The sequence below is a fragment of the Protopterus annectens genome, chromosome 10.part0 (assembly GCF_019279795.1).
Source record: "Protopterus annectens isolate FY-2018-M chromosome 10.part0, PAN1.0, whole genome shotgun sequence".
Classification (NCBI taxonomy): Eukaryota; Metazoa; Chordata; order Ceratodontiformes; family Protopteridae; genus Protopterus; species Protopterus annectens.
In genome coordinates, this window is record NC_056744.1 from 1,644,256,444 (window position 1) to 1,644,328,532 (window position 72,089).

At 40.2% G+C, this 72,089-nt stretch overlaps 1 protein-coding gene across 1 annotated transcript; it reads left to right on the forward strand.

Annotated features, from left to right (window-relative positions):
* The first annotated feature begins 37,830 nt into the window (after nucleotides 1-37,830).
* USP8 (ubiquitin specific peptidase 8) lies at nucleotides 37,831-44,026 on the forward strand. Its single transcript, XM_044086373.1, has one exon. It carries the CDS (start codon nucleotides 38,136-38,138, stop codon nucleotides 41,481-41,483), a length of 3,348 nt encoding a protein of 1,115 aa, XP_043942308.1. The 5' UTR covers nucleotides 37,831-38,135; the 3' UTR covers nucleotides 41,484-44,026.
* Nucleotides 44,027-72,089: the final 28,063 nt, after the last annotated feature.

Consider the following 72,089-nt stretch of genomic DNA (forward strand, 5'->3'; position numbering starts at 1 on the left):
GCGAATTAAAGGACGTTGCATGTTCGATTCTCAGTTAGAGCGTCTTCTGTGTGTCGACATGCATGAATGGGCGTTCCTTCGTAGAAGGTTATGCGTTAGGCCCGGCAAGCCAGCAAGTAAAAATCTACTGCCAATCATTAGCGGACCGGAGTTCCGCTGTGGTGACCCCTAACCGGGAAAAGCCGAAAGACAGTTTGTATACGCAGTGCCATATGAAGCTTCACAAATGATGTCAAATGCTTGCTAGGATTCATACATCTTTATATCTAGGCAAACCATAAACAAATATATAAATCAAGCAGTTTTGAAATAATAATTACAAGAACTCTACCACAATGCCTGAGATAGCAATAGGATCGCCCAAAACCAGCTTCATAAAAATGAACACCTATAAACTGTAACCGTTTACCTGTGACGCTAAACAAAATCATGAAACAGCAGTCAAAACTAAGAACACACCAAAAAATTTACAAAAGCAGGTACATACTGCCCTGTACTATATAATTTTCTCCTTTAACATTACAAGGGATAAGAAGAAATGCTGTATATGGCAGGCCATCTTTAGATTTGCACACTACAAGTGATCATGCTAGCCTCCTTCAGAGACTTGTTTGCCACTACTTATAATCCTGTAGATTATGCTAAGTAAAGCATCAACTCATTGAACTCAAGGCTCTGCAGACTGCAGATCTGGTGCATTTATTAACCAGTCTGTCTGGCTAGGGCCTGCACCTGTCTGGCTTGCAGGTTTAGTGCTCTGGGCTCATGAGATGAGGAGAAGTGAGTGTCTCTGATGGAAGCTCCGCGCCCACTGCTACTGAGAGATGGACATCATCACCCTGCTCATGAAAATGAGGTCAGCTGATTGATACTGCTAACTGTAGGCAGTCAAAAGCAGAATAATAAAACGGGATTAAAATATGAAAAAAAAGACAGAATGTTGCCAGAAATGCTGGTGATCATGGATGCACATGGTATGAAAAAGGCATTAGATTTAAAATATGTATGTGCCATCAATGAACAGAAAAAACAGTGGACAACATTAATGCTAATATCACATATTTAACCTACCTGTGTAGCCATTTGTTTTCTAAAGTGGTTATCTGTTTCTGTTAAAGCATAATACATTTAGGACTCCACTGCTATCTCTGCTGTATTGTTGTTACAGTTATGGAAGTTACTTAAGTACATATACCTTGTATTACAAATGCTCACTGTAGGAGACTGCTAGGTAGCTGATAACTTACCCACATAATACAATTATATTGCACAGAACAGTCTGATATGTTAGTATTTAACTTGGCAGGCTATCAGTATACCACCTGAAACCACCAATGACTGACAACAGAAGATGAAGGAAAACAAAGCATGGAAAAATAAAAGTATCTATAAGCCCTACTGCCAACCACTTGCCTTTGTTGAATTTGTTTATTTTTGCAGTGGTGTTGCTTTGTAGAAAAAGCCTCTGTCAACTGCTAACTGGTCAAATTATATCAAAACATTAGCTTCATTAGCAAGGATGCCTTGTCTTGAAATATGTATATTACTCAAGAACAAGGCAAATACATTCCCTACCATTTTTCCAAATATCAAAAAGACAGTAACACCTTGTCATGGTTATTTACAAAAAAATAAAGCAAACCAATGTGGTGGTCCTCTGCCATAAACAAACTCTACAACAGAAGAAAGAAACTGTTGCAAAAAAGAGTAAAATCCCATGACTGGAGGAACTCCCTGGTCAACCTCAGTAAGAAGCTGAGATCCCTCATAAAATCCTCCAAAGCTAGTTACGAAAACAAAATTGCCACTGACTCTAAAGACAACCACAAAGCATTCTATAGCTATGTCAAGAATCTAAATGGGAACACTCAGATCTGCTCTGAGTTACAGCACAATGGCACTAAATATACAGAACCAACTGATATTGCCAACATCCTAGCAGATAGGTTCAGTGCTAACTTTACTCCCCTCTCACCCCCTAGAGGGCCCATCTCTATACCGGAAGAATGCAAAGTTCCTATAATCACGGCTGCACAGGTAAAAAACACACTCTCCAAAGCCAAGAACACAGCATCCATGGGACCTGACAATATCCCAGGCTGCGTTCTACACGAACTACAGAATGAACTGGTACCCTACCTAAGTACCATGTTCAATCATAGCCTCACCTCAGGCTTTGTACCCACTGAATGGCGCACGGCGACGGTTATCCCACTCCACAAAGGGGGAGCCACAACAGACCCCGGGAACTACCGCCCCATTAGCCTGACAAGCCTGGTCTGCAAGGCCATGGAACATATCATCGTGGAACTCACCCAGTTTGGATTTGTAAAAGGCAGATCATATCTCCTAAACCTGAATCACTTCTTTGAAGCAGTCACCAAAGCCATAGATGAGGGTAGAATGGTTCACACAGCTTATCTAGATCTCGCCAAGACTTTCGACACCATCCCCCACTCTGGAATTATAGATAAGCTCACTAAACTAGGTATAAATCCCTATGCACAAGATGGGTTGCCAACTGGTTCATGGACAGAACCCACACTGTGAAAGTAGCGGATTCCAAATCCGACATCAGACCAGTGACAAGTAGAGTACCACAGGGTTCAGTCCTGGGTCCTCTCCTGTTTGGTATCTACTTCTCTGAAGTGCAGGCCAACACAGAAGGTCTTTGGCTAACAAAGTTTGCAGATGACTGCAAACTAGGAGCCATAATCGAAACTCCTAACGATGTGGACAAACTACAAAAGGGCCTCACTGAGACAGATACCTGGTGTCAAAGCCATGGCCTGAAGCTCAATGCCAAAAAGTGTATTGTCATCCCCTTTGGTAAAAACTCTGTACCCATGAACTACCACATAGCTGGTAGTCTACTTAATGCCGAAAATGTGATAAGAGACCTTGGGACACAGGTGGACAGTAGTCTCTCCTTTGATAATCACATCACCACAGTGGTCTGGAAATCCTTCTACGTGGCTCATCTCATCACAAAAGGATTCTCATCCAGAAAAAAAGAGGTCATTGTTCCCCTCTACTCATCACTCATTAGACCCATAATAGAGTACAATGCCCCTTTTGGTATGTACCTCACAAGACGTCTACAACAACTGGAAAGACCACAGAAATACCTCACAAAGAGGATTACTGGCCTCAAACAGATGCCCTATGCAGACAGTCTCAAAAAACTACAGCTTTACTCCATCGCATATCGCCTACTCAGGGGCGATCTCTGCCTAACATACAAAGCTATGTCAAACCCAGAGCTGTTGGACATGCTCCACTTACAGAAATCCCATTCCCTCCGAGCTACATGCTCTAGGGACCTAAACCTTGTCACCACAATAAACAGAACATGCTGGAGGGATAGATTCCTGTCCCAGAGACTTCCATACTCTGGAACAGACTACCTATCTATGTCAAACAGAGCTCCTCATTAGCACTCTTCAAGAAAAATCTTGATGAGTGGATGGGAAATGGGAAATTCACCCTGGGGATCACTTCTGTGGCTCTGCTCGACAGGGGCACAGGAAAATAATTTTCTTGGGTGACGAAAGCCAGGGTACATTTTTTGGCTAGGCTTGTATGGGCCCTAGGGCCGATAGCCTAGTACCTACCTATGAACCTATGACCAACAGACAGTCTTATATATTAATTTATGTGTTTATTTATTTATTTAAATGTATTTACTGGAGTAGAACACTGACCAAACAATGACCAGTTACAGAGGTACATTTATAAGTAAACACAGACAATCTTAAACACATAGACTCTCTACCAAACATTATGTACCATTACATAAGTGGAATGGAAAACAGAATACAGTTAAAATAGGAGGAGGAGATGTTGTACAGATATGGATAGTAGTAACTAGGTTAGGAAAGCTAATAGAGACTAGTAAAATTAAAGAGGGGACTAGATTATGCACAATGGGTGTACAGCAGTAATGGTGTAGTAAGATAAAATACAGATTTGGATAGGTAGGTTAATCAGCTGGATCAGGTATGTGGTAGGTAAGGGTACTACGTAGAACCATTACATATGACTAGCTGGCAACAGCTTTTGTTTTCTCAACAAAATGTTTCTATTAAAAAATGCTGGCTACATACAATAAGAAAAAAAAACACTTCTCTTTCTGAAAACTAATATAACTTTAGTCATTCGTTGATATCTGCTTTCTTTAATTCAAGGCTGTGTGGGATCTAAAGCTGGTCCTGCAATGGGAGTGAGGCAGAGAACTAGTTGTGGACAATACACAAATCTATAGCAGGACTCACATACACATTCAACACTATTAGCACAACTATGGATGATTTAAACTATGGCCGATTTCAATTTTTTAGATCAATTTTTAACTGACATTTCCTGAAACACATCCATAACAGTCAACATTTGTTTTCAAGTTAACTTCACCTCCAGTATCACATAAACTTTCTCATTTTACCAGCTATCACATTAACGAATTGCGTTATGAATTCAAAATGCCTTCCATTTGGCCGTCCCATTCCATATTATATATCTGTCTACGAGCCTCACTTGCACTGTATTATATAAAAAAAGAAGCAAAACATTGCACACACTTTTAATAACTATATAACTCTGTGTAGTACTATATTTACCAACTACAGGAAACTGACATCATATGCTATAGCGGAGAGCATTGCTGCCTCACAGCAAGAGGTTCCTGGGTTCGATTCTCAGCTGAGGTGCCTCCAGTATGAAGTATGTATGTCCTCCCTGTGTTTCCATGGGTTTCCTCCGGGTACTGCCATTTCCTCCCACATTCCAAAGACATGCAGTAGGTGGATTGGACACTCTAAAGTGACCATATATGAGAGTGTGTGTGTGGTATGGAAGACCTACCATAGCAGGGCTAGCCACCTGGTGGTGTAAACTTTGGCTCAAGATGATTGTCACTGTTGAAGTGGCACCCTGACACCATGTGCAAAAATGGGAAACAGGGGTTCTAGATGGATGGATGCTACCTCTTGATATGGCCTTTCATTAGTAGTCACAGATTACTTAAAGCAGTTAAAAAGTATTAATTATGTTTTTTAAAACTGTTTCTGCTGCCTGATATTCCCTACAAGGTGGCCCCTGAGGCTGCAACTCAAAAGTATTACTGTCTTTTCGTTATTTGGAAAAATGGTAGGGAATGCATTTGTTTTGTACTTGAGTAATACAAGATAGTTCAGACTATAGGTCTCATGCAGCTCTGCTTGGAATGAATGTTAAATTAATCAGGGGCCAGAATTTCTTTGGTAATCACCACTTGCACTGAAATCATATTAAAACTAGTTTGCCTAGAAACTTCTGCTAGAAAACATAAGGCATAATAGTTAAGGTATTTACCTTACAGACACAAAGTATGGGATTTGCACAAGGTACATGGTTTCTGGACATCCAAAATAGCTGCACATTCAGTAACAGCCTCATTTCAACTATCCCAGTGTTGAAACAGAAACTCAGAAAAGAGAGCCAGTGAATTTGTCTTTTGGGGTAAATTTCAGTTACTGGCTAGTAAGTACAATGCCTAGATGCCAGCAAAGAAGAAATTTAAAGAACCTGAAATAAAAACAACCATAAAAGGTGAGGAGAAAACAATGACTGGGAAGAATCCTGTAGCTGTTCAGCAAAAAGCAGTTTGAGCTCCAGCTTTGATGCAATACATGACTTCCAGTAATCTAGAGGAAAAAATAAGTCAAATGAGCTCAGAGCTGATTAAAATAAATGAAACACTGAAGGAGAATATCAAGTCAAATAAAAGAAAGGCTGAGAAAAATGGAAGAAGCTTTATACAGATATTTAAAAAAAACTGAAAAATCAGAGGTCAAAATAAAGAAAATACAGACTAAGTATGAAACTGCTCAAGAAGAGATGTTTTAAAAAAATGGTAGAATTAGAGGACAGAGCAAGTAGGAAAAACCTGAGATTTTCTGCTGTACCACAGAAACTGGAAGGAACAGGCTGTATTAATTTTATGAAAGCACAAATAAGCATCTGGACTGGTATTTCACAGCAGGAGTTGTTAACTGGAAAGGGCACATTGTGCGTATACTCAAAACCTGGCCATGAGAAAGCAGCCAAGACCTCTAATAGAAAAGATGCAATTCTATCAGCAGCAAAAGTTGATTATGACAAAATTGTGGCAGAAGGACAACATACAAAGTTGAGTAGAGTATTTGTGGAAAATGATCACTCATTGTACACCAAGCAGAAGAGGAGTATATTTATTCCAGCAATCAGGGAATGTTGAGAAGCAGGTGTGAGATTCAAGCTGCTTTATCTAGCTATCTTCAAAATATTGTTTCTTGGAGGATTAATGTCATTTTTGATGTAGAACATGCTAAGGAGGAAACACAAAAGTTTGTCTAACAAAAAGTGAGCTAACAAACAGAAGGGGATTCTACCTCTTATTCTTTGGATAATAAAGCTTGTGGAGTGACTATGTCAGTAAAACCTTTGCATATGTTCTAAGGAAAAATGTTTCAGACAGAAAAAAGCACAGCAGTTGACTAGAAGGACCAGAGTACATTGGAAATAAACCAGAGGCTGGAGTTGGGAGCTGGAGATCAAAAGGAGAAAAACCAGGAACTCAGAAATTAATTAATAAATGTGGGGTTACAAAGCATCAATCACAAGAAAACCTGGAAGTATTGGACTTTTAAAACTTTGCTAAACTTGTAGAGGATTCCAAAGCATATGCCCTGCTTCATGTCATTGATGTTTGGAAGAACATTAAGGTGAAGAGAACAGAAAGGAAAGAGGCTAATTGTAAGTAAAACAATTTTTGTTCTTAACAGTATTTTTATAAAAATGATGTACACTGCAGGTTACGTGGTAATGCTTTTTTAGTTATTTTGTGTGTAATAGGGATACTAAAGTAAACAGGTATCCCTTTTTTCCTTCTTCTTTCTTTCTTCTTGTTCAATTTTAAGAAATGTAGGCACTGCAGTGTAAAAAGAGAAGAAAGCCTGGACAAAACAGCATCCTATAAGTAAAAGTGATATGCTTTTTTTTTCTTGTTTTTTGCATAGGGGAATGACTGGATTAAGGTCCCTTGGCTTGATCTAACAACACATTTTAAGTGGAAGCAAGTAAATAAAAAACACTGACTGTTAGGAAAAGTTTTCCTTTAGCAAATAAATGCTCACAGTGCAACATAAGAAGCTTGTAGCTGAAGGCCTATGTGTATTTGGTTCTCCTGTTTCTATGGAGACAAGCTGATAAGGACAATGAAAATGGAATACATTTTTAATGGATAAAACATAATGTTTTCTGAAAACACTCAAGTTGATTTCTATATCTGGGAGAGGAATAAAGATAAGACAACAAAAGGCAGCACTTAGTGTAAGTAAAAACACATGTACCATTAGCATGGATAAACTTTATTATAGGTCAATCTGGGACAATTGTTCCTATTAGGAGGGTTAAACTTCATTAATTGAAGATGTACATAGTTGTGTGTTTTTATTATGTTAATAGGTTATAGTGGTGCACTGGGATTTTTTTTTTTTGTTTGTTTGTGTTAGGGTTTTCATTAAAACAAAAAGTCTTGCACAATATGACACAGTTTCAAATACATATGACAAGAAACAACTGTCTGTATAAAAGATCAACCTGCCAAACGTCAGTGTATGCATGTAACACAAAAACTAAAAATTCTCACTATAATGGCAACACTTTCCATATCATCTTGGAATGTGAATGATCTCAACTATATTAAGAAATGCAGAGTGCAAACAGGAATGCTACAGGAGACACATTTGGAAAGAACTGAGCATGCAAATTTAATAAAGAAAGAATTTCAGGATGGTTATTCAGCAGTATATCTGGGACAAAGGAAAGGGAAGTACTTATATTAATTGATAGAGGAGCTCCGATAATGATAAAAGAGGAAAAAAGATAATAATGATAGATTTGTAATAGGAAGGGGCTACTGGCAAGGGAGAAGGATTATGCTGACATGTATTTATATTTCACCTACAACTGCTACAATGGAGCTTAAGAAAATTCTGGGAGACATAATCAGATTTTAGGAGGGATATTACTTATATGTGGAGACTGGAATTTGATTTGCAAAAGTGAGGATGTATCTGGGGGCCTAAAAGGGAAAATATAACAAAAAGAGAGTAGATATTTGAAGAAATTTATGAAAATGTTTGGTATGGAAGATATGAATTTAGTAGTAGGAGCTCAGACAGAAGTTACATATTATTCCCCAAGGTACAAAAACTGGGCTAGGCTAGACAGAAATTATATTTCACAGGAACATGTGCACTTAATTGAAAGTTTTGATACACATCCAATAACTATTTCAGATCACACACCGATAATAACTAAAATAAAAATGAGACACTGGTGCTTCCCCTTCTATTTGTTAAACAGAAAAGAATTTAAGGAATGGGTAGGGGAAATTATTTGGGAGTTATTAGGAAAGATATAACTAAGAAGTTGGATAAAATGAAACTGGAGTTTAAAAATAGGATAGAAATAAAAAAAGAGATATGGTTAAGAAGTAACTACAGTTATTTAGAGGGACCGACACTGGTTAAAGTACTGCAGAACAGGGGAAAATCACATAGAACAAGAGGAGGCACAACTGCAGAATGCTAAAGAGAAAACAAGTGACTGCCTCGATAATATGCCTGAGTTTAGAAAGATTGCTGTTAAATAACTGTTTTTTGATAACTCCAGTGCACAAAAGTTTTTTAGTACAATGGCTCGGACAACAAAAAGCAGATAGGGTTGTTGCCAAGCTTATGGAGCCTATAACAAGGAAGATAACCAGTGTTCCTGTAGATATATTAGAAATATTTTGGAAATGTTATGAAAATCTGCATAAAGCAGAGATATGAGGAGATCAAGAAAAAATACAAATGGAAATGTTTATGAAAGAACTGACTATGTCAATATTAGCGGTAGATGAGGTTCAATTACTAATGGTTAGGATGGGAAAAGATGACATAAAAATGGTGTATAATTAATCTACATGAAAGTCTCCAGGAATAGATGGTATTCCTGTGGGTGTTTAGAAGCTAGGAGGGAAGAAAGTTATAAAGAACTGGAAGGATTTGTTTAACAGTAGTTTAAGCAGAGGAGAAGCACCAACATCCTGGAAGAAAGCTGTGGTGGCTGTAATACCTAGAGATTGTAAGGACCCATCAGATCCAGCTTCTTATAGGCCCATTTTGATTCTAAACCATGATTACAAAATGTTTCTGTCTATAATGGCTAAAAGAATGGAAAGGCGGTGTCAAAATTGATAGATATGGATCAGTGTAGTTTTGTGGAGGGGACGCAAACATTTGATAATAGTAATAGAACAATGATGATCTAGAGGGAAGCAGAATGTAAGAAAATACCACCATTGTTGGTAGCTCTTGATGCAGAGAAAGCATTCAGCAGAGTGAACTGAAATTTTATGAGCAGGGCAATGGAAGCACCTGCATTCCCTGACAAAATAATAAGGTTAATTAGGAGGATATATGGGGATCGGAGGTGAAAATTAAGGTGAGGGATTCGTCTGGTTGAATAGAGGAACCAAGCAAGGGTGTCCTCTTTCCCTTTTGTTATTTGCATTACATTTAGAGCCACTAGCAAAAGAAATAAGGCACTCAAAAATGTAAGGATATAATTGGTATGGTAATCAAGAAAAGTTGCCTTTATTTGCAGATATTATTTTGAAACAGATAAAACCAGAAAAGGACATTTCAGTGTTGTGGAACATTCTGAGACAATTTAACGTCTTTTTGGGATACAAAATTAATGAATAGAAAACAAAGACAACAGCTGCAAACTATGTACCCACCCACAAATTGGTTCAGCAATACCCATATTTATGGCGGACATGATAAAATGTAGTATTTAGGAGTATGGGTTAAAGTGGATTTTGCTATGGTAGCTAAGGATATGTGGGAAGACAGTAAACAAACGATAATACAAAAACTGAGAAATTGGAAGCTCTGTTTTTATGGATATGGATAGCAAGATACAAGGAGTGAAAATGCTTTTAGTCCCTCTAGCTTTATATACAGATCAGGCATATTTTTATCAAACACAGGATTTTATCTGGGATGTGAAGTGAGCAAGAGTCAAATGGGATAAGCAGATTCTTCCAACAGAACAAGATGGTGATTTAAAATGGATATTTCAGAGCTACACAGTTAAGGCTCCTATAGATAGCACAAACAGCTATAATTCAATGTGGAAAAGGATGATGAAACAGGGGAAGCTAAAGGAATATGGAGAGGCTAACATTTTGGATGAATATCCTTAAGGAGAATAACAACAACCATACAGAATATTGTAATCATAAAGTAGCAGAAATTATTCTAAGAAATACGCCAACATGGGAACACAGAAAGAATACGGATGACTGGAATTAGGGGTACAGAAAATAGGTAAGATGGGGGTGGAATTTACTGGGGAAAACTGTCAAGGGAACCAAGGTATTGGGAGCAGGTAATTAGAAAGGGAAAGGTTAGCAGAATGGGAAGAGGCCAAAAATAAATTTGGACTACAAGCTAGAGACTGCATTCCCTAGCAAGGGTTGCTATCAGAGTATAGGCAAAGAGGAAAGGAATAGGGGGATTCTAGGTGAAAGACCAGCACTGGTAGCATTTTAGTAGAATCTAGAGCAGAAATTGCTGTTAAAAATGGATAATTAGCAGGGCATATAAAATACTGCGTGATAACTATAGGAATCAATCAAAACATGTTAGAACGGCTTGGGAAGAGAGACTGGATAAGCAATTCACAAAGAAACAATGGAAGGATATATGTATGGATCCCAAATATGCAACAAAGTCTAGAAGAATTAAGATCCTTGCTTGGAAGTGTTTGTACTTTTATACCCCAAACAGACTCCAAAGAAAATTTCCTCAGGTAGCTTGCAAATGCTGGAGGTGTGATGGGGAAGAAACAGGTAATTGGAAATATTCTTTTTGGGAGTGTAATGAGTTGGCATACTTTAAAAATTCCCTGCAGTCTACTCTGTCAGAAATTTTGGGTAAGCAAATTTGTGTAGCTAAGGAAATGATCTTTTGAGCTGGTATACAGAATCGATTAAACCTCTCCTATTTAATATATTTATTAATGATTTCCACACTTTCACTCACCATGCTAGTTTAGTTCAGTATGCAGATGACTCAAAGTTAACGTGCAGCCTCAACAATAAATAAGCTCCAAGACATTACCCAAAAATCTTTCTCCTCAGTAGAAACCTGGCTCAAAGAATCAAACCTCCTATTCAATCCCAAGAAAACTAAGTTAATGTTTTTACCTCAAAACGTTGCCAAAGTCAAAAGCAATATTTTATCATAAAGTCAGCAAAGAATACTGTCATTGAAACTGTAACTCACAGTAAACTTCTAGGCGTTATAATAGATGACAATCTCAAATATAACTAGCATATATGTACACCATTAAATCTACACACCAGAAATGAGGCTCCCTTTATAGGATCAATAGATTCCTTACAGATACGGCAATAAAAACTCTAGCCACCGCCTTCTTATTGCCATCTTTCTTATATGCAGCTCCTATCATAACAAACTTAATCAATACTTACAGAAAGAAACTTGCCTTCTGCTAGAATAAATAGCTTAATTTGCCACCGATCTCCTTCATAGTTTAAAGCAAGTAAATTGAACTACATAACTACCTAACATATTCACAACTAACTACAGCACACAAACTCAGTCATTATCCAGAAAAATGCCCTGCACTACAAAACTTATTACTGCCCTACTGTCCAGCAAGCGGCCTCTGTTCTAGCAACAAATTCTTATTACTTTGAAATAAGTTAAATAATGTTGCAGGAAACTCGCTCTAGTCCCAGTACGTTGCTAAACTCTGGAATAGTAACCCCACACGAATAAAACTGTCTGACAAGCCCAATAGTTTTAAACCACATATTAACCAATCCTGGTCCTGCACATGCTCATCACAGAGTTAAAACTTTGTGTTCACCATACGATACTCTCTAAATACTCTCCTTAAACAGAATACTCTCAAACTCTCACTGAAATTACAAAACTATTTTATACATAACCGCTGTCTCTACAATCCAATAAGTTGCACGTGGGCTTTCTCTTTAGTAATTTCCACCTCTGTAAAAGTCTTAGCATGTATAAATATAACTACTGTTTGTGTATAAATGTAAGTAGAAATGTAAGGGTCTACTTCAGAACGACAAAAACGCAAACTCTCAAAGGCTCACATGAGAGAATAAACAGAAACTCGAAATTGGTATTTTGGGATCGCAGTACAGTGAAGATTGGAATATTTGCCCTTTCCTCACTGTAGTGCAATCTTGGAGTAGGAATATATATTTAGCAGGGGGGGGGGCACAGCCCCCCCACAATATCAGTTTCGAGTTTCTGATTATTTGCTCATGTGAGCATTCGAGAGTTTGCATTTTCATTGTTCTGACATAGACCTGAAATGTAACTACTCTGTGTTTAACTGGACCTTAGTATAATGCAGTGTAAGCAAATGGAGCTTTACTCCTCGGGCCTCAACTGAAAATTGGTATTACCCAGTCAGACTTTCCCAGTAAACGGCGACAAATAGATAGATAGATAGATAGATAGATCGATAGATAGATAGATAGATAGATAGATAGATAGATAGATAGACATAATAATGCCCTGCTGAGTTTAATTCTCTAAAACAACCACACTTGAAGTAGTGAATATAGTTACAGAAAAGAACTGGGAGTGGGATCTTTATTAAAGGGTAGGGGCAAATTACATAGAAAAATGGAGATTGTGGGAACAATACATGGAGAATAATGTTTTGGAGAAGTAAAGAGGTTTAAAGGAAGGCAGCACTAAATAAGCTATGTAATTTCTAACTGACAATGTCTGTATAAATGATTATCATAACTGATGTATAATGTTTGCAACTGAAGATATGTCAATATGGTTTGTTTTCATTTATATAAATGTATGATTTTCTATGCCATAAGTGATAATTCAATAAAGATGTTTCTTGTTTTAAAAAGATAGACGGCTTGATTCTCAGCTTTAAGGGAAAACGGCCAGGCTTAAAATGTCCCAGAAAGGCAGCTAGCCTAGTACTAACCTACAAGCTGTATCCCCATGCCTGGCTCTCATGATTTTCTCCTCACTAGAGTGACCACTTTCTAATCACAGCATGAATTCTAAAGAAGGTAATACTGTCATCAAAGCTCATTTCTGGGTTTAATTTTAAAGTTTTCTTGAACCAAAACTTTATAATTCACTGTCCTCTATCAATTGATCAAACTTACATGACCTTTATGATGCAAATGCCATTTTAGGGTACTTCATTGATACTTGAATACCAGTCCATTTTTGCCCTTTAACCACTCAGTGAGTTACAGAAAAAAAGATATCCCTGGTAAATGCATATTATGTACTGTCTTAGGTTATTGTTATGAAAACACATTGCATACTGTGAAATGTCTAACTTCTTGATAAGTTTACACAGATATCCCCAGTCAGTATAACACATCACATGCTCATTTGATACAAAACAACTACTGCAGAAAGATATTTATTTATTATTTATTGGCATTTGATTATCATGAAAGTCCGACTGGGTAGAAGCCTATTTTCAGTGGGGGCACAGGGAGAAATGCCTCAAAGTATTATAAAACATTTTAAGAGCAACGGTTTTACAGTCTTTAAAAATAATACAAAAAACACAACTACAGTTTAAATAATTATACCAAATTACATATAATATGAAAACTTTGGCTAAGAACAGATAAACGTTATATTACAATGATTTGATAGTAGAGAAATTTTAGCCAGTTTATATATAAATTAAAAGTATGTTAAGATACTACAAACAGGAACTGCAATACGGAGTGAACGAAAAGCAGGCTTATGACATATTTAGAGAGAAAGCCAGGGGAGAGCAATTGATAAAAGTAAGGAAGCGAGTAAAGAAGGAAGAATTAGGAAATATAAAATATGAATAGGTATGTCTTCAAATTTAGGGATATAGTTTATCCTGGTGTTGAGCAAGAACAGAGCTAAAGTATTGACCTGATGGATAGAAATAAGGAGTTCCAGGCCTTAACAACATGGTATGATATATCAACCAGAGAAAAAGTAGAAAAGTACAAGCCATGATGTTCAGGGTAAGCAACCCCTGATGGTCATTCTAATGAGTGATGGTCAGCACTTTTTGCTTGACCTTCCATTAGGGACTGACTTAATTAGTGACATCATCAGTTTTTTGACAGGATTTCTTGTAAACTGAATACTGACTGCAGTAAATTTGGCCAGGGCACCAGGGAACCTCCCCTACTCTTTTTTGTTTTGACAAGTGCCATGGGATCTTTTACATTCACTTGAGCTACCACCAACTCACATAAACGGGCCTTGGTTTAATGTCTTATCAGAAGAATGGTATACTCAGGAGAGTAGCACCCCTCTTTATGATGTACTACAGTGTCAGTGTTGAATCTAAGCACCTGAGGTGGGAATGGAACCCACAGATTTCTGATCTGCCAGTACCAAAGGCAAGTGTACAACTATGCAACAGGTATTGCTATGCCCTGAGTATTCTTTGTGAGTTTTTTTTTACAGTCTGAATTCTCTAAACATGACCATTAGACTGTAGATAGTTGGAACTATAGGTCCCATGTTGAAATTCAGTGTTCTGAAAATGTGCTGAATTCCATAATTGCATGTTTTGCACCATTATCTGACACAACCACATCAGTCATCCCTTATCCTGGAAACACAACTACGTAAGCACCTCTTGGACTTCAGGAAGTTGTGTCTACTGGTAATCAATTGGTTTTCGGTGTGGTATTACAGTTTCTTATCATATAATAAATGAATGAAATTGATCACATTTTCTTTTCTCAGCTGTTCGAATGGTAACTAAATTTGCTGGAAATTTAGACAGCTTAGTGGTAGACCACACTCAACATGTTCCTGACAATTCCAAATACGTGATCTCCACAATATATCTCACAGAGCAGGAAAAAGCTGCAACCCCTAAAGATAAATATCTGAAGAATGTTATGTATAGACACTATCTTATTGAGACTTCAACATATTATACAGCTTGTGAAATGAAAATATCTCTTGTTCTACCTAGCCAGTCCCAGGCCATTCACCAACAGAGTCAAGTGGCTGAAATGTTCTAATTTCTAGTTATCTGTTATTAAATTAATTTCTAACAGTCATATCTGTTTTAGCCATTTTCTTTCCTGTTTTCTGTATTAACACTTTGCATCTGTTTTAGTTGTTTTAAATCATTACCAAGTTATTTTGATGTTTTTCTCGCTTTTGACCCCACAGCATCTGGGTAAAGTGCTGTATCTCTACAACCCCATATTCAGTATTTCTAGCAAATAGCTGAGCTGTTTTAGCCTTTTATGCAGTCAGACTTTCAGAATTAAACCCTGGCAGTCTTTTGTGAGAGAAATTAGAGTTAAGCAAAGTTGCAGGGGTTGTGACTGCGTCCAAGAAGGGTAAAAGTGTAATTGTTATTGGTTGGTAGGCCCAAGAGATTTGTATAAAGCTTTCTGCCTCTGTTTTTGCCAGTTGCAGGCTATTAAAAAACAGAGCTAAGTGGCTGAAAAGTTCTCATTTCTTATTATCTGTTTCTGTTAACTTTAACTATCTGTATCATATTTACCTTTTCTTATTTTCTGTATTAACAGTCTGCATCTGTTTTAGTTATATTTTTGTAATGTTTTGTTTTTTTTTGTAGCTAATGGAGCTTTTCTCTCCAGGCCTCCACTGAAAATGGACTTCTGTCCAGTCAGATTTTCCCAGTAAACAAATGTCAAATAAATAAATTAAGTTACTTTAATCAGTTTTTGTTGTTTTGGACCTTACAAATTCTGGGTAAAGTGTTGTAAAACTGTTTAAGCCTATATTCAGTAATTAAAGTAAATAGCTGCACTGTTTTTACATTTTAAGTGGTCTAACTTTTGGACTTAAGCCCAGGTTGACTTTTGTGAGAGAGCTGAGAGCCATGCTATGTTAATTTGACGATAAAATTTCCCTCCATCTCCTCTTTAATTCACCGCTGTCATTAAGCACAAATATATCATTTTGCGAAATCAACTCTCTTTAAGCTTTAAGATTTTAAATATGGAGTGTCCACTCAACTAATTATTGTGCCATTAAGCTTAGTAGCTCTTGAGTTGCCTACATTACTACAATTTGTCTTTAGAAACTCCTTCCAATCTCATCTGCTCATACTAAGAGGTAAAACTAGGAAATTCATCCCCTTGGACTGTTAAAGTTTGAGGTATCCTCTCTTTCATAAAGTAATTTCTGTTCAGTGCACAGTCCAGTGCTAACAAGTGTCAACCCAATTTTTTTTCCATCTGACTGTTAAACTCTGTAGCTACTCCTGCTGCATTTACTCTGCTAGTCTAAACACCTAAGCACTAGACACAATGGAAGGTCAGACAGCAAGCTTTGCCATTGTTACCAGCCTTTCAGCACAAGGTCTCCTAAGATAGTGAACTACCTGCTTTATGCTTACAGATAAGGAACTTATTCTCAACACTAATAATTTCATGTATGAGAGGTATACCTATTTAATCTAGAGTTTTCCTTCTCATTTAAGAGCTTGTCCAGTGAGCTTCATACATCTTCACCATAATCCTTCACTAAACACCCCAAAATGTCTTATTGAGGCTGTAAAGAAATCACTACCAAAGCCTCATAGAAGTAAGAGCAATAAGCCTCAGCAAAAATCAGACCACTTATCCACCTCATGTCACCCTTAGCAAGAACATTCAAAATCTCCCATTCTGTACCACAGCAGCAACAGAAATGTCTTAGTGATAGGTGACTCTGTTGTCAGACACAATGACTCACACACAAGGAGACAGAGTTACAGTGAGTTGTATTTCAGGCACCACAGTTTCTGATATTACAAATGTCTTAAGGACTCTTAACTCCTGAGAAATATGACTACGACATGGTAGGTGGTAGATGCAGGAGTGAGCAATTTGAGAAGTAAAACCCTGAGGGGCATGCAGAGACATGTCAGAACTTTCCATGCGTGTTACAAATGCAAGTCAGCCACTGGTCCTGAGTGGAATCCTTCCTTCACCTCTAATGTCTTGATATAAAGAAAGGATAACTGTTTTCAATAATTGGTTACATAACCAGTGTAATTCCATAGGGATCCAGTATCTGTTAGCATGGGATAAGATGCCTGACTGCCCCAGCTTGCTTTGCTAAGGATGGCCTTCACAGCTTGTTTAAAGGCTTATGCATACTGTCTAAAGCTTTTGTTGCATTGTTTAGGCATAGCCCAGTCAAAGGACATTCCAGTGTAACTAATATATCAGTCCCAAGATAGGACCACATTAGGCTAGCTCTCCTCAATGCCAGTAATCTAAAAAAGAAACTGCCTGATCTTGAGACACACCTGCATTTGAAAAGCATCCAGATCTGTATAGCTACTGAGCCTTGGCTTAAATGTAATGAGACTACTCCTTCTATGTTTGGGTTTTGTGCTTTTCATGTCTTCTGACCCAATGGTAACTGTGGTAGAGTCTCCATATTTGTCAAGAAACATATTATGGCCAGGCAGATCCCTAAGGACTAGCAAACAGAGCTCTTTGAACTACAGACAGATTAATTATCACTTAATTAAAGAACACCTTCTTTGTTCCTCTCTTTTGACCATAATGTGACAATTATTGTCAAGAAATATGTTTATTTAACATAACTAATTGCAAAAAGAATATCATCAAGTTCTAAAGAGGTAATTATTCCTTTATACTCACTGTTGATCAGACCAATTATCATGTACAATGACCCCTTCAGGATGTATCTCACTAAACATATCAAACAATAAGAAAAAAACCCTCCTAAACTAAAAGATCACAGGCTTAAAGTCCCTGAGCTCTCAAGACCAGATGGAAGCTCTAGCCCTTTAGTCACTATCTGACAGACATCTGAGGGAAGATTTCCATCTTGCTTACTGTGTCATTAAAGAGCCAGTTGTTCTGGATGTCCTGTATCTCTGTAAGTCCAGTGGCTCCACCAACACTAGCAGCCGAGACCTAAATCTTCACCAACAGATAAATAAAACATGGTAGAAGGATATGTTTATAGCCCAGCACCTCCCTAACCTCAGGAATAAACTTCCCCTACATGTTAAAGCAGCAGGGCTCAACATATTTCTTTAAACATAACCCAGATGACTGAATGGGTTTTCACATATTTACTATGAGATTGACTGGTAGGGCCCTCCTGGAGAAATGAGGAACATCATGACCGACGGTACTGGCAAGATGTAGTCGTAAGACTCAATGTCCTTGGAATATCTATAAATCTGTATGACTCAACAGGCAAACTTAAACTTGCATATTAATATCTGGGGTAAAACTATACACATGGAACTCTAATAATGGTGAGATGAAGACTAAGAAAACTGACAGTGTATAATTGTACTCAGCTAGGAAAAAACTGTTGTCTTTTATTATTTGTTGAATTCTGAGTTATAATGGAAGAATACAAAAAATGTAATACTTGCCTGATTATGTCATAACTACTGTTTTATTATTGCTTAACTCAATTTATATTTTAAATGTAAATTCACTGATTTTATTTAAAAAAACAATAAATATGTTATAAAAGCTAAAGTAATCTGCCAAACAGGCTACTCCTGTTCCAAACTAGTCTATTGTCTCAAGTATATAAGAAGGAAGTTACACAGGTAAAAGTATGTATGCCAATAGTAATTAATACTGATTCTAGATGATACCAATACTGATAAACCCACATACACAGAGGTACTCACCAACAGCCTACCAAAAGACCAGAGACCTCCCAAGCGCAAACAACCCACACACACTGGTACACAAACAGAATCCACCATTACACATAACAACATACATATCAGTGTCTCGGCAATTAAGTCCTAGAGCAAAACACCTCAAAACCAAATGTCCTGGTCTTAAGCAACTCAATAGTGAGACACACAGATGTTCCCCTCACCAGGCTGTACAAGGAGAAGGTCATGGCCAGCTGCCTGCCAGGTGCCAGGATCTGTCAAGTCACACATGCACTCAAGTCACTCAGCAACAATTACCGTTATGACTCTATCACATAACATGTTGCAGTGAATCACTTGAGATGTACCTCTCTGGACTGTGTGAAGACAAACATATAGAACTCTCAGATTATGTGTTCCTGGCAGGTATGTCCCTAGACCTAAATAGCATTCTACCTTCAACTAGGATGATACCACAGTACAGACAAAAAATAATTGATTTCAACAATTGGCTTAGCTTCTGATGTCACTCCAATGGGATCCAATTTCTGTCAGCCTGGGAAGACATGGTTGACAGACCACAATGTTTTGCCAGAGATTTATTTAATTTTATTTAACATTTGTTTGACAGGATAGTCCGACTGGACAAAAAGTGTCCATTTTCAGCGCAGTCCTGGGGAGAAAAACTCTATAAGTTTACAGAAAGGAGAAAATTTTACAAAAGAGACATTACAGAGTAGTAGCAGACAGATTGTAGACTAATACTTGGTTCAAGGCCCCAGAGAACACCAGGGCTGTACAAAGCTACAATGCCTTTCACATGTTCAGACTCCACAGGTGGATGTGTATTCATTTTCATTAAATCCAAACACACTTTGAGACTGGTGAAACAGTACTACTCTATTTGAGCTACTCCAGGTCCAAATAACTATAGGTAGAATACCCTCCCACATCATAGTTAGCTACAGGTTCCCCACCATGAAGCAGGAGAAACACATGGCCTACCTGAACTTGCTAGAGTCGCTCAACATACGTCCAAACACCTTGGTCATGGGAGACTTCAACTACCTGTCCATTAACTGGGCAACTTACACAACCACAAACACAATCACTCTGAGGTTCCTAGACTTTTGTTAATTCAAATACCCTGGAACAGTTAGTCTGCATCCCCACAAGGAACTCAAATGTCCTAGACCTAATACTCACCAACAAGGGTGGTCACTGCACTACCCTCAGTGTGTTGCCCTCCTTGGTTAAGTCAAACCATAAATATGTCTCTTTTAAAATAAAGATCAGATGTGACACCCCCACAGGAGCAAAAAAAAAAGAAAAATTTCTTAGAAGCAAACTTTAGCCTTCTAAGCGATGATATAAAATGTTTCAAAGCCCCTGCTAACACAGCCAACAATGACTCCTATGCAGAGGAGTACACAAATGCCCTATGTAGCCACTTAAACAAATGCATTGACTCAGCTCTACCTGACAGGACTAAAACCAGGCCCTACTGAAAAAAACAAGCCACCCTGGTGGACTGCAAGTATAAATAAGTTATACAAAAAGAGAAAGAAATTGATATCCAAGAACAAGAAGGAACTTACTAAGCAAAGGAAGATTACCCTGCACAGCTTAAGCAAGCAAATCAGAAACCTTGTAAAGTTCTCTAAAGCTAGTTACGAGACTTAATCATAAGGCATTCATTAGCCATGTCTGAAACCTAAAAGGGAACACCCAGGTATATGCCGATGTGACGAAGGGGATACGGCCAGCACAGCTATCTGAAATTTTGTAAATAATTATACAGCATTTGTTATCAACATGAGCTATACAAGATGTTTGTGTTACAAATGTATTAGAACTGTATGTCATATGTATATCAAACTGCTGGTACAGAAGAGTGCATTGAAAAGATTTTTTTACAAAATGCTGTTTGAAACCACAGTCTGCCCTACTGGAATAGAACAGAAATGTACATGCACTATTGTAACTATATATATATATATATATATATATATATATATATATATATGGGATCCATACTGATCCCCGATGGCACTTTCTGCCAAAGCAGAAATCAATGAACATACTTAACCAAAAGTGCTGTTCACTAAAGCAGCACTTTTGGATAAGTATGTTTGTTGTGCCGGTCGCACTACGGTGGGGATAAGGGAAAATTCCCTTTTCCCCACTGTAGTGTGGCCTCAGAGTGAGAATATTAAAGTAGGGGGTGTGGGGGGCACAGCCCCCTATGGGGGTGCAGGGAGGCTTGCCCCCCTGCATAAAAGTAGATTTATTGTTTTTTTTTGTAACACACTTTAACGAAAGCGCTTTTTCGGTGAAAGCGCTTTTGTTAAAGTGTGTTCAGTTATTGTAGATTCGGGATGTTGAAGTTTCATTCAACAGTCCGAGATCCATATATAAATATATATATATATATATATATATATATATAAATATATATATATATATATATATATATATATATATATATATATATATATATATATATATATATATATATATATATCAAACAGTGGAAACTGGAATACAGAGGGTTAACTTCAGTCCAGTAAATTTTAGGAAAATAGCTGAAATTAAATTACTTTATAGGCTATACAATTTCAATGCAGCTAGAGACAGAGAGTCTGTGCTGAGAAGCTTTCTGTATTGTCTTGGAAGTGTTTTATTGTTTTATGACTTCTAGTAGCTGCAAAGATCTGAAGTCTATGTATTTTACAGGTAGCTGCTAAATGCTACCAGCTGCCATCAATGATTGTGTTGAGGCTGGGAACTGAAGTCAGGTGACAAGAAGTGATGTCATTCTGCAAGTTGTCCCAGCAGTAATATTTAAGACAGTAATATGAGGACTCTTTTAGTGAGACACAGCATTCTGTATTCTGACTTGGACCTGGCAACATCAATGAAAACCATTCACCACACATTTGCCTTACTCTATATTAAGTAGGGAATAGTGATTCTCTTAGATACAGTCAGGAATATAGTAAAGCTTAATTTAGATGTTTTTCTTTATTTGAGACTGTCAAGCAATGTTGTTTTAAATATTTCCTGTGGTTTTGAACTCTGGTGTCACTGTGAATATATTTTATTATTTATTATTAAATATATTTAAACCTTTCAATTGTGTCTGATCTGTCTAGAGATACTTACGTTTTGAGAGTACTTGCTTATTTTTATTGGTGATACTGTGTGGGCCACTCCTAATAGCCTTGCTCTTGGCCAAACTACCATTTGTGTTAATAATAATATTACACTCAGTATATTGGGTACCCTTGTAAGGACCTTAAAGTACCTGATAAGGAGCTGTCTGGCGGCAGTGACAACTACCTTATAGTCTGGTTAAAAGGAGACATAGCTAGCAAGCCTGTGCCATCTTTTCCAAGGTGTGTGTGTGCGTGTGTGTGTGTGTGTGTGTGTGTGTGTGTGTGTGTGTGTGTGTGTGTGTGTGAATCAAACCTCAAAGAGTGTATGTGTCAGATACTTGGGCAGGGACACAAAGCACTGGTTGGATGGAGAGGGTGCTGGAAGTCTTGGCTGGGCCACTCAGCTGAGATCTCAACTCTATAGCTGTGCCAGTCGGAAGTCTTACTGGGGATCTGGAGAAAGAGGGAGAAACCAGCCCCTGACTGACCATGGTCTTTGTGTGCTCTTAATTAAAACTGCACCTGATGCAGAGCTGCATCTGGAAATACTATGTATGTCATCCTCCCAGTGTACGTACTCCACAGTTGCCAGTGGTGAGGATTGAAGTTCCTTGATTACTGGTCCATTGGAGGGGTGGCACATAGTAATTGCTGTGCAGTGGTGGGATATCACATATTAATTGGTGGGCATTGTTGTGGATATTGAACTCCTGTAGCCTGTAAACAGTGGTCACTAAAAAAGGTGTTTGTACTCTCAAGCAGCCAAATGGTAGACATTTAGATTTTCATATCAGAATAGTTTTATTTATTTATTTGTGTTAGCTTAGTTAGTCAGGGAGAACAGACAAGGATATCAGAAGAGGAGTATGGAAAGCTGATGCGTCATGACAAAGGACTGGTGCATGCCAACCTGACAAAAGCAGAAATTACTGCAGTGTTAGTCACAGCTGCATCACAAACCAGCAACCAGGAGGACAACCAGACTGGCCTTGGGGATGTGCAACTCTCAGAAAATGGACAGTTCAGCTTTGTCTCAGAGGACTTAATAATCCATATGGCATAAAAGTGACTTGAACTGGATGCCAAACAGATGGAACTAGAATCAGCAGAGATTGCAGCATTTGGAGGCTGAAGAAAAGGAGAAACAGATGGTATTAGAATCAGCAGAGAGACTGAGACATCTGGAAGCCAAAGAAAATGAGAGGCACAGGCAACATGAAAAGGAGATGCTGACTCTTCACCAGGGTCATGAAGATAATGGGGAAGGGAATAACCGAACCCCAGAAGCAATAAAAGTCATTAAATTTCTTCCACAATTTACAGAGGGTGATAATTTTGATAGTTTTATTCATATGTTTGAAAGGGTTTGTAAACAGTATAATGTTGACCAAGGGCTCTGGGTACAGTTTCTGACCCCCGTACTTCATGGTAAAGCTGCAACTGTTGTTTCTAAAGTGTCTGATACTGATTGCTTAAATTATAATACAGTTAAAAATTGTCTGTTGGAATGCTTTAAGTTAACAGCTGAAGCTTATAGGAAAAAGTTTTGTGATCATAGGCGCAAGGCAGATGAAAGTGTGTGTGAATATATTGCTGAACTAAGCACTTATTTTCATAGCTGGGTGAGTGGGTGTCAGGTCACCACTTTTGAAGGGCTGGCAGACCTTTCGGTAAAGGAACAAGCCCTTAGCACTTTGCCTGACGACATGAAAATCTGACTGGCAGATAGGGAATGTATTACCGCAGAGGAGTTGGGGAAGAAGGGAGACCTATACCTAGCAAGCAGGGCATCACTACACAGAAAAGGGATAGTCAGCACTGCACATGGGTCTAAGTGAACTCTTGGTGGGCAGCCTAAACAGCCCCAATAGAGTCCACCAGTAACAGAGAAAGCCATTAGTTCAGATACACAGCCAGGATCAAGGGTTAAATGTTTTAAATGTAACCAGTGGGTCCATGTAGCACATAGATGTCCACAGAGGCAAGGTGTGGAATAAAAAGTAGGAGATTCAGTAAATGGGAATGACAGAATACCACTGGTAAGTTTTCTGGAGACAACAAGGGTACCAAACTACCACAAGAGTTTATATCCTATATTAGTAGATGGGAAACAGGCCACTGCTAAGACAGACACAGCCTCTGACCTAACCATTGTAAAGCCTGCAATGGTTAAAGAGGAGTACTACTTGCTTGGACAGTGTACTCCAGTCAGAGCTTTAGGATGGACCCCATTCCAAATACCTTTGGCTATGGTTCATCTTGACTGAGAGGGTGGAAAAGGAAGCAAGCAAGTAGGTGTGTTTGAAGATATCCCTGTAGATGTCCTGACAGGGAATAATTTTGATAATGCAGTACCTTGTGTGCATGCAAGTACACGCAGTCAGGCTTGGAGATAAGCACATGGGTCTGGTAGCCTGGGAGGGTCCCAGACAGACTGCATACTTGAAACCAGGACTGGTGAGGTGGTTACTCTGTAACAGTAAGATCGAAGTTGAGCCACAGCCACTGGTGGGTACTGATGTTCCCTTGGACAGCGTGACTGCAAGGGCAGAGGTGAGTGGTAATACCCAGGCTGACACTGAGGCACTGCTTTCAGAGGATACCAGACTTCCTGTGGAAGGGGAGCTGGGAAGGGTTACAAAGAGTGAGTTGAAACAGGCTCAGCTATCAGACCCTACATTACAAGGCTTGAGAAATGTTGCTAGGGAGGCACCTGATTCTCAAGGAAAGGGGGATTCTGTATACTGGGACAAGGGGTTACTGTATAGTGAACCCCTGAGGGAGGGCTAGAGGGTGAGAGAATACAACAGTTGGCAGTGGCTAGAACCTACCATCTGGCACATTTAGCCATAGCCCATGATATTCCCCATTGCAGGTCATATGGGTATAAAATGCACCAAGAGACATATTATGCAGAAATTTTATTAGCCTGTTATTTCCAGGGTTGTAACAGGGTACTACAGGACCTGTAAACAGTGCCAAAAAATAGGCAAGACGGGACAAGGTCAAAGCTCCTTTGGTCCCTTTGCCTGTGACTGAGGAGCCATTTCAGAGGGTAGCTATGGATATTGTGGGGCCTCTGAGTACCACAAAGTTCCACAGGGAAGAAGTACATCCTAATGGTAGTACATTATGCTACCAGATACCGTGTAGGTGGCCCTGTCTTCCACTGAGGCTAACAAAGGTGGCAAATGCTTTGCTAGAGATTTTCAGCAGGGTATTTTCCCAACAGAAATACTGACTGACAGTGGTGCCAGTTTTATATCAGACCTTCTGGCTTGTCTGTGGAAGCACTGTGGGGTGAAGCAGCTAAAGACCACCCCCTACCATCCCCAGACTAATGGTCTTGTGGAGAGGTTAAACTCTACACTAAAGACCATGCTATGGGTATTTGCAGACCAGTTTAAGAGGGAATGGGACAAATATTTGCCCCATCTGTTCTTTGCTTACAGAGAGGTGCCCCAGAAATAGGTTCATAGGTGTGTACTAGGCTAATGGCCCTGGGGTCTTTACAAGCCTAGCCATAGGATTACCCTGGCATAGTGCCACCCCACCTTAGTTCCCAGAGCCACTGGAGTTATCCCTGGGGTGAATTTTCTGTTTCCCATCCACTCATCAAGATTTCTCTTGAAGAGGATCAGCAAGGTTCATAGGTTCATAGGTTCATACTAGGCTATCTGCCCAAGGGCATTTATAAGCCTAGCCCATAGTTATGTGGCTTTCGCCACCCCTTTAGTTTGAATAAAACTATGCCTATTATTTTACTGTGCCTCTGTCAAGCAGTGACACTGAAGTAATCCCTGGGGTATATCTGCGATCTCCCATCCATTGGTCAAGATTCCTCTTGAACAAGGCCAGCGAGGTGCTCTGCCTCACATGTACCGGGATTTTGTTCCACAGCATAGGGAGTCTCTGGGTGATGAATCTGTCCCTCCAGCACGTTCTATTAATAACCGTGTCAAGGTTTAAGTCTCCGCCCTTGTGGTTCTGAGGGATCTAGATTTTTTGAGGTGAAGCATATTCATCAAATCTGGGTTTGACATGGCCTTATATATCAGGCACAGGTCACCTCTGAGCAAGCGGTATGAGACTGAATAGAGCTGGAGTTCTTTCAGTCGGGCAGCATAAGACATATTTTTGAGACCCTTTATCCTTTTGGTGAGGAACTTTTGGGGCCTTTCCAGCTGCTGCAGGTGTCGGGTCAGATACATTCCGAATGGGGCATTGTACTCAATCATAGGTCTAATGAGTGATGAGTACAGGGGACGATGACCTCCCTTGATCTAGATGTGAATCCCTTCATGATCAGGTGGGCAATGTAGAAGGTTTTCCTAACTACTTTAGCAACATGAGTGTCAAACGAAGGCTACTGTCAACCTGGGTCCCCAGATCCCTGATGACTTCTTCTGTGCTCAGTGGATTGCCACCTATATGGTAGCTAGGGTAACCTTGTTTTTCCCGAAGGGTATGACTATGCATTTCTTGGCGTTTAACTTTAGGCCATGGCTCTGGCACCAGTTATCCATTTCTGTGAGGCCCTTCTGAAGGATATCTGTGTCAGATGTGTTTTCGACTATGGCCCAGTTTGCAGTCATCTGCAAACTTTGTCAGCCATAACCCTCCTGTGTTTGCTTGTACTTCAGAAAAGTAGATGCCGAACAAGAGTGGACCCAGGACTGAGCCCTGTGGGACACCACTTGTGACAGGCTTTGAGTCTGACATGGCTCCAGCAACTCTGACCCTGTGGGTTCTGTCACTTAGCCAGTTTGCAACCCATCTTGTGATATATGGGTTTACATTCAAGCTGATGAGTTTTTCAATGATACCTGAGTGGGGTATTGTGTCGAAGGCCTTTGCCAGGTCGAGGTAGGCTGTATGGACTGCCTTTCCCTCATCAATGGCCTTGGTGACTGTCTCGAAAAAGTCAACCAAGTTTAAAAGGCATGATCTGCCTTTGACAAAGCCAAACTGGGTTGAATCCAAAGTCTGCAAGTTCCCTGTGTCTTTATTTATGAGTTCCATTATGATCCTCTCCATGACTTTGCAGATAAGGCTTGTCAAGCTAATGGGACGGTAATTTCCAGGGTCGGTGGAGGCACCGCCCTTGTGAAGTGGGACCACAGTCACCGTGCGCCACTCCTTGGGTACGTATCCTGAGGTGAGGCTAAGATTAAACAGCTGTCCTAACTGCGGGTTTAATTCCTCATTGAGTTCGTGGAGCACAAGCCGGGGACACCATCCGGTCCCATGGATGCTGTGTTTTTTGCCTTGGAGAGAGCAGTTCTCACCTGGGCGTTGGAGATGTTTGGGGGGCTACAATCCTCTGGTATACATATCTCTCCTTTTGGGGGGGGGGGAGGGGAGAAGTTTGCACTGAACCTGTCAGCCAGTATGTTGGCAATGTGTGTAGGTTCAGTAATCTTCACATCATTTTGAACTAATTTTGAGCATATCTGGGAGTTTCCTCCTAGGTTTCTAACATAGCTAAAGAAGGCCTTATGATTGTCTTTTGAGTCCTTGGTGATTTTTCTCTCAAAATTTGCCTTGGATGATTTTATGAGAGCTCTTAGTTTTTACTTATAATGATCAAAGGTGTCTTACCTTTCAAGGATTTTGCTCTATCTTGTAGTAGCTTCCTCCTTTTGTTGTAGAGCTTGTTTATGGCTGGGGTCCACCAGACTGGACGCTTGCCTTTGGTACAAAGAGTCTTAGTTTTGTTTGGGATTGCCTGATCCATGCAGTCCTGTAGGTGCTGGTAGAAGGCATTTGTAAGTGATTCAGCGGTCTGAGTAATGTTTACCACTGGCTCAGGGGCCTTAAAGGAGACCACACTAGTTTTTAGAAGTGTGAAGTCGGCTTTTGAGAAGTTTTTCACTGTGGTCTTTTTATTTCAGGTGGGGGCGGGATGAGGACCTCCAGCGAGATTAGTTTATGATCTGATCTCACCAGTGAGGGGTATACTTCCGGTGTTGAACATTGTGATCCCATGTTCGTGATGATGAGATCAAGTATGTTTTCTCCTCTTGTGGGGATGGTGACTAGTTGTTACATGGCATTTGAGTTTATGAACTCCAGGAACCTTTGGGCTATAGTGTTTGGGCTTGAGTAGTGTTCCCAGTCTATATTAGGGTAGTTGAAGTCACCTAGTATGATGGTGTTTGGAGATACATTTATCCCCTCCAATGTTTTCAGGAAGGCCATGTGAGGTTCCTGAGTTTGAGAGGGTGGCCTGTAACATGCTACAAATTGCAGAGCAGTCTTGCCTATGGTTAATTGCACCTGGATGGTCTCCGATGCATCGTGCGTTGCCACCAACCTTGAGGTGTGGGTGTCCTTTATGAATATGGACACCCCCCCTCCTTTCTTGGTGTTGTCCGGATTTTGGGGCTGGAACGCATGATATGAGGTGAAACCTGATAGTGCTGGGGTGCTCTCAGGAGCCTTGAACCAGGTTTCTGTCACAGCACAGACATCGATGTTCTCCATACTGAGAAGGGCCTCGAGTGCGTGCATCTTGAGATTGAGACTTCTGGCATTGAGCAGCATTACCCTTTGTTTTTTTTCCTTTTTTGTGTTCTAGGGTGGTAGGTTTAGAATCTGAGCCTTGCCTAAAAAAGGCACTATGGGGTGGCAAGAGCCTTTGCCAATATCTGGAAGCCTAGGGGTGACAGGTGCAAGCCGTCCCTTGCGAAGCAGCGTGGCTTGTCCAGCATGTCATCCCAGGCAGACAGACATTGGATCCCCTTTGAATGACACCAGAATTTAAGCCAATTATTAAAGCTGATCATCTTATCACTGTATTGTGGCATCATTCTAGGTGAAGGTAGGATACTGCTCAAGGTCAGGGTCATACCTGCCTGGGCTACATAATCAGAGAGCTCCTCAATGTCTCTTTTCTTGTAGTCCAAGGAGGTACGTCTCAGGTCGTTGACATCAGCGTGGACAATGACTGAGTCATACTTGTACCTGCTGTTGAGAGACATGAGTGCTTGCGTTATGTGGTGGATTCTAGCACCCGACAGGCCTTCTCCTTACTCAGTCTGGTGAGCGGGACGTCAGTGTGTCTGACTATGGAGTCACCTATGACAAGTATGTTTGGTGTTGTATTTGGCCTTAAGGGCAGTGACTGCTTTGCACACTGATTTTGTTGTTTATGTGTTGTTTGTGTGGTGTATTGAGTTTGCAGTTGCTTGGGTGTCTCTGCTTGACATGTATGGGAAGTCTATTCCATAGCATGGGCAGTCTCTGTGTTATGACCTGTCCCTCCAGAATGTTCTGTTAATTGTGGTAATGAGGTTGAGGTCTCTGGAGCATGTGGTGCGGAGGGATTGGGATTCCTTTAGATGTAGCATTTCTAACAGAGCTGGGTCAGACATGATTTTATAAGTCAAGCAGAGATTGCCTCTAAATAGGCGATATGAGACAGAGAAGTCTGTCCATATAGAACAAGTGTTTAAGGACTACAATCCTCCTTGTGAGGTACTTTTGTGGCCTCTCCAGTTGTTGCAGGTGTCTAGTGAGGTACGTGCCAAATGGGGCATTGTACTCAATGATTGGCCTAATGAGGGAAGAGTAAAGTAGACAATGACCTCTTTCTTCCTGGATGCAAAACCCTTAGTAATGAGATCTGCCGCATAGAAGGACTTTCTGACCACAGTGGCAATGTGGTGATCAAAAGGGGTCTGATGAAGTTTGCATAGTGTTGCATTTGAAAGCGCTCACAATATAATAAATTCATCTGGTGAATACCTATTGCCTTTGTTTGTTTTTAAAGTCATGTGGTTTGTCCCTTTGAATTGGTGATCAAAAGAGGGGATGCTGTTGATCTGTGTTCCCAGATCTCTTATACGCCTTCTGTGTTCAGTGGACTACCATCAGCATGGTAATTCATGGGAACAGGGTTTTTCCCCAAAGGGATGATGACACATTTTTTGGCATTGAGCTTAAGGCCATAGTTCTGACACCAGTCATTGGTCTCAGTGAGGCTATTCTGTAGGATGTCAATATCACTTGTGGAGTTAATAATAACTCCAAACTTGCAATCATCTGCAAACTTTGTCAGCCAAAGTCCCTTCGTGTTGGCGTGGACTTCAGAGAAATAGATACCAAACAGAAGGACCCAGGACCGAACACTGTAGGGCTCCACTTGTGACTAGTCGTCAATCTGACTTAGAGTCAGCTACCTTCACACTGTGGGTTCTGTGAGTCAGTTTGCAACCCACCTAGTGATACAGAGGTTGATGCCTAGCTTAGTGAGTTTTTCTATGATTCCTGAGTGGGGAATGGTATCAAACGCCTTGGCCAGGTCAAGGTAGGCTGTATGAACCACCTTGCCTTCATCCACAGCTCTGGTGACTGACTCAAAGAAGTCGACCAAGTTGAGCAGGCATGGTCTATCCTTCACAAAACCAAACTGTGTGGGATTCAGTGTTTGGAGATTCCCTATATCATTGCTTATTAGGTCCATGATGTGATCCATAGCTTTGCATATCAGGCTCATCAAGCTAATGGGGTGATAGTTCCCAGGATCTGTAGTCACTCCTCCTTTATGCAGAGGGATGACTGTAGCAGTGTGGCATTCGGTAGGAACAATGCCTGAGGTGAAGCTGTGATTGAACAGGGCACACAGGTGTGGTGCCAGTTCATGCTGTAGTTCATGTAGAATATAGCTAGGGATATTGTCAAGTCCCATAGAAGCTGTATTCTTGGCCTTGGACAGTGCTGTTTTAACCTGTGCAGCAGTAATACTGTGTGCCTGGCAGTCTACTGGTATTGTGATTGGTCCTTTGGGGGGGGGGTAAAGTTGGCACTGAATCTGTCGGCCAGTATACTGGCAATATTTGTTGGCTATGTATAGGAGTTACCATTGTGCAAAAGCTCAGAGCAAATCAGGGTATTGTCATGAAGATTCTTTACATAACTATAGAAGGCCTTGTGGTTGTCTTTACTATCTGCTGCAATTCTGTTTTAATAGCTAGCTTTAGAGGATTTGATGAGGGATCTCAACCTTTTGTTGAAGCTGATAAGGGAGTTTTTCAGTCTTGGGACTTCACCTTATTCCACATCAATTTCCTCCTTCTGTTGTAGAGATTGTTTATGGCAGGGGACCACTAGATTGGCTTCCTTTTTTTGGAGGAGAGCATCTTGGTTTGTTTCTATTGGTTATGGCGAGATCCATGCATTTGTGTACATGTTCGTACAGTGCACTGATGTATGATTCAGCGGTCATACAACTATTCTCCATTTGCATGGGTGCCGTGAAGTTAGCTACCTCTGCTTTTAGGAGCCCAGAGTTAGCTTTACTATCCACAGGTTTTTCACCCTCTGAGTTGCTGTATGGGCACAAGGTGAATGTACCTATAGATTTGATTTGCGATGAGTGGAAGGGTGAGTGTGAATCCCACAAGGAGTCTGTTGTGGCATATGTGCTAAACCTCAGGACAAGGCTTCGGGAACTCATGGGCTTGGCCCAGGAGAATGTGGCAGAAGCCCAACAGCAGAAAAAGGTCTGGTATGGCAGGAATCCTTGAGCTAGAGAGCATGCTGTGGGGCAGCAGGTTATGGTTCTCATTCCTGTCAGACACAATAAGCTGCAGGCAGCTTAGGAGGGACCCTTCAAAGTGGTACAAAACGGCAGTGATGTTAACTACATGGTAGACTTGCTAGGCAGTAGGCAGGGGCACAAACTGTACCATCTTAACATGATGAAACCTTACCATGACAGGAAGGCCCTTGTGCTAAGCATCTGCAGTAGAGGGCAGGAGGAATCAGAGGGGGATCTATGGCTACAGGGAGCCAGACAGCCAAATTCACAGTTACTATGGTGAAGCCTAGGGTTGCAGGCATGTGATAGGATACTGCAACACTGTAATGGCATCCGCAATGCCAAGGCAGATGGGATCTCAACATTTCTCAAGGGTCACTTGAAAAACTAGCTTGAGTCTTTGAGGGGAGGAAGAAGTGTGTTATTAAGGGGGATACTACCAGCACAGGTCTATATTAAATCAGCAAAAACTTACTTTAATGAATGGCATTTCATCAGAAATGCTGTTCACCTAATTCCACTCTTGTGGGGAGCTGTGCCCCCCACTCCCCCTGCTAATTATATATACCAACTCTGAGATTGCACTACAGTGAGGAAAGGTCAAATTTTCCAGTCTTCACTGTACCGTGATCTCATTATAAACAGTTTGATGAACGGCACATTTGATGTAAGTGCACTGAAAATGCCATTCGCTAAACTGAATTTTTGATGAACTAATAGGGACCCACCAGGACAGGTATCTGGAATTTTGTAAATAATTGTATGTCATTTGTGAATATCAACAGGATCTATACAAGAAGCTTTTTTTCAAATGTGTTAGAACTGTAAGTCATGTGTATATTAAACTTCTGGTACAGAAGAGTATGCTGAAAATGTTTTTGAAAAGTGGTGTTTGAAAAGTAACCAGTGTGCCCTACCGGAATAAAACATAAATGTACATGCCCTACTGGAACAGAACATAAATGTACATGCACTATTATAACCGTCTATATGTATATATTTTAACAGTGGAAACTGGAATACATGGGGTTAACTTCAGTCCAGCAAATTTTAGGAAAATAGCTGAAATTAAATTACTTTGTAGGTTATGCAATTTCAATGCAGCTAGTGACAAGACAGTCTGTGCTGAGAAGCTTTCTGTATTGTCTTGGAAGTGTTTTATTGTTTTATGACTTCCAGCAGCTGCAAAGATCTGAGATCTATATATTTTTACAGATAGATGCCAAATGCTACCAGCTGCCATCAATGGTAGTTTTGAGGTTGGGAACACAAAATTATTTCATTCTGCAAGTTATCCCAGCAGTAATATTTGAGATATTAATTTGCGTAACCTCTTAGTGAGACAGAGCATTCTGTATTCTGACTTGCAGCTGACAACATCAAGGAAAACCATTCACCACACATTTCCCTTACTCTATAGTAAGTATGTATGGAATAGTGATTCTCTTAGATACAGTCAGGAATATAGTAAAGCTTAATTTAGATGTTTTTCTTTATTTATTTGAGTCTGTCCTGTAATGTTGTTTTAAATACTTCCTGTGGTTTTGAACTCTGATGTCACTGTGAATATATATATTTACTATTGTCTTGTTCTTTTATTATTTATCATCAAATATATTTAAACCTTTCAATGGGGGCTGATCTGTCTAGATATATTTAAGTTTTGAGAGTACTTGCTTATTTATTTGGTAACACTGTGTGGGCCACTCCTAACAGCCTTGTTCTTGGTCAAACTACCATTTATAATAACAATATTACACTCAGTAGGGTCTATATTACGTGATTGAATGATCACAATAAGCAAACGCTCTAAAGAGTGAAAATGCAGCACACCAAAGTGCTTTTTGTTGGATCATGGTACAGTGAAGAATGGAATATTTGCCCTTTCCTCACTGTAGTGCGATCTCGGAGTTCATATATATGTTTAGCGGGGGGCACAGCCCCCCAATAATGGTTTTGATGTGTTGCATTTTCGCTCTTTAGGGCATTTGCTATTGTGATCATTCGCTCATGCAATATAGACCCCATTCAGTATATTGGGTACCCTTATAAGGGCCTTAAAGTAGCTGATAAGGAGCTGACTTGGGGCAGTGATAATTACCTTATAGTCTGAGCAAAAGGGGTCACAGCTAGTAAACCTGTGCCAGCCTTTCCCATTGTGTGTGTGTGTGTGTGTGTGTGTGTGTGTGTGTGTGTGTGTGTGTATGTGTGTGTGTCAACCAAACCTCAGAGTGTGTGTATCAGCTACTTAGGCAGGGACACAAAGCACTGGTTGGACGGAGAGGATGCTGGAGTTCTTAGCTTGACCACTCAGCTGACATAGCTGTGCCAGTGGGGAGTCTTACTGTGGATCTGGGAAAAGAGGAAGAAACCAGCCCCAGACTGACTGTGGTCTCTGTGTGCTCTTAAGGGAAATTGCACGTGATGCAGAGACCTGCATCGGGAAATACTGTGTGTGTATTTGTCATCCTCCTAGTGTACGTCTCCCACTGTTGCCAGTGGTGAAAATTGAGGCTCCTTGATTACTGGTCCAGTGGAGGGGCATCACAGACAAACTTATAGTGGACGGCATGATTCACACTGAGCCTGAAGAAACTGCCAATCTGCTAGCTGACAGATTTGACAATAACTTCACCCCCTTGTCCATACTAGCCATACCCCATAGCATTCCTGACACCAGTCCTCTAACAAATATCTCCAAAGAACAAGTCACACAAGTGTTCTCCAAGGCCAAAAATATGGCCTCTATGGGGCCAGATAATATCCCACGATACTTACTAAACAATCTAAAACAAGCAGAACCACTTAGCACTCTCAACCACAGCTTGAGCTCTGGCTTTGTGCTGGCAGAGTGGAGAACAGCAACAGTAATCTCCTTGCACAAAGAGGTTCCATTAAGCGACCCTGGGAACTATAGACCCGCTAGCTTGACCAGCCATGGAAGGAATCATCATGGACCTCATCAACCAAGACATAGGCAACCTTCAAACTCTTGACCCAACCCAGCCTCGTTTTGTCAAGGGCAGATTTTGCTTATTAAACCTGGTGGACTTCTTTGAGAATGCCACCAAAACCCTGGATGAGTGGAAGGCAGTGCATACAGCATATCTTGATTTAGCCAGGGCGTTTGACACAATTCCCCACTGAGGGATCATTGAGAAACTCTCCCAGCTGGGGATTAACCTATAAGTTACTAGATGGGTAGCCAAATGGCTGACTGACAAAGCGCACTGTCAAACTTGAGGAGTCCACTTCCACCAGATCAGTTACCAGTGATGTACCACAAGGATCTGTACTGGGACCTCTACTGTTTGGAACCTATTTCTCTTAAGTCCAGGCAAAAGTAGATGGTCTGTGGCTTACCAAGTTTCTAGATTTTTATTTTATTTTACTTCACTTGTGTTTACTGGGAAAGTCCGACTGGACACATGTTCTTTTTCAGTGGAAGCCTGGGGAGAAAAGCTCCACATCGAAACATACAGAAATACATTACATAAGTAGAATATATAGGACACAGAAGTTAAAATACTAGCTAGACACAGTTTGGACAAGCAGTTTATACATACAGACTAGTTACAGAAATACAGTTTAACTAATACACAGCAATTCTTAACCTGACTGTAAATTGGGTCTAATCACAGAGTCCTCAAGGAATGTCAACATATTACAGAAGGGACTGACACAGAAAAATGATTGGTGCCACAGCCAGAGACCAAAACTCAATGCAAAAAAATGCCTCATTATCCCCTTTGGCAATGAAATAGCCCCCGCTAATTACCATATAGATAGCACCCCTCTAAGCTCAAACCCAGTGGTGTGACACTTGGGAACACAGGTTGATAGCAATCTAAATTTCGGTCACCACATGTCCATAGTGTTAAGCAAAGTCTTCTCCACTGCACATCTCATAAATATGGGCATCGTATCCAAGACCAAAGTCATAACTCCGCTGTACTCCACCCTTAGACCATTAACTGAATACAATGCTCCCTTCTGTACGTACCTCACCAGGCACCTGCAACAGCTTGAGAGTCCACAGAGGTTTCTAACCAAAACAATCCAGGGCCTCCAAACATGACCTACATTGAAAGACCGAAAGTCCTGTCACTGTGCCAGAGAACAGTATCATACAGGCTGCTGAGAGGTGACCTGTGCCTGCCCTATAGAGCAGTCTCTGACCCTGTCCAAATGAAAATGCTGCACGTGCACAAATCAAATGGGACAAAAGTCACTTGCTCCAGGGATCTCAACCTTGTCTCTGACATTAACAGAACATGTGGGAGAGACAGATACATCTCCCAGAGATTGCTGCTCCTCTGGAATTAGCTTCCACTTCATGTGAAGCAGAGTGCCTTAACAACCCTATTTAAGGGCAGCCTTGACAACTGGATGGGTAACCGTAAATTCACCTCAGGGGTGGCACCCATGTCTCTTATGGACAGGGGCAGTCGGCGCTGATCATAGAATCACTCTGCTAATAAAGACCATCTAACTATGGTCAGTTAGGATGCATGCTTTTTTTTTTACATGGCCAGGCTTCTAAAGGCCTAGGGCCATAAGCCTAGTAACTTCCTATGACCCTATGTTGGATGTGTGTTGTGCACATCTGCTGTGCAACACTGATTGCTTGTTATTGTTAAGATATGTGCCACAAAGCTCATTGTAGAGGAGATGTCAAGCTCATCTACCATTAGCAAGTTCAGTGCATGAAGGCAGACATGCATTGCTGATCTGTACACTGAACCCATAGCACTCAAACTCTTACTTCCAGAATCAAGAATAGGTTCAGAAACTGAGTATTTTTTTTTTACATATTAGTACCATTAACTTCAGAAGTAACATAAGAAGAAAATGTAAATTAGCGTGTATCTTCTGAAATAAAAAGTCTGTAACTCAAATTATCATTATGTCGCCTCACAGTAGGACGCTGTCCGGTTCGATTCTCAGCTAGAACGTCTTCCGCGTGGAGAGATGCGTGAATGGGCGTACCTTCGTTGAAGGTTGTGCGTCAGGGCTGGTAACTCGGCATGTAAAAATCAACTACCAATCATTAGCGAACTGGAGTTCCGCTGTGGCGACCCCTAACCGGGAAAAGCCGAAAGACAGAAACAATTTAGTATAATTAATTTCCTTTTCTCTCAAAATTGTCAGTTTTATGAGGGACAGGGCAAAATTTCAAACCAAAATAAGGGGCGTTTAAGAAAATCGGGGACAGCTGATGTCAGGGATAGTATAACAGTAACAAAACCCACCCCTGGAATATCTAACTGGTGCAGGCAATTGTAAAACAAAGTGACACAGTTGGGGAAAAAACGATTGCTTGTTTTGGGGGCGCATAGAGTAGGGGGTTCTGAACTCACCAGTGCTGCAACTGTGTCTTTTTGTAATGAGCTGCATTTTCACGGTGTCAAATTCTAGCAGTTACCGGTCACTGAGCTTTCTCCACTGATTTCCTTTATCATAGACACATGCACCATTCCAGAGGGATATTTGCAACAACGATCCTGGTTATGGTCTTCTTTCCTGGTCTGAGCCAGAAATTAATCCTTTTGGACCAGCGTTCTGTGTTCTAGCCTGGTTAACACAGCCAAGCCCGGCATTCCAAGGGTAAGAAGGAGGTGCTGAAAAAGCAACTTAACTTTTGCGCACGATTTAATAGCGTACGCATTGTTACATAATGAAATGTGTTAACGGTTGAAATATTAAAAAAATGCTAGCAGCCAAGCTACCGTCTGAAGCATCCGAATAAATAGCTAATAAAACAACGGCAATATTTTATTCGACTTATTTTTGATCTGAGTGCTCCTCATAAAATTTGTGTTTTTTTGGCAAAGCACTGGGGCGATCCGACGACGGAATTAGTAAATAATGACATACATTTGAGTTTGAGTTTCAGACTTCAAATACTTCAGAAAATGTATGTTAAAACAAATCCTATCATTCCAGCAACTTTCCAAGTTTATAAGATAAATGTTGAAATCTGGCCCTACTGTTGGTCCTTTGCACATATTTTTTGCACTAAGAGGTTGAGAGGTACGTGTGTTGCCCTTTAAACTGGGTCTGAGAATGAGAGTGGGCGTTTTTTTTTTTCTGTACACTTTTACGTAATAGATCGCGGGAGGTAGTCTATCGCCAACTATAACTCAAAACAACTGTGCCATACCGTAAATATCCTACCAAAAAAAAGAACTCAAAATAATACAAAATGTGGTGTGTCATACTCTACAAATGCACACCAATTCTTAACCGATAACTCAAAAGATTGAAATTCTTAGAAGGAATCATCCATAATAAAGTATACCACTTTGTTTGAAACACCTGTGAACCTGTCTTGTGTTTGAATAAAGTTGATCGTATTTCATTTGAGCGCAAGAGTCCAGGTTTATACGTCTCAGGCACCGTTTGTCCTGACGTCACCCATTCACGTGAGTGGATTGGAAGTGAAGTGAATGCGGAAATTCATTTTAGTGAGAAATTATGTGTTTACTGTACAACAAAATTGGTAAATGTGAAAAAAATATTGTTTACAGTACAAAAGCGAGCTCTTTAAAGAATATGGGAGACTATCGTCTGGACAGCGTGATAGCGGAAACATTCTTTTTCCACACCATGTAGGTTGGAAATACGGTTTGTTGTTCACATTGACTTTATAACTTGGGAAAAATCTGTAGGGTAACATGCCATCTGTCGCTCCCATACCGAAGGCCCTTTACATTGCCACTTCATTGGGCGACCTAAACAAGAGGGCAGAAGTGAAGCCAGAGAAAACGAGTACCAAAAATTATGTGCTGAGTGCTTCTAAGATTTTCAGGGCGGCAGAGGAAAGCAGGCTGGATAGAGACGAAGAAAGAGCATACGTCTTGTATATGAAATATTTGTCAGTTTATGATCTTATTAAAAAAAGACATGATTTCAAACAAAATCAGCAATATTTTGTTTCACTTCTGGGGCCTTCAAGTATCAAAAAATCCATTGAAGAAGCAGAAAGGTTGTCCGAAAGTCTTAAGACAAGATATGAAGAGGCTGAAGTCCGCAAGAAGCTTGAAGAACGAGATAGATTAGAAGAGGAAAAGCAAAAGAAAAAACTGGAGGCCGCAAAAAATGAGGACGTAATTTCCGCAACTGCTTCTTTAAATGAGGCATTCGCTCCCAGAAAAACAGCACAGAAGGTAGATGGTGAGCAGAGTCTATTACCAGTAAGTAATGCTGCAGGCAGTGATGCTTCAGCTCAAGGTACAGTAACAGCAGAAATGCTGGTTAAAATGCTTGAAGATGGTGACATTAAATTGATTATAATGGATGCCCGAAGTATGAAAGATTATCAAGAGTCTTGTATCAAAATAAAATCAAATTGTTGTATCAGCGTACCAGAGGAAGCCATCCACCCAGGAATTACTGTTAATCAGATTGAAACAAAGCTTCCAGATGATTCCAAAGAAATGTGGCAAAGGCGAGAATACGCTGATTACATTGTTTTGCTTGATTGGTTTAGTTCCATTTCTGATTTAAAAGTGGGGACAGTTCTGCAGAGCCTCAAAGATGCACTTTTTAAGTGGGACAGTCAAGTTATCCTTAAACATGAACCATTAGTTTTAGAAGGGGGCTATGAAAACTGGCTGTTGTGCTATCCAATGTACACAACAAATGCAAAAGTTATAAAACCCAGGAAAAAAATAACTGATGTTATTTCTGTTTCACTGAATTTCAGTTATCCATCTCTGGAAGAGGTTAATCCAGTTTCACCACAACCTGTTCCAGAAGTGGCAAATGAAGATGATTTTCCTAATGATAAGGTTTTGGAGGACAATGATATGGACACAATAACAACCCCCCTCAATGTATTGTCTCCAGGACATCCTGCTATTGGAACTGTTACTAAAGCTTCTGATGCCACCACAGTCACCCTTCCATCTGGAATTGCATCTGCAAGTGGAGCTGCTAGTCCTTTAAAGACTATCCCTCAGATAGATCGTTCTAAAAAGCCATCAGGGAAATTTCCAGATGCAAAACCAAAGTCAGATGTTTCAGTAGTAGCAGGTCATGTGCCTGTGCAGAATGGACATTTTATTCCAGATCGTTCCACAAAACCACCTGTTGATCAAAAATATAATTTAACAGAAGATGAAAAAAGTCATATACATACAGAAACATTGGCCTTAATGGAAAAGAGTAAAAAGGAAAAACAACAGCGTGATAGAGAGAAGTTGCAACAACCTGAGCAGAAGAAAACAGAAGAACCTGAGCAGGAATGCAGTGAAAGAGAGGATCGTGTGCATGAAGAGAAAGAAGAAACAAAGCCCGGAGAGCAGGAAAAGGTAAAAGATGAGACAAGTGAAATTCAGCAGGCAAGAAAACAAAAAGAAGAACAAGAAAAGAGCCTGAAGGAAAAGGCAGATGGAAAAAAACACAAGCAGGAACAAGACAGTAATGATGTCAGGAAAGAACAATTGGAGATAAAGTCATCAGAAGGAAGTGATAAAGTAAAAAATAGTGGGCAACTGTCAGACATCCAGAGACCAATTAAGGAAGAAACTTCTAGTTTTGCAAATGACGATCATAGTAAAAGCAGGAGAGACCCACTAATTAGAGCACGTAGTGAAGAAATGGGAAGGTCTGTGCCGGGGTTACCTGAAGGCTGGATGAGGTTTCTTGATACAGTTACTGGCACATATCGTTATTACCACTCTCCAACTAATCTTGTGCACATGTACCCACCTGAAATGACTCCATCATCACTGCGTACCATTCCTTCAACTGTTGAAGTCAAACATGAAGTCAAGGAACTGGAGAAGGAGCACTCCAAATTAAAACGGTCCTATTCTTCACCAGATATTACCCAAGCCATTCAAGATGAAGGAAAGAAAAAAGTAACAGTGACTCCAGAAGTTAACCGTGCCACTAAACCTATTACAAACCCTTACACAAAGACAGAATATGCAAGACCATCTGCAACAAAAATTAGGAATTTAAACCCTGTATTTGGGGGCCAGGGGTCAGCAATTACTGGGCTTAGAAATTTGGGAAACACATGTTACATGAATTCAGTTTTGCAGTGTTTATGTAATACACCATATTTAAATGACTACTTTTGTAAAAACTATTATCTAGAAGATATAAACAGAAACAATATTTTGGGACATAAAGGTGAAGTGGCTGAAGAATTTGCTGTTATAATGAAAAGCTTGTGGGCTGGTCAGTACCGTTATATCAGTCCACGAGATTTTAAAATCACTATTGGAAAAATTAATGAACAGTTTGCAGGATACTGCCAGCAGGATTCTCAGGAGCTGCTTTTGTTCCTTATGGATGGACTGCATGAAGACTTGAATAAAGCTGACCGAAAGAGATACAAGGATGATGATGATAATTTAGATGATTTAAAGGCAGCCGATGCAGCCTGGAGAAAACACAAACATTTGAACGAATCCATCATTGTTGCCCTCTTCCAAGGCCAATTTAAATCTACGGTACAGTGTTTGACCTGTCACACTAAATCACGAACATTTGAAGCTTTCATGTATTTGTCTCTACCACTTGCATCTACAAGCAAATGCACATTGCAGGATTGTCTTAGATTATTTTCCAAAGAAGAGAAGCTCACAGATAACAATAAGGTTCACTGCAGTCATTGCAAAACCCGAAGAGATTCTTTAAAAAAGATTGAAATCTGGAAACTCCCAGTTATCCTTCTGGTGCATCTGAAACGATTTTCATATGAAGGACGTTGGCGGCAAAAACTGCAAACCTTTGTTGACTTTCCACTGGAGAATCTTGATATCTCACAGTTTGTCATTGGTCCAAAGAGTAATTTCAAGAAATATAATCTTTATGCTGTGTCAAACCATTATGGAGGTTTAGATGGAGGACATTATACTGCCTTCTGTAAGAATGCCGCAAAACAGCGTTGGTATAAATTTGATGACCATGAAGTTTTTGAAATGTCTGTGTCATCTGTAAAATCTACAGCTGCCTATACCCTTTTCTATTCTTCTTTGGAATTACGGGCAGCTGATACTGCAACATAAATATAATAGTATTTCTTCATCACTTAGCATGTCACTGGTAACATATACAACACATGCCTTTGGTATGTGGGAATGCTGCAATTAAGACTGAGAATAGAATGCCTGCAAACTCGCCTGTGCAAAATCACATTTGGTGCAGTGTTACCATTTTATTAGAATATTAGCCTTATACCGTTGTATGACTTGCTACTAATTATCAAATTATATAAACATAATCTAGAATAACATACTAATTGTTGAAGAACAATCATATTTTTTGGCTTTATTTAAATAAGGCCTGTAATAATTAGAAGTTATTGCAAAACAGTTTGACTTGTGTATACTGCACATATGTATATGATAAACTGCGTTTGTTTTCTAACTTATGTCCTTCTTATAACAGAAATTTAAGTTTTCTTATACTTTGAATATCTTATGACTTTGCTGTAGCAAAACTATAACTTTATATATTTAACTGCAAACTTGCACATAAGTGTGTATATTTAGAAGCAGAAACACAGTAGCTAACAGAGTTGTCTAGGTGGAGGGCTGTTGATGTCAACATAAATCTAATGGATAGTAAGTTATACATAATGTAGTCACAATATTTTTGTAAACTATTTGGGGATTATCAAGTGATCTACACTTAAAAGCAGTGATGCTGTTCATTATTCTCTGGAGAAAACTGCAGTGTTCAGATAGATTCTGCAGACCATAAGTCTTTTTTTTCCATTGTTGTCTTTGTCACTTTGTCTGATCCTCCGTTCATGTTCGACAGTTCATGTGAATAAACAGCATGAAAAAAATTAGAACCACGCACCATCATGGTGCTTGTTAATGGGGTACTTTTATAGCCTAATTAATATGGCATTATAAATTGTTTGAAGGTGTAAATCAACATTAAAAGAAAAAAGGGATTAAGAAATGGCAAGTTAAGTCATTGGTGGAAATGTATACTTAATAGGTTTGATATTGCCTTTAAACACTCTATGTATACATTGCCACTTTCTGTAGCCGTTTCATATGGAATTGCACAAGTTAGTTTTTATTCACCCACTTTGTGGCTGTTTCATTCATATGGTTTTAATATTTCTAACGGTGTATACGATTTGACTGAAATAAGCACAAATGTATTCCCTCTGGAAACTGTTGAAGGTATTTGATTTCATGGAACTAAAGCCTAAATCTAACCTGTATATTTCTATTATTCGAAAAACTTTAGTGCTGTAAATTTTAACTGGCCCATAAATATTTAGCCAAAGCTTTGTGCTGTAAAAGTGTAACTGCAGTAAAGCTTTCTTGGAAGAAGCAATGCAAAAATGGTTCATAAAGTGTGAACTGTCTTTGAGGTTTGTCCTCTTGTATCCATCTAGAAATGCATGATTGCTGTTTAGGTCACTACCTGTTTAACTGTTAATGTTGCTGCATGTGTGTTTTCTTTGTGTAAACATGAAAGTAACGTTCATATCAAATGGGTCAGTTTCTTTTTTATGTGGCAGTGTGTCTTGTAGTCGTGTATTATTTCAAGGGTTGCTAAAGTAATTGGCATGTCCTAAAGGATAAATTAAGACTATCTACTTGGAGGGGAGGTAGGAAAGCCTTCATTCATTTTTTTTTTTAAGTTTAAAATCTTTAATATTTAAAGGACCATTGAGTTCTGCTTCTGAAGTAGGGCGTACTTCTAGGGTATCATAGATGCAATTTGTTTTATAGGCTTTTCAAATAATTAGTCTAAAAGGGTTCAGTTAAGATGAGAAGCCTTCATTATAGTTTAATATCTTTATCTTCTTGTAAGAAGACATCTGAGCCGTACTTCTGTAGCAAGCATTTCTTGATGTATGAGCAGCAGCTTATGAAAGAAGCTGCAAGCTAGAGACTTGTAGATTTAATTTTCTTCCATGTAGATAATTATTTAGATAACTCCTCCCAAGATTAGAGGAATGTTAAGCTTGGTTAGTAACCTCACCACCACTACAACTGTCATGTATCATTTTTCCCCCAGTGTTCCCAAGTCTATGCATTGAGCTGTATCGTTACTACTGCACATTATTTGTAGTATATTGTATAACAAGTATTTTTAACAGGAAACGTGAGGAGTCGTCCTTGGGATATGGCTCTTTCTGTGCCTTAGATAAAAATGCGCAATAGTTGCGATATTTCATTTTCTACAACAGAGTAACAGTTTTGTAAGCAATAAATTTGTTACTTGGGGTGAATATTATGTATAGGCTACAGGTCATAACCAGGTTGTTAGAAAACTCTTAGCTCAAAAAATAAGCTTGAGGGAGAACCATATTTGAAACTATTTGAAAATGATAGCTGATGGAAACAATCCATTTGTAATGTTGTGTGCTATTTTTGTGTATTAAAAGTGTGAGTGTACTTGCCTGACACATGTTTAGCGCAGTAAGGGTACTTGCATTCTGCTGGTGAATTTTAATTTTGTGAAATCTGCACTAATTGGACCACATGGACATAACGTATCCTCCAGTGGGAATATAAGAAATGCTTCTGTTTCATTAACTGCTTATTTATTTATTTAATAAAGATTATTTATTTGTTTATTTCTTGTTACAGACTAGTTAACAATGTCTGTAAACACTTTTAACAGGCACTGTGATGTCTTTTCCTGGCCTGCAGCGCAGTCATGAGTGTAGCATATTTCTTGCCTAATAGCAGGGGGGGTATGTTATATTAATTTCCCAGTTCCTTTATGTCCTTTGTGCATTGAAAAGGATTAAGCACATAGCTTTCTTACCTTCTGTAGCTTAAAATAGTTAGTTTTTGATCATCTTGTACATGGAAGATGATTGCTTTATACAGGATAACCCTTTAAAGAAACACACTTTTACTGCTAAAATCAGATGTACATGCTTCTTATTTAAGTTTTGGAATGTTAGTGTGAAATTAAGTACAAGACTTTTTTTTACTTGTGGGAACCACCTACCCGTGTCCATTTCTTTAAACCCAGTCTGTAAGCATTTTGTAACATTACCCTACTTTATTTAAATGTAAAGTGGATGAGTCAAGTTATCGCCCTGATGTTGAACTCCCAAAGTCATTGTTCTCCATGGGATAGGACTGCTGAAGTAGTTTCCATTTGAACAGTGGCAGTGATTAGTATTTTGCGTATCTCTTTTCTGTGTGGGTTTTGGGGTGGTTGCTTCAGTGGGGAAAAATATTTTTTATAATGTTTTTTGAGCTGAAGCTTCAACCAGCTTATTTTGCCTGGTTGAAACTTCAGGGAATTGACCATCAGTGAAATGTAGGTGAAATCTTATTGGAGTTCTTTGGTCTGCAAGTGCTAGAAAAGGCATAGGTGACCCACTTTCTCCAGGAAATATATTTGAAGTCTTGCTTTGGGGAACAAAATTGAGTGTTGCAGTGTAAAATGAACCAAAAAAACTTCTAACTCCAGTAAACATATAGAAAGTCATTATGTAAATTAATATTGTAATATATTTTTTTATCGAGGGAACACAGTTTGTGATTGCTGAAGAAATTTATGCAGGGACTTACCAAATTATTAGCATTTTTTTGTTAAATTAAGCAACTAATTTAATTAGACTTCCAGAGCTTGTGTGTGTGTGTGGCGGCGCATAAGTGTTATCGTTGATGAAACATCAGGTCTGTGGTTGCCTTTTTTAATTTAATCCTATTTATGTCAGCTTATGTTTATTTCATGTTTGAATCACTCACTTGTATATAGTTTTGTGTACAATGATTTGATACATTTGGTATGAATTGCATTTTCTTGATGTATTTTTGTGTTAAATATTGTTATTATTTTGGCTGTAGGCAGGTTCTCCTGGATATAGCTGTCAGCCTTCTGAAGGTAATAACAATCAAGGTTGTTTGTGTGCTGGTATTTGGCAGCAGACTGTATACCGGTGTGTTTTGTTGCAAGTCCATCTTACATTAATAATGATTAGCTCAGGATGCTTTCTAACTGCAAGGTGTTTTTTTCACAGATGTGTGTTTTGTGTGTGTTAGATGAAAGATGCATGAGTGTGGCTGTACAAGGCGACTTATGACTGACCTCTCGCAACTGAAGCCAGCTTCTCACTAGTAAAAGAAACACCAGATTGTTGTTCTACAAAATTAACTTTTTGCATTAATTTAAGTACTATGGATTTTCCTTATTCACATCCCCAGAGACATAGCCATTGGCTGTAGCAAAAACATTTATTTTTGATAACCCCTTAAACATTTAAGTGTTGCTTTTTTCAACTTTCCTTTGAAGCAGAATAAATCCCAGAGTAACTGGTATGTACTGTCATAGTATGTGATATCTTAAATGTACAGAAAGTGAGGACTCATAGAAACAAAGGATACTATGACACTTGAGTGGGATAGGTATTGCTTTGACTAATATTTGTGTAGGCCCTTCTCAGGGTTGTGATCTGAGTTTTACTCAGGAAGCTAAGCCAGGTGTTTCTCATTTTATGGTTGCTGGTGATGTTGAGGCATTGTCTTGCAAAACTCATTTTTGAATCTCTAATTCGGTTTTGATAGGTGGTGTAACTAGAAAGAAAGAAGCAAATTTGGTTGTCTCAACAAAGAAGGCAGAATTAAGTCTCAAAACCAGGGCATGTTTGTTTAATACCCAGTTTGTAAATTGTTTTGACATTTCTTAAATATATAATACTGTTATTGTTTAGTAAATCACGTAATGTGTTTATAGGTATCTGTTTCTTGTAGCTTATTTAACCAGTGTTTTGTTTTGTCTACAGATGAGAAGAAACAAGTGTTAGGAAAGAAGTAATTTGAAGTATGAAAAATGTGCACATTATGGCACTAGAAGTTGATGAACAATATTTTCTCAAAATCATTAACACACCTTAATTACGTGCTGGTCTCTGGCAGTACTTTAGGTAGAAACATCAAAGTACTGTCCTGATTTTTATGATTTTGATAATGATGTAATTTGCACTCCCTGGAAGCCCTAACCAACCAGTTTAGTGTTTGTGGGGCACTAAAATGCTAAACCTTAAGACCACAAGAATGAGCCTTGAGTTGAATGTGCATTTAGAAAAAATGGCTCAGACCACTTGTGTTCGTGTAGCAGTTTGATTACTGGGGGGTGTTAAGGAAGGAAGGGATGAGGTGACCAAAGGCCTTCTCCCTTCATTATGGGAAAGGTAGGATCACCCTGTAGTAGAGTCTGGATGGATAGACACTGAGCCATACCTTTCAGCTGCTATGATTTAGGCATAGCTTAATTATTGTTTTCCCTCCGATTTAGCCTTGTTTCTCTTAGATGTACTGATTTTTTTCCCCTCTAAAGTTACTTCTGTTTAAGGGTTAGAGATTATTAAACAATGGGATTAAAACTATTAAAATTTTTATTAGCAACTGAATGGGGTCTAGTAACTAAGACGGCCTATTCTGAAAAGTAAAAGACGACTACCCTTTATGGTACATCATCTACAATTTTTAAAGCACAGTGCTGTGATTTTTAATGTTTAGAGATATGCTGTGAGTGGAAAAGACAGGGAAAGGAACCATACAGTGGCTTGTCTGGCAAATGCAAAATCAAGTGTCCACCTTTGCTTCCCCAGAAACTGTGATTTGGTTAGAGTATGTCACAAAAAAAAAACTCCACAGTGGTGCAGTATGTCAGTTTGTTTGTTCTTCTGGCAGCATTAGAGCATGATTTTATATTTTTAATTTTCATTTGTTAACTGGAGTAAGACTGATCCAAATGGTCACTTCAAGTGCAGTCTAGGAAAAGCACTGCCATAAGAATACAAGTGTAGTCCTAACTAAGATGAAATGTTACATGCAGAGATGATTATGTATCAACGTATGTTTTACTTACTGTTGTATATATGTCAGCATTTGTATTAGAAGCTAACTTCTTAATGGCTTCCGTACCTGTGTAAGTCATACCTAATTAAGGTGATATGCTATGTACATTCGACATGATGGAATTGGGGATAGGTGAGAATATGGGAAAGTGAGAGAGCAGAGATGTAATAGGCAGCATGTTTACGTAGGTGATGAGAAGAGATGGGTGATTATTCTTTTTGTGTGTTAAATTGCTCTATGCTTCTGGGGAGAGTTGGCTGTTCAGCAAGAGCTGGGAATATGGTGCGTATAGGTATGCTACTGTGGTGGAAAACTTATTGAGATGTTCTCATAAATATTGGAAGAAGATATCTGACTTTTGAGGGTAAGGACTGTTCACTGGCACTCAATGGATACCTATTCTCTGGGCCATCCAGGTTGGGGCATGTCATTAAAAAGCCCTGTAGTGTTGCAGTTTGTTAGCATAAACACCCATTCTTCAGGCTACGTAAGGGTAATTTTATAAAAAAGCCTCACAATTATGCTGTATGAGAGATTGGGCAGTCCTTCTCCAAACTATGAGATTTGAGAGCATCACTAAAAATCTGTGTAAGTGCAGTGTGATACGCCAAATACTCACTAAACGATCCAAGTTCAGGTATGTCACACAAAAGCCTTATAGTTGTGTAGTGTAATAAGTTAGATGCTCTTTACCCAAGCCATCCAGGTTAGGGTATGTTGTTGTAAAGCCCTGTAATATTACAGTATATCACAGAAGGCTTCATAGTGTCACACTGTGACAGCTTTGGTACCCATTCACCAGGCTACCCAGATTAGGTTATGTCACTAAAAAGCCCTGTAATGGTGCAGTGTGATTGCTCAGATGCCCACCGTCCTATCCAGGGTGTCACCAAAAAGCCCTGTAAGTAGCAGGACAATGTTGGTTGTATAATAATTTCAGTTCATTAATTTGAAATTCAGTGAATGGAATACAAGTAGCATCAGTTTTGTGAATCCACCCACTCCCCCAAAACAGGCCTTGTCCATTGTAGGGGAGGGAGTTGCTTTGCCTCCTGTGTTCCCTGGACTTCTGGGCAACATATTCTCAGGAAAAACAGGAGCACTCAAGTGTGGCAAATCTCCCTGCATCCTGGATGATGTGTGTCCAGTGAACTACAATTTTGGAATCTGTAATTTTGTGAGTCAATAGTTTTGCAAATGCACATTCATCACTGAGCTGAGGCCCAGTGAGATAGCTCAGATATGTTCTGTGAGCCAGCAAGTTTAGGACATGTCACAAAATAGTTCCAAAGTGATGCATTGTGACGTCTCAGATATCTTCTTCACAGGCATGTTGTGTACTGTCACATAACAGTCTTATAATAGTGATGTATTGGGACAGCTGAGCTTACCTTTCCCCAGATCGTGTTAGAGCATGTCATAAAATAACAGTTTTGTAATGCTGCTGGTTGACGGCTGATATTCATTTGTTCTGCCATGCTCACACCCCAAATTAGTGGGAAGTTTATGTTGGGAATTAATCTGTGTAGTTAATAGGTAGTCATTTGACCCTAAAGTGATGTGAGGGACCAAAAATATTTTCTTTACAAAGTACATTGCCTTGCATTATATATAACGCCATACATTCCACTTGATCCTGCAGTATTGCCAACATGCTCCATGCTCATCCTGTCTGCTTTGTGTATCTTCATTGTTTTGAAGTTATCTCCTACTAAACTGTTTTTGTTGTATCGCTTGTGTGGATGTTTAACACATTAGTCTCAGCACAGAGATGTATGTGGTCCTATGCCGTTTCTAAGCATTTCCCTTATAGAGTGAAGGGATAGTGGGATGCATTGTGATGTAAAGGCACTTGGGGACATTAGTATGAGTTTTAACAGCAGACGTTAAACATATTAAAATGTTTTTGTTCTGTTCCCTTTGGCAGATGATGTATTTTCTTTAAATGATATTTGCTATTTGGAACTTTCCTCCCAGGTTCCTTCTGTAACAGAATATCTTCAGTACAAAGTGTAGTAAGTAAACAAGCACACACATCAGTTGAGTATGTTGCTTGTATTGGAGGAAAGAGCAAAAATATACATATTACTGTTTTAATTTTGCTTTTCTGAAATAATGAAAGCTGTAAAATGAAAAGTAATACATTTCTTAAGGACAAAGAATGGAAGCAGAGAGAGGGATGGTTGGCTCACAGGACCGAGGATTAAAAGTATTAGTATGATTTGCTGAGAAGTTTTTTTTTGTCCGTGCATTGAAGACAAGTATCAGCAGTAGTGCTTAAAACTGTGTGGTCAGAAAATGAATGCACGCCTAGCTTTAATAAGCAGCACATTTAATGCCATGCACAAGCAAGAAACTCAAGAATGGAATTAAAAGTACAAAATATATTGCCTGCTGCCCATAGACTTTCAGGAACATTAATATTTTGAATGCACTGAATGTTTACAGTACAAATTTCTGATTGTTTGCTTATTTTCATATTTTAATTTATTTATTGTTCTGGCTTGCGGCTTTTCTGACCTTTGTATAAGTTTGTACGGCTGTAAAATCCCAGACTGTGTTGTTAATCCAACTGTGATAGTGCTTCTAAACTAATGCATAATTTTTACTTTCTGGCACATATTGCTCTCATTATCAAAAATCACTAGGGCACGCAGTTAAATTTTCCTGTTTTCTCAGCTTTTTTATTCCTCTGTCTTTTTTTAACTTCAGCACCACTTCCAAGTTCCTTGCCACCTCAGTCCTGTTTCTGTTAACTTCAGCATCTCCTGTGTGCCATTTAAGACCTCAATCCTGCTTCATCACAAGTGCTTTTGGAAAAAAAGGACTGTAAAATCTTACAATTTTATCCCCATGTGCTTTTTATGCATATAATCTCTCTCCTGCTTCCAGAAATTTATTTTGGTGTGCATTCATAGCATGTCATCTTATGGCCAAGAGTGTATTTTGCTATATAGTACATGAGGGTATAAATATGTCTGTGGCTGTGTCCTTTCTTTGTGTGGCTAGACATGTGGCCTTTCAATCTAACTGTGCCTCAAAAGACTGAATTTCATTATATTAAAATGAGTCTTGCAATGGAGCCACGGTCTGCCCCATTAAGGTGAACCATTAAACTGTCTCTTTTGTAAATCTCTGACTGATTATTATTAAAACATTTGCATTTCAAGTACCTGCTTCATAAGACATTTTCAGTTCATAAAAGTTCCAGTTCCATCAAGTACATATGTAAGTTAACATGCATAGCAGCAGAACTTATCCTAATGGCAGTACCTTGTTCGTATAGTTTCCCAACAAATAAAGCACATATATGCTGAAATGCATGTAAAATAATATACAAAGCATAGTAAGTGGAAGCATTGTTTGACAGACAGTAGCCAGCAGGCCATTCCAATTTTTTTTGTAGTTGTGTGTATGTTTTTAATGTCTGGTCATATCAACACCTTTTATCTCCATTCAATATTCTTATACTATTTGTATCAAATATTTAATGTATTTTTTTTTAACAGTTAAGTGGTCTGCAGTATCTCAGACCATTCTAAGCCATGACTGAGCAACAAGGGCAAGGATGTCTGCAGTATATAGAGTGTGTAGAGGAGACCCAGACCCTCTTTTTTGTGACATGCTGACTAGTAAATGTGGCACAGAAGTGTGGATGCATTTACTGTATATAATATCTACATATGTCTAGCTTATCAAATACCTATGAGGATGTATATTCTAATTTGTAAGTAGTCCGGCGATGTCAAAAAATTACATTTGATAAGGGGAAAAATTAAATAAAACAATAGAATGTAACTTATGGATACAGTGAGTAGTGAAGCATTTATTGGGTATGTTTGATATTTGTTATTGAAAATAATTATTAACTGAGCTTTTTATATGTTACACCTGGATGATTAGTAGGCAGTTGAGTGGTGGTGGTGGTATCAGGTATAGTATGGTGTGTGGGCTGCACAGTAACAGTGTGTTGCATTACTGAGTGATGGAGATGTTTACTGTATCACATGTCCCAGCTCATTGGCACAGCAGTTGGTGTTGCTGCCTTCAGTGCTTGATTCATTATCTGTTGGTTGGGGGTCTTATGTGCAGAATCTGCATGTCCTGCCTCTCTATTCATGTGTGTTTGATGGTGTTTTGGTTTCCTTCTACATCCCAAAATTGTGCTGTAGTGAACTGGTGGTTATTAGAATTGGCTGTAGGTGGGCGTGCTATTTGTTTACATGTATGTTTGAATGCTTTGATGGGCTGGCACCATACCTCTGAACTTCTTTGTGCAAGAAATCTGGAAAAACCCACAAGTAAAAGTGGGACAACGGCCCAGAAATAGGGACAATTTTTAAATATTGTTCTTACAAACTTATAAAGTTGATAGCATAACATGTTTTTATGTTAGCATGCATTTCCTGAATGGTATGACGTTTGAAACTGAAATGTCTGCCATTATTTTTTTAACTTTAGCCTTTAATGATTTGCCACTAATTTGCAAGAAAACCACAATTTTATGAAAAGGGGAACAAAAGTATGAGGCAAAAATCTGGACTTTCTGCAGAAAGCTGTACAATTGAGAGGTATGGCTGTCGTCGTATCCAGGGTTAGTATCTCTGCTTTGTACAACAGTGGAAGAAATGGGCTTCCTTATGACCCTGAATTGAACTAAGTGGGTAATATGAAAAGTGATTGCATATATGGTCTGTGACATTCCCTAGAAGACTATTTATAGTAGGAATTGTCATTATGTTAGTGAAAACTAATTAAACAAGCAAGTCCACAAATAGTGAGGTTCTAAAGACAGATACTAACTCCAAAATTTAAATCCAAGCAAAAACAGCAGCAAGGCAAAGACAAGAATGCATGCAGGTTGATGAACATTTAATAATATTAATAATAAAAAAGAAAATCTGCAGCAGCTAGCATTAGCATGTATTAAATGGCAACAAGTCCCGTAAACTTGATTTAATTAGTGGTAGTGTTGTCACCTCACAGCAAGAGGTTCTCCCTTTCGATTCTTGGCTGGAATGCCTTCTGTGTAGAGTCTGCATGTCCTCCCCGCGTTCGAAAGACATGCGTGAATGGGCGTGCCTTCATTGAAGATTGGGCGTCGGGCTGGCAACTCGGCACTGTAAAAATCTGCCAATCATTAGTGGACCGGAGTTCCACTATGGCGACCCCTAACTGGGAAAAGCCAAAAGAAGAACAACAACATTGTTGTAAACCATATTTGATGGGAAAAAAAATCACAACTAAGTTTTTTATTGTCATAGTTAATATTTTTAATAGTATTGTTATGGATTGTAACAATTGTTGATCTATTTTATGTGGTTATGAATTGTGTTGAATATGCAATAGAGTTATGTGAAAGCAGTTTGCCAGTCATAACCCGCTTATGTGTTCAACATGGCTGCCAAGAAGTTCAGATTTCATAACTTAGGGTTATAAATGGCATCCTGATCATAATTCTTTGTAGTACATGGAGCTGGCTTTCAAAGCTGTAAAAACACTTACTGACAGTGCTCATCAAGTGGCTAATATGCAGTCCCCTTACATTTGCATTCACTTTGTCATGTCTATAAACTGTCAAGATTTTTGCCTTTTTTGTTGGGTCTGTTCCTCATAAAGTCCATGGTTTTAAGAGAAACCACAGAGGACTGAAGACCCCTAAATAATGACACATATATTTAGGTTTCTGACTTTGCTTCCTTCAGAACATACAGGTGAGCACACATCCTGTTGTTCCTTTAAATTTCTTAGTTTATAAGAAAAGGAGACCCCTTATTGGCATGGATAACAGGCAGAGCCAAATCTTTTATTTTGCTGCTGTCATTTAGTGATCAGTACTGACAGATTTGACTGCCTAGCATGGGACCTGACCTTTTCAACGTAGCAGGGGGTGCTTAACATTTGTTAAGTTCGGGTGTAGCACCACTGTGCCACTTAACTGATTTGTCCTTTACCAAATATCGGAGTGTAATCACCTAGCTAACTACATTTTAATTATAAATGCTCAGCATCTTGTTTAAGTTTTGTCTCCTGTTCGTACCTCGCTGCTGCTTAACAGAATGAGTGCAAAACTTTTTCGCAGCAGAAATATCTGTAAAATTAAGCAGTGTTTAATTTTATGTTTATGCTTTACATCTCATTGGAGAAAGAAAAAAGGATGATTGTCTGATTTTAAACGGTCATAGTTAGTTAGGATGCTGTCACTATGATGCACATTCAGCACAAATCACGTGCATAGTGAGCTGGTCTGAGATTTAGGATTTAAATTTTTTTTTATTTAAATATATTGAGAATTATTTTTCTAGTTGTAACCAGTACAAATAATTTATAACAAGTAACTAAAAACATAAAGACAGGCCATCATAATGTGTACCAATTGAGTGGTGTTTTATGTGCATCTTAAAAATTGTTTTAATTAGCAAAAAAATACCAACTTGTGTTTTTCCTTTGAAATACAATGTTGTTAACTCTACTTGTATTGCTTTATCATATTTGGGAGTGGAGCAAAATATTGTTTATACAGTGTGCATTTGTGTATATCCCCTTTCAGGGCTTCACGTGTGTGTGTGTGTTTAGATACAATTGCACATACATGTGTAATAAGGAAAAGGTGGTGTGCATGGGATAGATATCACAGCAGGCATAGAGGTGATGTGAGGCACAAGCCCAAGTCCCTTATAATCCCTAGGCATGCAGTAGTATCTGTACCTGTACCATATACACCCCACTTGTATTGTACCTAATGAAATGGGAATCAGTATTTTTCTTAGTTTGAATTTTACATGGATGGCTATGTTTTGTAGTGCATTTTAATGTAAAATAGTTCCTCTGCTCATTTTACTTAATTAATGGTTGTGGAAGGTTATACTTTTTTGTTATAGTTCAGGTGGTGGTCCACGTGTGATGTGTTGGAAATTTGAGCTCAAAGTTATGTTTTGACAGATTTAGTGGCATTTTTCGTAGTTACAAGTTAATAGGTCAGTAGCTGCCCATGTGGGTCATTTTAAGCCTAGCCAAGTATCTTGTCTTTGTGAAGTAAACACTTTAACCATTATGCAGATCTCCAGAATGTTAAAAAAACATTAACTGATAGTTGTGCAGGGTTATAACTTCTTAACTAGGTGGAATTTTTATGTGAGATTTTTAGTAATCATTTTAGGGTCTCTTCAGTGAAGTTTGCTGTATATTGTTGTACAGAGTCATTTTTGCATATTTCATTTTTTTAGTTAGGTCGCACAAGGTCAGTGCCATCAGTGTTGTATTTCAGTTGTTGGTGATCCAGAGACAGAGTGTTGAAACGTTCAGGTCAGAAGGCTAAGTTTTGGAAGAGATAAGGGCATTTGTTGCAAGTAAAGGCTAAAAAAGCACATTGCTGTCAAGTTTTATTAGCTGTATACTGCAGCTGTCATGTTCATAGTTTCAGTGGTAAAAGTTCCCTTTTTTGGTAAATACGTAAAACATTGACACCCAGAGTGTGTCAATGTATTAATACATTGTAACACTCTTCTGGTCCCAACGTTATTTGTTTTTTAATTGTTTTGTTGGTAAGATTTTTTGTTTTTTGTTAAGTGTGTGGAAATTGGATGCGGAGTAATCTTCCATTGCAGGTCGGATTTAGTGGTCAGGCAAAAATGTCTGCCAGTGAAATTTTGAAAGTTGTGAAGGGGATAAAGGGGGTCTGTGACTAAATATGAAGTCTGTGTATCTTTCACTAGTTTTCTCCCTTGCATGCAATACACTTGATGCATGGCTAATTAGCTGTCTAATTATTCAGTTCCCCACCTATTTTGGAAAAAAAAAGGCAAGCCCAGGGCTGATCTAATTCTTAGGCCAACTAGGTGGCTGCCTAAGGTCACTGAGTGTGAATGGGTACAGGCATGAGTTCTGTATTTATTTATTTTTAAAGTAATGAATCAGTAAGGTGCCCTGCTAAAACAAAGCACAACTGTGACATGACTGGTGCCCCCATGGGAGAGGTACTGCACTTGACTTGAACATTATAGTCAAGCCGGGTCACTTCATGTTGGAGTTGAAATTTTGAGGTCATGAAGGAGAGACCTCACAATGTTCAAATGTAAGCATGAAACCACACTTCAGTCAACGTGCATGTTTGAATCTCTAATGCCTGGCTTAACTGACTTGACCGATTATAGGTAGCCAGTTACCAGAAAATCAAAAAGTTTGTGAGGAATAGTTGAAAAATATGAGAGAAAATCAGGGACATTCTGCAGAATTCTGGACATTTGAGAGGAATTTTGTGACTGAAGGCAGAAGTGATGGCAAGGGTGAGATAAGTGTTGAATAATTGTGTTTTTTACAACAGTGCTTAACCAGATACATTTGTTAATATTTCTGGCTTTCTGTAAAGCAACTTAGAATATTTGAATGCATGACAATTTGTTTCTGTGGAAGTGAAATAATATTGCATAACCATCAAACATTGCAGCTATAACTGCTGGGTGGTTGGATGAAAGTAACTGGCCCTCTTGTTTGCTCAGTTTAAACCATCACTATCTGGTTTGCTGGACTAGTGTACATTTGAGAGAAGTACTATAGACTACTTAACTGGACTCCTGATATGTACAGACAGAGTAGGTAGAATTGCTGGGCTGTTTGTGTAGGGAAGTGACTAGCTGCCGTTTGCTTATTATTCTCACCTTTCAAGACTAATGTGATTTATGTGAAGCAACATGCAACATTTTAATGTGTGGCAACTGTTTGTTTGGAACTGAGGTAAATTACATTACACACCATCCTTTTATCACAATCAGACATCTGAATTGTCCATAGAAGTGACTATAACTGCTTGTTGGGAGTTGTCTGGATAAAAGTAACTTACCCTTTTGTCACTTGCAGCATTGAATAGAATTTCTCAAAAATAAATGAATGAATAAGGGATAAAATTCATCAGAATATGCAGACCTATAGCACTGCAGAAGGAGGGCGTCTCCCACACACAAAGACTGTACAAGTGGATTTTGACATGGGTTTAATCGTCGTTTCTGACCTGAACTCCACCTAGTTTAAAACCAGCCCTGCTCATTGATGCACACAGAAAGTTGCTGTACTGGACTAAGTCATTATTTTTTTTTAACATTCATCCCAAACTTCAGAAATCATTTTTATCTTGTGTTGGGCTGGAGACAGATGTGATCATTATTTCTTTAACTTTCCTCACAAACTTCAAAGGGGTGCACAGAGGGTCACTGTAGCTTGTATATGAACAAGTTGGAAACTTTGTAATCCCCCCTCATCAAACATCCGACGCATACATAGGTGGGTATCTTTTGGGGGTGAGTAAAGAAGAATGCTGTTTATATATGTCTGACAATAAATATGCTCTTTTTTTTCCAGTTTTGTCTCATTCTGATATGAGAAGGATGTACAGAAGGTAATTACCTTTTGGGGGAGGGGTTGAGAGGCATGCTGTGTATACTTGTGACAGCAGCATCTTAAAATGTGTGACTGTGGGCATTTGTAGCTTTATTTTCATCCCAATTTACCATGAGGGGATACATAAAAAGGGGCTACCTATTTTGGGGGGTAGGGGCAGGTACTGTTCCCAGATATGGCTTTATGTATCCTCACAAACATTTGTCTTCTCTGTTTATTGTGAACTGGTGTTTAGTCAGGTTTGAGCATTACAACTTTGATAAAACCTATCCCTTGAAGTAAAAAAAAAAAAAAGTAATATTGAATTTATTTTACATGTGCATGATTTTTATTCAGGCCATCGTTGGATCAAAAGATTGGGAAAATCTGTAAAATGTACCTCAGAGAATCTATAACCCAGTGGCTTCTGGTGCCTTCCAGCTTCCAGACTTTGTTTAATATGATTTTTATAGCGTAGTCTTGGTCAGCTAGAGTGTGTTTGAAAGATGCAGGAAAAGCAAAGTTAGAGTAAGACTGACATTCTTTCCTTAATCTTGATTTTTATTCAGGCCATCGTTGGATGACTAGGTTGTTTAAAATGCATCTTAGATAATCTAGAAACCTCATGGCTTCTAGGGGCCCATCAAGCCCATAGATTCCTGGCTTAACACTGTTCTTTCCACTGCAGTTATTACAGTGTAGTCTTGGTCAGTTAGGATGTGCTGAAAGGATTCAAGAAAAACAAAAACACAAAGTTGAAGAGTAAGGCTAAATTTCTTTCTTTGATGGTGTTTTTTATTCAGGCTATATTGGCTGAAAAGGTTGTGTAAAAAAATCTAAAATGCACAGAGCATCTAGGACCCACATGGCTGGACCCCCAGCATAATGTAGTTTTTTCCTCCAGAGTTATCAAAGTGCAGTCTTGCCCAGCTAGAACATGTTGAATGAATGAATAAGTGCAGGAAAAAATGAAGAGTAAGATAATCTGTGAGGAAAAAGTAAGAAAAAAATTAATCTGGATGGTGTGAGTAGACCAAGATGGAGTGGACGCCATGGAACATATTCACATAGGGTGCCAGTTTATTTAGGGCCACCCCTATCAAACCATAAATATTATATTTTGATGTTTTCTTGCAGCTGATATTTTGGATCTGCACTAAGTTTACTTGTGTTATGTGCACTTTATAACTAACATGTAAACTACTCATAAAACTGCAAACTGCTCATAGCTGCAATACTACATTAACTTTGTTACATTTATTAAAAACATGCATGTATGGAACTGCAGGATATGGAAACATACTGGTATGGTAGGAATAGACCTGAAAGTAACATTCAAAATTTAACATTTTGCTTGGCGTGTGTTAAGCACCGTAGTGGATTTCCCTCCTTATCACATACTGAATTTGGCGTTCGAAAGACATGCGTAGAATGGGCGTGTCTTCATTGAAGGTTGGGCATCGAGCTGGCACCTCGGCACTGTAAAAATCTACTGCCAATCATTAGTGAGCCAGAGTTCTACTGTGGCGACCCCTAACCGGGAAAAGCCAAAAGAACAACGTCGTCACATACTGAATTTGGACCTTATTTTAATCAAAAGCTTTGGACAGTTTTTGTTATTAAAGGCACAATCCGCATAAATTTACTGTATCCTTCTGTGACATCACCATAGGGATGACATGGGATGAGTCCATCAACGTAAATGGACATGTCCTTGTGCGTGTACCGGTGGTTCATCGATTAAAATCTTTGGGCACACGTGAATTCTTTTCCTTTGTTTATGACAGTGAGAGGAAAGTTCATTGATTACACTCTGTGATATAAGCATAGGAAAAAATACAGGTTTATGAAGGATTTTAACAGACAGTGGGGCCTGTGTGTGTTTCAAGTGATAGGGGCCAACATGCCTTACAGCACTGCATGCACCACATTAAGTGGTGCAAAAAGCTAAGCAGTAATCATCAGGAAAACACTGGTTTCTTTACATATTTTAGTGTTTCTCCTCACCCTTCTCCCATCTACACAGGAGCACATGCATCATGTAAGCACAAGGCACATTAAAATGAAGTACTACAGTACACATTACATTGCATTGCTTGTTACTGTTTTGTGCACCACACCAAGTTCTTGGAAAAGCGTGGTATGGTTGCATATAAGGACAAACATTCACCACTGTTGTTCATACTCTGTTTTTAGATATTGGCTGTGGACTCAAACATTAATGGGTGCCTTGGCTATAAACATACAGGAAGCTGTTTTTGTTAGTGAGTGGCACGTGACTCCTGTGAAGTGGCATCATTTCGCAATTGTGTCACTTTGTGTTATGCTGTAAAAGCTTAGCCTGTTAAAGAAGTAATTATGTGTTGCCCTGATTGCTTTGCAAGAAATTAACTGATTTATCTGTTAATTAGGGCTAGAAATTTAATTGACTGACTTAATTTTGTAGTGATGGATTTTTGTTTCACTCTGAATAACTGCATTTGCAAATTTGAGTTCCCTGATAGAAACATAGTAGGGGTAAAGTCTCATCACTGTTCTTGAGTCATTGCAAAGCAGGACACTTGTGGTCCTCTCCAGGAATTAAAACTCAAAGTTGTCTGACCATGAGCTTTTGGCTGCAAAGCACACTTGGGGTCACATAACCACAGTATTCATCAAGAATACATAATATTAAAGCATTTAAATCATGGACAAAAGCCACCCCACCCCAAAAAATGAATTTTGACACCAAGGTATGTTCCTTTAGCATGTTTAGTCTCCATATTGTTTTGTTGTATTATAATTTCAAGTAATTACTTTCTGGAGTTGCAAATAAATTGACACATGCATGATATATGATCATTTTAAGCATTACTGAAGTTGGGGAATACTACAGTTTCTCAAGAAAATACAGTATAACAACATGCAAATTTTAGAAAATAACATTCTGAAGTACTGTGAATGACATAACTATAAACAAAGTGCATTGGTGTGGAATTTCAGCAGCTCAAATTTGCATTTAGGATTAATAATAGTTCTGACTGACAGGTTATTCCTTGCTGCTGCTATGAACTTTTACAGAAGCAAGAACCGGAACCTTCAAGGATTGTTGCTTCAGTCGATATAACAGGTCTTAATGCTTTGTGTTGACATAATCATTGATTGCCTGTTTTGCCTACAGTAATGCAAGCAAATTTCCTGATATACCACCTGCTGCAGAACTGTGGTAATTAAACCATCAGAAAATTTACCTCTCTGTGTGTTTGGAACTTCAGAGTTTGTCTCTGTTTATTTCAGAAAATCTTACTGTTTTTGTCTTAAGTTTCCTGAATCCTCCTCCAGCATCTGAACATGTGCATGCATGCACAAGCTAGCAGAAGAATAGAAATAAAAACATTTTGTTTAAAATTAAACTGGAGATATTAGTGCAAGAAAATCTGGCAATGCTCATAATGAAAGAGAGCTTTCTAAGAGTCTGAGAATTTAGAAGGTGGCAAGCTAGGCAGTCTGACTGCACATAACCCATTTTTATCAGAGGTCTATAAACAAAAGTTCATAATCAACCTAGTAGTAATATTAAATACAGAAAATACACATGGTGCTAGAATTCCTTTTGTAAAATATGTTCACATAAAGAAATGCAAAACATTAGAATATAATTTCACTTAAAATGTTTATTATAGGTCCACAGGAGCTCACTAAGCTAACTGCTTAAGAGCCCTTACAAGCCTAGCCAATATAACCTGATTTTAACCAATATATGGCCTCTATGGGGAAGAGGTTGTCAAGGATTTCTGCCTATGGCTTGAGTATCTTACAGATTGCCCCGTCCATATGGGACATAGACACTACCCCAGGTGTGAATTTGCGATTCTTCATCCAGTGATCCAAATTGTATTTGAAGAGGACCAGGGAAGGATTCTGCTTAATATGAGCAGAAAGCCTCTTCCAAAAAAAGGGCAATCTCCGAGACATATCCATCTCTCCAGCATGTTTTGTTTGAGTCGCTGACTAAGTTTAGATCCCTAGATTGGGTGACCTTCATGCTGTTTGACTTCAGGGCTGGATTTGAGTGCCTCATAGGTCAGGCATAAGTCACCCTTTAAGAGTCAATAGGAGATGGACTAAAAGACCTATTCTTTTATTCAATCAGCAAAGGACATGTTGTTTATGCCCTATATTTTCTTTGTGAGGAATTGCTGAGGTTGCTCCAGCTGTTGTAAGTGCCTAGACATGTATATGCCAAATGGTGCATTATATTCGATTACTGGTCTAATGAGGGCTGAGTACAGCTGGACTATAATTTCACTGGATCTGGATGCCATACCTTAAAGCTGTGCCACATAGGACTTTCTCATGACTATGGATATATGGCAGTCTAAGTTCAGGCTACTATTTCTGTACATAGATTTCTCATCTCTGAAACTACTCTTAGGATTGTGCTACTAATGTTATAATTTGCAGGGGTATTTGACTTCCCAGAGGGTATGATAATGTATTTTTCACAACTGGTTTTAGGCCATGGTTCTGGCACCAATCATTTGTCTAATTTAGACCCCCATTAAGGATATCTACATCATTGGCGGTTCAATGATTGCTCCCAATTTGCAGTCATTAGCAAACTTTGTCATTAGCCTTGACTTCAGAGAAGTATACTTCGAACAGGAGTGGTCCCAGCACTCAACCCTTTGGCACACCACTAGTAAATGGCTTCTTGCTGGATATGGATTCAGTCACTTAAACCACATGTCCTGTCTGTGAGTCATCTGGTTATCCACCTGGTGACATAGCAATTTATGCCCAGTTTTGGGAGTTGATTTTTATTATCTGAGTGGGGAATTGTGTCAAATGCCTTGGCCAGGTTGAGGTAAGTGGTGTGTACTGTTTTATCCTCATCCGTGGCCTTAGTGACTTTCTCAAAGAAATCCACCAGATTCAGTAAGTATAACCTACCCTTGACAGTCCAGTGTTTGGAGATTTCTTATGTCATTGTGTATCAAGTCCATGATTATTCTTCCCATGGCTTTATATATAAGACTAGTTAAACCTATGGGCCTGTAATTTCCTGGATCAGTAAATAGTCCCCCTTTATAAAGAGGGATGACTTGCTGTCCTCCACGCTACTGGGACAAAGCCAATCTGAAGGCTGTGGTTAAAGGGAGACCCTAATGGGTCAGGTAAGTCAAGATTTAAGCTGATTAAGAGACGATCTGGTATACTGTCAAGCCCCACTGAAGCAGTTTTTAGCTGGGTCTATATTACATGATCGAACATTTAGATGTTATGTGATCCTATCTCGCCTACATTCAGTACTGATGGGCTCGGAGCCGATCCCTCGGCTCCAACTCGGCACGCTATGCTATAGAGCGAGGCCTCTTATTGGCTGAGCTATTTCTTATCCCAGGATGCACCACCACTAATCCCCCAGATCTTGTTTGCCGCTTACAAGCTAGGACGTGGTCTCAAACTTGGCTGGGCTAAGTACTGTTTTATTCAAAGTTTCCTGTCAGGAATTTTGCTATTTTGAACCCAAAAGCTGTTTTAACAGCTATTGTTGTTGTACGAATGTGTTTGGAAAAATTTGTTGAGAAAAATTGTGTTTTCTGTTAAGGGAAGGTTTCCCTTTTAAGTTAGAGGGGCCTTCCCCTATTCCTACCTGCTTAAGTTAGAGGGTCTTGACCCTCATTTTCAGTGATTGTGGTAACAAATTGTGTATTGTTTTCTGACATTGTGTATTGTCTCTAAAAAAAAAAAAAAAAAAAAAAAAAAACTTAGTTTTCACTTTCTTTGTGGTAAAATCTTGTTTCTTAGTGTTAGTCAGCATGTCTAAGGAACATAGACCCTCTGGGTTTAAAAAGTGCGCGAGGTGTGGTTACAAAATGTCCATAACGGACGGCCACTCCTCGTGCGTTTATTGTTTAGGCGCCAAGCACCTACAGGAGTCCTGTAGCGTGTGTCACGCCTTTTCTGCTAGAGTCCTCCAGGAGAGGAAGAATACATTAATATTAAAAGGTCTGATTAAGCCCTCCTTCGAGGAGGCCTTATCTTCCTCTCCTACGAAGAAGAAAAAAGCGTCGGCTCCGACTGCCAAAAAACCTAGGCAGGCTTCTCCATCGGTTCCACGGACTTCGGAGCCGAGGGTGGAACGGTCTGCCTCGATGCCTCCAGTCTCAACCCCTCTGGTTTCGGAGCCGAGGACTGGGGCATCGAGAGGCGGGTCACCTTCATCGGCTCCACTGATTTTGGAGCCGATGAGGGTTGCCGGCTCAGACTCTTCCCCTTTGGCGCTGAAGCCCTCCTCGGCACCGAGGGAAATTGTTTTGAGATCTCTCTCGGAACCGATAGTGGTCGAATCCATTTGGAGCCGGTCCCCTAGTCCTATGGAGCCGATGGAGAAGTCGGTTCGGACCCAATCGGTGTCATCTAGATCCTCCAAGTCTGATTCGGAAATCGACAGGGTGCTCCTAAGACTTTTCCAGTCTCCGGTGTTTCAAAAGTTAGTTTCGGCTCCAGCCCATTCGGCTTTGGAGCCGATGGTCCACCCTGCTATTATGGTTCCTCCTCCAACAGCCTCGGCACCGTTGGAGCCGGTGCTGGTGGAGCCGATGGAGGTTTTCGGGTTGGGCCTGACCCTTACTCCAACTCCGGCTCTTGAGTCGGAGTTCGGTACGCGGACTTCTTCTGTCGGCCCCGGGGGGGACGCTTCGGGACTGATGTTCTCGGTCCCAAGCCTTCCTTTCGGTGTGTCGGCTGCGGGGGTGCTGTCCACTGTTGTGGCCACGGAGGTGGGACCTTCCCAGGATTCTGGTGGTCCCGCCTTCAGGGCCATGAGGAGTGCGTTAGCCAAATCTTCTTTGGCTACCTCCACGGTCTCCCCAGCTCCTTCCCTGCATACTGAGACTGGGTCTTTGGCAGTCCCCCTGTCCTTAGACAGCGGAGCCCCGGGGCCTGAGGTTACCCCCACTGGGGTCCCCCCCTCCTGGAGGTCCCTCTGAAGCTTCTTCGGAGGAACCCCCCAGGAAAAGATCGTGCAAGAGGAAGCACGTTGACTCCCCTGATGAGTCTCTTACATCAGACACTGATCTCGATGATGCAGAGGGGTCCCCTAAATCGTCCTCAGATGATGTCTCCTTTGCAGACATCCTGGAAGCCCTTAAACAACGAGGCGGCTGGCAATCCAAACCCCCTTCTGCTGACGAGTCGGTGTTCCTTAAGGCCTTCGGGGCTCAGCCCTCCGCCTCCTGGGTGTCTCCTATTTGATCTGTTGAAGGGCGTGGGAACACCCAGACTCTGTGGAACCGGTGCCTGCTCGTCCTAATAAGTTCCTGTCAGCACCCCCGGAAAAAGAGTTTCTGACGAAAGGTGTGGCTGTAGATGCTTTGGTGGTGGCATCTGCTACCCAGCAAGATGTAGCAGAGGCTTTGACGTCCATCCATCCTCCTAATAAGGAGTCTAGGAGCATGGATCGGTACAGTAAGCGCACCCTAAGTTCAGCGGCCTTTACGTTAAGGTCCCTGAACTATCTCACGCACTTTACCAGATTTCAGAGGGATCTGATTAAAGAACTTTCAGATACCCTCTTGGGTAACCTGCCTGAGCAGCTGGCCCAGACGGTTGGCTCTCAGCTGGCTACGCTGTCGTCCATATCAAACTCGTCCATGAGGCTCATTTCTTATGCGGCCGAAGGGGCGAGTAAGCGCGCAGTACAGGCATTGCTCTACGGAGACAAGCCTGGCTCCGCCTGTGTCATTTTGCGGAAGCCTTTAAGTCTTCCTTTGCCAACGCCCCCTTTGATGGGTCCTCTTTGTTTGGACCCAAGGTAAAGGACACACTGACCTGCTGCGAGCAAGAAGGTAAGACTTTGACTGCCATAGGGGCATGATTTTCCACTCCCTTTCGGCCTTACCCCAAGGCTAAAAGAGGAGGGAAAATGTAGTTCCGTAGATCTCAGAAGTCTTACCCCTCACAGCAGGACGATCCCCCTTCTAGAGGCAGGGGAGGGGCAATTCTTCTGGAAGACGCCATCCCAGAGGCGGCAGAGGCCCTCGCAACACTGGAGACCGCGAGTCCTTTCGTGGCTCTTCAGCCTTTCACAGTCCCTGAGGGATTGCCCGACTGTGCAGCTCCGGAGCCAGTCGGGGGTCGTTTTTCGAGGCACCTAAAAGCCTGGGAAGGTATCACTCAGGACTGATGGGTGCTTCGAATTATCGCCGGAGGTTACGCCATCCCTTTTTCTCACTCTCCACCTCAGTCCAAAAAAATCCCGGACCCGCCACCCAGTCAACAGGAAATTGCAGCCTCAGAAGTTTCAAAGCTGCTGCAAAATGAGTCATCCAACCGGTCCCCAGACCAGATCGGATTAGGGACTTACTCAAGATTCTTTTGGTGCCAAAAGACCGGGGACTTGAGGCCCATTTTGGATCTCAGCATTCTAAACCGTTCAGTCAAAAGTCCAAGTTCGAATGGTCACCCTACAATCCATTCTCCCACTGCTGGAGAAAGGTGTTTGGATGTGCTCCATAGATCTCAAGGGCGCTTATTACCATATCATGGTACATCAAGCATCCAGGAGACATCTGCGCTTCAGCCTAGGAGGCAGTCATTTTCAGTTCAGCGCTGCCCTTTGGTCTCACCACAGCCCCAGGGTGTTCACCAAATGTTTGGCGGTCGTGACTGCTCACCTGAGAAGTCTAGGATTCCAGGTGTTTCCGTATCTAGACGACTGGCTCCTAACTGCCACCTCCAAGCATCTACTATTGCGGAGCCTACAAGCCACGATATCACTGGGCAATTCCCTTGGAATCACCTTCAATTGGCCAAAGTCTGTGTTGCTGCCATCTCAACGCATAAGATTCATCAGAGTAGAGATAGACTCAAACCGAATGCGGGTCTATCTACCTACAGGCAGGATACAAACCATACAGGCTCAAGTTCGAGCCTTACTTCCCAGATCCAAAGCCCCAGCCAGAATGGTCCTGCAATTATTGGGATCCATGTCCGCCACGGTTCTTCTAGTTCCCCTAGCAAGGTTGCACATGAGAATTCTCCAGTGGCTTCTTTCAACTCAGTGGTCCTTTCAGGAACTCCCTCTCAGTCACCTCATATGGATCACGGAAACCTGCAAACGGGACCTTCGCTGGTGGCTGGTGCCCTCCAATCTGGATCAGGGACGACCCTTTGTTCCACCTCCTCCTGTGGCCACTTTGACCACGGACGCCTCCCAGATGGGGTGGGGGGGGCATTCCCTGGGCAGGTCAGTCCAAGACAAATGGCACTCGGAAGAGACCCTACTTCATATCAACATCCTAGAAATGAGGGCGGTGCTTCTGTCCCTTCAAGCCCTTCACGATTACCTCCCTCAGGGCGTAATTGCCATTCACTCCGACAACATGTCAGTGGTCTGGTACCTGAACAAACAGGGAGGGACCAGATCCTATCCCCTTTGCAGAGAGGCCATGAGAGTTCGGGAATGGGCAGTGTCGACCAAACGCTTTCTAGTGGCGACTCATATCCCGGGCAAGTCCAGTGTGATAGCCGACAGACTGAGCAGAACTATCCTCTCTCCACACGAGAGCAAATGGGGAGTTCCGTGTTGCGACCTCTTCGCGACTCCGCTGAATGCGAAGTGCAAAAAGTTCTTCTCCCTCACCCCGGCTCCGGGGAAGAGCCCTATGGACGCACTAGCCCATCCGTGGCCCACCGGCTTGCTTTATGCTTTTCCTCCAGTTCCTCTCCTTCCCAAGGTGATCCAAAAGGCGTCTCTCTTGGGGAGCAAAATGATCTTAGTTGCTCCTTACTGGCCTCGTCAAGTATGGTTCCCCTAGCTTCGGAAATATGCACTGGAAGGTCCATGGTTCCTGAATCAGATCCCAGACCTATTGGTTTATCAGTCGGGACTATTCCACCAGTCCCTACACACCTTAAAATTGACAGCTTGGCTCCTCCTCTTCCGACTATAGTCAGGAATCATACCTTGGATCCGGAAGTTGTACACATTTTATCCTTGGCCCACAAGTCTGCTACAAAGAAATTGTATTCTAGCAAATGGAAAAGATTTGCTATTTGGGCTCAACTCCAGGGTCTGGATCCCATCACTATTCCCGTATCAGAAGTACTGAAATTTCTAACTTCCCTTTTCAATCAAGGCTCTTCAGTCTCTACCATCAAGGTTCAATTGGCAGCTATTTCCAATTTTCACGAATCTATAAACCCACCTTTAATGAGTAACAGATTGTGTAAGACCTTCTTGAAAGGTGCTGCGCTTTTAAGACCTCCGATTTCTCATCCTGCTCCTCCATGGGATCTCGATGTGGTGTTATGTGCCTTAACTTCCTCCCCCTTCGAACCGGCAGCAACATGTGATTTAAAATTTCTATCGTGGAAAACTGCCTTTCTGGTGGCGATTACTTCTGCCAGAAGGGTTTCAGAGATTCAAGCTTTGTCTGTAAAACCTCCGTACTTGTTTTTTCACAAAGATAGAGTATCTCTCAGGCCAAATCCATCCTTTGTCCCTAAAGTTTGTTCCAGTTTCTGCCTACAACAGTCATTAGAACTTCCAGTCTTCTTTCCGAAGTATTCTAACAAAGCGGAATTCATATTCCACACATTAGATGTCCACAGGCAATTGCGTTTTTATTTAGATAGGACCAAACAAACAAGGAAAACAGATCAGTTGTTTGTATCCTTTTCGGACAAGAAATTGGGCAAAGCCGTCACAAAGGTCACTATTGCCAAATGGATCAGGGACTGTATTACTCAAGCTTATTCTTCTTCTAATAAAGAGCTTACCACCTCTGTCAAAGCTCATTCTACAAGAGCTATGGCTACTTCAATAGCATTCCATTCTAAGCTTGCCATTAGTGACATTTGTGCTGCGGCTACATGGTCCTCCCCGCACACTTACAAATTGGATGTGGCATCTAGAGGACGAGCTTTATTTGGTTCCACAGTGCTCAGGAGTGTTTTCCAATGAGCCACCCAGGATTTAGGTGCTAGGGACGCTGTCCCATCAGTACTGAATGTAGGCGAGAGAGGATCACATAACATCTTTTAGTTATGTACTTACCATAACTTTAGATGTTTGGGATCCATCTCGCCTACATTCCCAATAACCCACCCTCCTTCCCCCTTCCTTGGAGATCAGAGGATATCAGAACGTCCGAATCCTGTTGTTTCATCTTGAAACATCTGGCAATGTTATATAAACAAGTTGTGTATGTGTGCATGAATGCGGACAAACAAGATCTGGGGGATTAGTGGTGGTGCATCCTGGGATAAGAAATAGCTCAGCCAATAAGAGGCCTCACTCTATAGCATAGCGTGCCGAGTCGGAGCCGAGGGATCAGCTCCGAGCCCATCAGTACTGAATGTAGGCGAGATGGATCCCAAACATCTAAAGTTATGGTAAGTACATAACTAAAACTTAGTTGAATAACTAAATGTCAATCGCTAAATCTCGAAGACCCAAAACTGCGAACGGTAGTTTCCACACAGGGAAACAATGCTATTGACCTACCTAAAAAAAAAAAGAAAAATCAAATAGGGGGCTTTGCCTCCCACTCCCCCCAATGTGGGAAGCTGTGCCCTCCACCCCCCTAACTAAATATACCAACTCTGAGATTGCTCCACATTGTAGAAAGGGCAAAATCCGCGTAATGGCCAAATGACGTGTTTCTCCTTTGTGGAAACTGCTGTTCACTGTTTTGGGTCTTCGACAGTTGGTGATCGATGTTTAATTATTCGACTAACTAAACATTTGATCATTTAATATAGACCCATTTTAGCTATAGAGAGAGCAGTGGCAAGCTGTAATTTGGTGATAAGTGGTATTTGAGTAATGGAAGGTCTTTCTTGGGGGAAAAGTGGGGCTGACGGAAGGTGAAATTTCAGCTGAATCTGTCAGCCAGTAGATTTGCTATACCTTATAACTGAGTATACATGATGCCATCTAAAACTAATTCTGCACATTGTTGGGTGTTGCCCTTAAGACTGAGGACATAACTGAAAAATATCGTATGGTTATCCTTAGTTTTGGAGGCTATTTTTACCTCAAAGTCTGCTTTCAGATATTTGACTAGTTCCCTGATTTGCTTGCTTAGACTAATGAGGGACTTTCTGATTTGTAGTGCACATTCCTTTTTGACAGGATTTTCTTTCTTTTGTTGTACAACCTAGTAATACCAGGGGTCCACTAAGGTGATTGTTTCTGAGGTCTGATCTGGGTTTATTGCAGTCTGATACTGCTGTTTCTATACAATTGTTTATATGGTCATACAAGGCTTTTGTGCAAGCCTCTGCATGGGTTTCTGCTTTCTGGATTTGGGGGAGCTTGGAAACTAGCAATACCATCCATCCCTTAATAGGGAGTAAGTCACCTTAGAGAAGGTCTTAAAAGTTTTTGGGGTTGGGTGTGGGGACAAGGTTTACCTTTACTTCAAGGGAGACCACTTTGTGATCTGATCACTCTCTGGGGGAGGGGGGGTGTAGCATTCTCCCAGATTGGTGAGTACCAGATCTACAATACTTGCTCCCCTAGTAGGAGTGCAGACTAGATGCTTCTGAGCATTTGAATTTACAAAGTCAAGAAATATTTGGGCCTGCATTTTTTGTGGCCATCTTTGCCTCCCAATTAAGGGGTAGCTAAAATCACACTAGAGTATGGTTTTGGGCTGGATGGTGAATGATTATAATGACTTCAGGCATGACTTATGGATTTCCTGGTTCATGGTGGTTAGAAAGGATTAGCTAGCAAGAATATGGCAATAGTTTTCTCCCATGGATAGCTGGACATGGAGTAGCTCATACATGTCAGTGACTGACCAGACTTGAGGTGTGCTTATCCTTTATGTAGATGGATACACCTATTTGTGCTTTCTGTGGCTTTGAAACGTGTTTCAGTAACTGCACAGTTGTCGGCATTCTTTGGGGTGAGCAGAGCTTCCAGGGAGTGCAGTTTATTGTTGAGACTGCTAGCACTGAGCAGCAGCACATTTAGCTTGTCCTGAGTAGCTTTTGTTATGTTGGAAGTTTTGTCTATTTGGCAATGCCCAAAAAAGGCACTATTAGTAGTGAATAATGGTTTGGCCAATATCCAAAAGCCTGGCAAAGCAGCATAGCCTGTCAACCATGTCCTCCCAGGCTGACAAATAATGGACTCCTTTGGAATGACACCAGTGGCTAAGCCAATTGTTAGTCAGTCATTTTCTGATGGTTTTGTGGTATCATCCCTGGAATAGTAGATTATTGGAGATGGCAGAATGCTGCTCAATGCTAGGTTCATAGCTGCCTGTGACACATTCTGAGAGCTCAGTCACATCTCTCTTCATGTAGTAAGCGATCCGAGTGATTGTGTCATCTGGAAGACCCTAGTCCCTGACATGCAACTAACTGTAACCTTCTTCATATCCAGCCAGGTAAAATGGACATCAGTGCATCTTACAATGGAGTCTCCTATGACCAGGATACTGGGTTGTGAAGTGTTTTTCCTTATGGGCTTGGTAGTTGAGGCACAATGAGATGTGGCTTTGTGTGTTGTGAGCATGCAGAGTTTTTGAGAACTGCACTTGAGAGACCTTGAGGTTTGGGTAATTTACATGACCACCTCTATATATGTGGTCCTTTGTGGGTGCAGTGAGTGATGTGTGTGAGCTGCTTACAACCAGTTTGTTGCTTTTTTGTCTGCGAGTCTAGTCACCAGTGTCAGTATGTAACTACATCTCATGTACTGTGTTTGTTCAAGAATTAAATGGTTGTTAGTGAACACAAGGCAATTGTTACATTGCATCTAGCCTGGGGACGTGCTTCCTGAGGCAGAGATAGCAGGAAAGTGCCAGTCCATAGTTGCAGGTGATTTGCAAAGGGGGATAGGAGTGGAGGGTCTTTGCAATTGGATGAAAGAAGTGTGCTTATTTGGTGTTATCTGCAGCTAACCTAACAATGCTGCCCATCTCCCAAACCATATGCTCTCTGAGCAGCAATGGCCTGAGTGCTATAGTAAGGTAAGCTAGACCTAAACAGTCCTAACTAAATGCATAAATGCTGCTCACCATGTAAACTCAGTGCCCCATGAGTAATGTAAGACTGAGGTAAAGTTTCAAGGTGGTTTTTATACAGAAATTTCAACTTCTGGTGATTGTGTATATACAAGGCACTAGTAACTTCTGCTGTGTGAAGAGCAGCTTTGAGCAAATGCTGGGTTTATATATGATCAGGAAAAAAGCAAGTTTCGCACTATGCCCCAAGGCCAGTCAGGTAAGCACACAATGAGCTTTACACTAGTGATTCTCAGCTCACACAGGTGCAATCAGCCACCTCCTGTCACAAGAGTGTACATTTTAACCCTTAGAGTAAAATGACTGATTTGGAGCTCATGTGTTACAGAATCACAAAAAGATGCTTACTACTAACTGGATTTAATGCATTTCAGTGCAGAAAAGCGGCCTTTACAGCAGTCTGAAAATGCAACTTTAAAGAAGTGCAAAAACACTATAAATAACTTAGTAAACTTTCACAGTAAAATAAAAATAAGCAATGTTCCCAGATGGTTGCATTTGTACAGGGCACGGGCACAGAGAGCAGCTCCATGCAAATGTATACCAGCACTAGAAATGCAGAAAACTCATTATGGAGCCCTCTAGCCAATAAAACAGCTGCACTTAGAGCCCTTTTGTGTGCTTCCAACTCAGAAAAAACAGGTGAACACCTGCCACCACTAGATTAATAATCCTAGTCCTCCTAATGTAATGCACAGTAAAACAATGTATGGAATGAAATGCTACCACAAACTTAAGGAAAGACAGCAATTGTTTCAAGATAACAGCAATGTAATTTAAACACCTTATAAAAGTGTGATTATTCAGTAAAAGTACTTTACTTTGTAGAAATTAGCCAAGAGCTGCTCAATCATGCAGAATTTATAAAGGCACTGAAAATAAGGTAAGCTAATTAATAAGCCCCCCAGCCAATAAAACAACTATGTGCAGGAATCTGTAGTGTGTTTCTCCAACCTCTACAGACCATGTTATCGCAAGATGGAAAATCTACTGTCCTCTTGATATAAAACAGAGAAAAGTGCCTGCTATAGTGTAAAAAATACACTATAATTGTTGGCAAGATGTTAATGTTAGTAGTGGAGCATCTAGCTTTTAATTGTATACTCCATTTACTACAAATATGCAGGGCAGAGAGCTATGCTGGGAGGTAGAATCAGTGCAAAGAGAAAAATACTGGGTAGCTGATGAATTTTTGCAATTAGAGGGCTTAGCTGCAGTCAAGTGCCTATAAAGCCCTAGGGCTTCATGCACTGCAACCAGAGGCAGTATGAGAGTAGATGCTGGGCCAGTGACATGGCTGTTTTCCAGGTCTTTGGGTTACTAATGTGTTACTAAAAGCCTGCAGGATAGCAACCATTATATTACACAGGTGCATTAGTCAAAATTCAAGGAAAGATCCTGTTAATTGAAGACT

Coding starts and splice junctions, on each gene's coding strand:
- USP8 (XM_044086373.1), top strand. CDS start 38,136: ATGCCATCTGTCGCTCCCATACCGAAGGCCCTTTACATTGCCACTTCA.